At 53.5% G+C, this 57,431-nt stretch overlaps 2 protein-coding genes across 5 annotated transcripts; one reads left to right on the top strand and one right to left on the bottom strand.

Moving 5' to 3' along the window:
* Positions 1-16,634: 16,634 nt before the first annotated feature.
* Positions 16,635-25,784, top strand: NES (nestin). Its single transcript, XM_086393374.1, has 4 exons — positions 16,635-17,556; positions 18,616-18,740; positions 20,523-20,596; positions 20,832-25,784. The coding sequence occupies exons 1-4, from the start codon at positions 16,774-16,776 to the stop codon at positions 25,244-25,246; spliced, it is 5,397 nt and encodes a 1,798-aa protein (XP_086249500.1). The 5' UTR covers positions 16,635-16,773; the 3' UTR covers positions 25,247-25,784.
* Positions 25,785-33,755: 7,971 nt separating this feature from the next.
* BCAN (brevican) lies at positions 33,756-52,009 on the bottom strand. 4 transcript variants are annotated; one of them, XM_086393372.1, is made up of 14 exons: positions 51,621-52,009; positions 47,621-47,731; positions 46,557-46,931; positions 46,098-46,272; positions 45,684-45,811; positions 44,391-44,684; positions 42,114-42,347; positions 40,911-41,558; positions 37,391-37,498; positions 36,558-36,716; positions 35,874-35,956; positions 35,367-35,511; positions 34,591-34,781; positions 33,756-34,267 (listed from the first exon to the last, which is right to left on the bottom strand). In XM_086393372.1, the coding sequence occupies exons 2-14, from the start codon at positions 47,709-47,711 to the stop codon at positions 34,160-34,162; spliced, it is 2,739 nt and encodes a 912-aa protein (XP_086249498.1). In that variant the 5' UTR covers positions 47,712-47,731; positions 51,621-52,009; the 3' UTR covers positions 33,756-34,159. The 4 variants fall into 4 exon arrangements, with proteins under 4 accessions (XP_086249498.1, XP_086249496.1, XP_086249497.1 ...); XM_086393370.1 differs by having other exon boundaries at positions 51,617-51,791; XM_086393371.1 differs by lacking the exon at positions 51,621-52,009 and adding an exon at positions 47,923-48,032.
* Positions 52,010-57,431: the final 5,422 nt, after the last annotated feature.

Here is a 57,431-nt window from a genome sequence, read left to right as displayed (position 1 = left end):
AATAGCACATGGTTTACTGTGCAGGTTTTACTGCTGTTTGCTTTTTTCTCTTAACAAGATGTTCGCGAGGTTCATCCACGTTTATGCGTTTCCACAGTTGCATTGAATGAACACACCTCACAACTGTGGAACATTTAAAAACCCTGATAGTACCGAGACAACGCGGAGCAATGGGAATTCTGTGCACTGTTGATGGAGAGTAAGCTAGTATGCCCACTGTAAGAAATGGTGTGGCGGGAATTCCCTGGTGGTCCAGGGTTAACCCTCCATGCTTAGTCAGGATCAGATAAGCCTCACTACCAACACAAAACAAAATGAAAATCCACGGATGTGACTGTGTCCAGTGGAGGTGAAGACGTGCCTTCCCTCCCAGCAGCGATTTCCTTCCAGTTGGCTCCCAAGAGAACACTAGGAGGCCCAGCAAAGAGTGTTTGCAGCAGCATGGGGGTAACAACCCAAACACCCCTCGGCTTATTCACTCATTTATTCATTTCACAAACATACATTGAACGCCTGTTGAGGATCAGGCGCTTGGACAGACAGGTGACCTCTTTGTGCTCAGGTAGGGTGGGTTATTATTGCCCCCATTTTATAGATGAGGAAGCTGAGAACCAGAGGTTAAGTGTCTCTCCAGGACTCAGGTCTGCCACCAGAGCCTGCACTCTTTTTTACAATTAACTAATTAATTTGTCTGCATTGGGTCTTAGTTACAGAAAATGGAATCTTTCATTACAGTGCATGGATTCTCTAGTGGTGGTGCCTAACCCTAACCCTAGCCTTAACCCTAACCCTTGCGCTGTGTTTACTGAAGCCCACACACTCTCTGCTTCTGGCAAGCGGGTTTAGTTGCTCGGGGACATGTGGGGTCTCAGTTCCCTGACCAGGGATCCAACCGGCGTCCCCTGCACTGCAAGGCGGCTTCTTAACCACTGAACCACCAGGGAAGTCCACAGAGCCTGTGCTGTTAGCAGTCTTGCCACTCAATGGGTACCTTAGGAGTGTCTGTGCCCCCTTCAGAGGGGTGCCCAGAGCCAAACTCAGCTATGGAATGTGGCCAGACCAACGTGGGTTTAGACAATCAGTCCGCAAACACCGGAGGGGACCTCAGTGCAGGTAGGGCATCGGGTACCACCAAACACAGATGGCACCTTCCGTGTCTGTTCTGGGACTCCAGCTCAGTCCCAACCCTGGCCCCCAATTCCAGCTCCAGTCCAGCCCCAGATGGCTTTCTCTGTCCACTTCTCAAACCGGGTAGGTGGGTTGTGGTAGGGTGAAGACTGGATGACTTTAACCAGGGGAGAGAGGTTTGAGTCTAAAGTTAATCGTCTCCCAGCTCCATGTGGCCCAGGGTGGCTCCGAATGAGATGCCAGAAGAAGCATGAGGGATGGTAGAGATGAAAGACTTCCATTTAACACATAGCCAGGACATGGAGACAGCCTGAGTGTCCATCAACAGAGGAAAGGATAAAGAAGATGTGGTGTATGCACACACACACACCGGATATTAATCAGCCATAAAAAGGAACGAAATTTGGTCATTTGTAAAGACGTGGATGGACCTAGAGACTGTCACACAGAGTGAAGTAAGTCAGAAAGAGAAAAACAGGACTTCCCTGGGGGTACCGTGGATAAGAATCCATCTGCCAATGCAGGGGACACAGGTTCCATCTCTGGTCTGAAAAGATTCCACGTGCCTTGGAGCAACTAAGCCCGTGTGCCACAGCCACTGAGCCCATGTGCTGCAACTACTGAAGCCCATGTGCCGAGAGCCTGTGGCCTCCACTAGGCAAGGAGAAGCCCCCATAGTGAAAAGCCCGTGCACCGAAACAAAGAGAAGCTGTGGATTGCCGCAACTAGACAAAGCCCTCGTGCAGCAATGAAGACCCAGCGCAACCAATAAGTAAATAATTTTCTAAAAAGAGAAAAACAAGTACCATATATTAATGCATATATGTGGAATATGAAAATAAATTGGTATAGATGATCTTATTTAGAAAGCAGAAATAGAGACACAGACAGAGAGAGAACAAACAGATGCCAAGGGGGGATGGGATGAATTGGGAGATTCGGGTTGACATATATACACTGTCAACTACAAATCGGCACTTGCCATGTACCTCGACAAGGATTAATTCATGTGCTACTGCAGCTGCTGACCTTCACCTTCAACACCCCTGGAAAGAGTTCAGGGTAGAGAGCACTCCGGGGGGAGATCGGCATGACAGGTCTTCAGATAGTCAGGTATTTTCAGGAGGTATTTTATGAGTCCAATTGTTGTATCTCCCCATATCTAGAAAAGCACTAAAGTCCTTCATGTTCATGACTGTTCCTCGTGACTAGCAAAGCTTCACAAGATGACCAGAAACCTTCTGGAAAAATACATGCTTGATGGCATGTATTCCTTCTTCGCCAGAATCACATGTATACTGACATTTCCCTCTCTGCCTCACTGGAGCAGTTTCTCAGAGCTAATCTGAAGTGCTGTCTCCCAGGCTGCAGTCCTCATTCTGCCCCCAATAAAACTTAACTTGCAGCTCTCCTGTAGTGCATGTTTAAAAAGCTGACAACACTGTTGACAGTATGTATAAAATAGATAGCTAACGAGAAACTGGGGGCTTCTCTGGTGGCTCAGATGGTAGAGAATCCACCTGAATGCAGAAGACCTAGGTTCAATCCCTGAGTTGGGAAGATCCCTGGAGGAGGGAATGGCTACTCACTCTAGTATTCTTGCCTAGAAAACCCCAGGGACAGAGGAGCCTGGCGCGTCCATAGGATCACAGAGTCGGGCATGACTGAGTGACAACGCTTTCACTTTCAATGAGAACCTGCTGTGTAGCACAGGGAACTCTACTCGGTGCTCAGCGGTGCCCTATAATTAAAGGGAAGGAAGTGCAAAAAAGGGGACATATGTAAATGTTTAGCTGATTCACTTTGCTGTACAGCAGAAACGAACACAACATTGTAAAGCAACTACAATAAAAATTTGAAAAAATACTCATTCTAGCTGATGAGATTTTACCATGGAAGCAGTATGGTTGAAGTTTTGTTATCAAATTTATTTTATCGTGTATATTAAAAAAAATAAAGGAATCACAAATTTGTCTGTGAAAAAAAATAGTCTTCCCCACGTGGTCCTCTCTGATTCATCTTCTGCCCCACGTGCACCCCCCCCACCCCACTCCCCTGCTCGCATCATCACCTTTTTCCCCATAGGGAGGTACAGGCTGAGTCAGAACTCTGAGTTCAATTTCTATTCGTGTGGTCTTGGATAGGTTACTTATGTTCTCTGGGTTGTTTCCTTTGTTGGAAATCATGAATGACAATGATAATATTACCGGCCTCACTACCTAGATATTATAATTTTTAAAAGAAACCTTGCGCGCACTCGCAGGATTTCCCCAGGGAATGTGGCTTTTCTTGAGGCAATAGCGCCCCCTGGTGGCTGTACCCCACTGCAGCCCCTTTTCTTAATATTTTGCGGGGGTGGACATCTGAGCTGAGCCTGAGTCAGGTGACTGCTTCTTTGCAAGTTGCTCATCGAACCACAGACCCAGAGAGTCAGAAGGGAACAGCTCATTATTCTGTCCTCTATCTTCTCTCCCTGAATGACCTAGTCCATGCTCACAGTCCCCCTTATCCACTCCATTCAGGCATCCTGTTTCTAAATGTGATCCCCAGCCTTGCACATTAAGCATCTCTTCCTGGGCCACCATCCCTCCCTGCCCTAGGGCCACGCCACGTGTATGGGAATCTTCCCTGCCCCTCCTTCCTCTCACATCTAGCTCTCCCTGGAATGGATACACCCTAAGTATTCACATACTCTTCCCTCCTCTCCACTAGGTTCCAGTCTCATCACCTCTGAGGTGGCAATTGCCTCCCCATCGGCCATTAGGTCATGACTGACTGTCTCCTCTCCACCCCACCTGAATTCTATCTTTCTAAGATGCAGAGCTGGTCAGGTTACCATAGGTTAAGTTTAAAACCTTTTCAAGGCTCCTTGCTGCCTGGAGAACAAAGGCCCAAATTTAAACATGCTACAGTTTCCTTTGTCCCCTCCCCCCAGCTTATCACGTCAGACTCTTTGTGATCTCATGGACTGCAGCAAACCAGGCCTCCCTGTCCATCACCAACTCCTGGAGTTTACTCAAACTCATGTCCATTGAGTCAGCGATGCCATCCAGCCATCTCATCCTCTGTTGTCCCCTTCTCCTGCCGTCAATCTTTCCCAGCATCAGGGTCTTTTCCAATGAGTCAGTTCTTCTCACCAGGTGGCCAAAGTATTGGGCTTTCAGCTTCAGCATCTGTCCTTCCAATGAATATTCAAGACTGATTTCCTTTAGGATTGACTGGTTGTATCTTCTTGCTGTCCAAGGGACTCTCAAGAGTCTTCTCCAACATCTCAGTTCAAAAGCATTAATTCTTCAGTGCTCAGCTTTCTTTATAGTCCAAATTCAAATCCATAGACGACTACTGGAAAAACCATAGCTTTGACTAGACGGACCTTTGTTGGCAAAATAATGTCTCTGCTTTTTAATACGCCATCTAGGTTGGTCATAACTTTTCTTCCAAGGAGTAAGCGTCTTAATGTCATGGCTGCAGTCACCATCTGCAGTGATTTTGGAGCCCCCCAAAATAAAGTCTGACACTGTTTCCACTGTTTCCCCATCTATTTCCCATGAAGTGATGGGACCGGATGCCATGATCTTCGTTTTCTGAATGTTGAGTTTTAAGCCAACTTTTTCACTCTCCTCTTTCACCTTCATCAAGAGGCTTTTTAGTTCCTCTTCACCTTCTGCTATAAGGGTGGTGTCATCTGCACATCTTAGGTTATTGATATTTCTCCCGGCAATCTTGATTCCAGCTTGTGCTTCATCCAGCCCAGCGTTTCTCATGATGTACTCTGCATAGAAGTTAAATAAGCAGGGTGACAATATACAGCCTTGACGTACTCCTTTCCCAATTTGGAACCAGTTCCAAATCAAGTCTCTCTACCCAATTGCATTCTATGGTTTCCACCTCTGTCTTCCAACATGCCCATTGGCTCCCTGAGGATGGGGCTCCCCCATAGTCATTTTTTTATCCCTTCATAATATTTATTTAGTGCCTCTGGTGCACCTGGCACACAATATGTGTTTTATAAATATTATTTGAATAAATTAATATGGAAACCAAGACCCAAAGACGTGAACTGACTAGTCCAAGGTTGCCTAGAGAGACAAGACTCTTTTTTTTCCTGCTCCGTTTTATTTTTTAAATTTTTATTGGAGCATAGTTGCTTTACTATGTTGTGTTAGTTTCTGCTACAGAACAAAGTGAATCAGTTGTACATATACCTATATCCTCTCGTGTTTAGATTTCTTTCCCTTTTAGGTCACCACGTAACATTGAGTAGAGTTCCCTGTGCTGTACACTAGGCTCTCATCAGTTATCCATTTTATACGTGTGTGTGTGTGCTCAGTCGTGTTGGACTCATTGCGATCCCACGGACTGTAGCCCACCAGGCTCCTCTGTGTATGGGATTTTCCAGGAAAGAATCCTGGAGTGGGTTGCCATTTCCTACTCCAGGGGATCTTCCCCAACCGGGGATTGAACCCATGTCTCCTGCATTGGCAGGGGATTCTTTACCACTGTGCCACCTGGGAAGCCCATTTTATATATTATATATCTCCCCTAGAGAAGGAACTAGCAACCTATGCTAGTATTCTTGCCTGGGAATTCCTGTGGACAGAGGAGTCTGGCGTGTTACAGTCCTTGGAGTCATAAAAGAATCAGACACGACTTAGCAACTAAATAACAACAGAGTGTATGTATGTCAATCCCAATCTCTGAATTCATCCCACCTTCGCTTCCCACCTTGATATTCATGTTTGTTCTCAATATCTGTGTCTCTAATTTCTGCTTTTCAAATAAGTTCATCTGTACCATTTTTCTAGATTCCACGTATTATTAGATGATATATGCTTTTCTCGTTCCAACTTCACCTGTATGACAGTCTCTAGGCCCATCCGTGTCTCAGCAAATGGCACTATTTTGTCCCTTTTCACGACTAAGTGGCATTCCATTGTATATATGTACCACATCTTCTTTATCCATTCCTCTGTTAATGGACATTTAGGTTGCTTCCTTGTCTTGGCTCCTATAAATAGTGCTGCAATAAACATTGGGGTACATAAAAATATTTCTGTATTTGGCCTTACTTATAGCATGTGGGATCTTAGTTCCCCAACCAGGAATCAAACCCAGGCCCCCTGCACTGGGAGCAGGGGAAGTCTTAGCCATGGTACCACAAGGGAAGTCCCCTAGATGTGTTTTTGAATTATGGTTTTCTCCAGGTATATGCCCAGGAGTGGGATTGCTGGCTCATGTGGTAGTTCTGGTTTTAGTTTTTTGAGGAAACTCGGTTATGTTCTTCATAGTGGCTGTGTCAACTTACATTCCCACCAACGGTGTAAGAGGGTTCCCTCTTCTCCACACTCGCTGCAGCATTTATTGTCTGTAGATGTTTTGATGATGCCCATTCCATCCGGTGTGAGGTGCCACCTTACCCTTGTCATAGATTAGGCGAACATGGGTGTGTGGGTTTATCCCTGGGCTTCCCATCATGTTCCACTGATCTCTATTTCTATTTTTGTGCCAGGACCACAGGAGAGATAAGGCTCTGTGTGCAATGCTTTTCCCGTCCCGCTTGCAGCCCCTCGGTCCCTCCCCCAGCATGGAGGATGGGGAGGCCATCTGGACTGTTGTGGAGACTTAGCGAAAGGAGAAGGGTGCCAAGCCATGCCAGCCCCATCACCCCTCCAGCTGGGAAAGGAGCAAATGAAGAGAGAAGGAACATTTCTCTCTCCTGACTCCAGCTCCAGCTCTAAGCCTCCCTCATGTGATGGGGAAGAGCAGGATGGAAAGGCAGGGTCCAGCCAGGACCCAAGGCTCTCAGGCCAAAGCCAGACTTCCCCTGAGGGGCCCTGGGCTAGCTCTCTGCTCTGCTGATCACTTCCTCAGCACCAGCTGTCTTTCCCTCTTTAGTTCTCCAGGTCTCTTGGTACAGAGGTTCCCAAAGTTGTCGTCTCTCTTACCATCTGGTCTCCATTCCGCTCACTTCCTTCTTCCCATCTCCTGTTGCCAAAAGACTTATGACTCCTTGCTGATGTTACGCCTGCCACATATGTCCAGCAGGACCCATCTAGTCCTGCAAGTGGAGGGGAAGAGAGAAGGGGGATAGGGGGATAAGAAGGAGGGGCCAAGTTAGGAGTGAGGCAAGAGTGACTTCTTGGGACGTCTCTGGCAGTGCAGTGGCTGAGACCCCACGCGTACAATGCAGCGGGTACAGATTCCATCTCTGGGTGGGAACTAAGATCCCATGCTGCATGGCCAAAAAAAAGAAAAAAATGGGTGACTTCCCACCCCTGCCTTAGCCTCTGCATTAAAAGCAAAGAAGTGGGAGGCAGGGGAGGTAACAAAACGAACAGCTTTAGACCTTTCTGACCACTGCCTGAAATGACATTCTGTTGTGTCTCCCTCTCCTGTCCCTTAAGGACACTTTGGCAGGCCTCCTTCTGAGGCTTCCTTCTCTGAAGGAGGGAGGAAGAGGCAGGAGTGACTGACACTTATCCAGTGCTACAGCCAGACCCCCTCAGCTTCCCTTGGGAGTGGTGACTCCCGAAGCTTGCTGCCCATCGGCGAGCTTCTTACAGAGTCCTCTAGGCACACAGAACCTCACCTGTCCTTCTTGGTGGTCCCCTCTATTCCTACCCACCTCTCTTCAGTGTCTGTATATCTTTTACTCAGTAAGGCCCAGGGAGCAGATGAACCAGGCCCCTGCCCTAAAAGACAGCTACCCAGAAGTGGGACCCCAGTGTGCCTCCAGCGGGATGCCCAGTCCTGAGGAGTCATCCCCTTGAAAGGCCTCACTGACTTGCCTCGGTGGGTGTCACCTTCCCCTCTGAGCAGGAGAGGGGAACCCACAGCTGCCCTCCACGGCTGGCCACCCTGCACTCCAGTCCTGCTGCATACAGCCTCTTTACCCTCTGTCTCTCTCTCTCCTGGAGACTGGGACACGGGTAAGCCCTTCCATGTGGGTCTGCCAACTTTCATTAGGATACGTATGATGCTCAGAGCCTGTTATGCTTTAGTTTGAGAATGTACCTTTAATCCTGAGACATGAGTAGATTCAGAAAGTCTTCATCGGGGACTTCCCTGGTGGCCCAATGGCTAAGACTCTGAGCTCCCAATGAAGGGGGGCCCAGGTTCAATCCCTGGTCAGGGAACTGGATTCCACATCCTGAAACTAGAAGATTATACATGCTTCTACTAAGACCTAATAAAAAAAAAAGGAGAAAATCTTCATCAAACAGTATTCCAAGTTGGCTTAATAACTGCTCATCTTCCTCTGGGATCAATTCCAACCTGCCAAGTTCCCTCTTAAAATACTGTGTCCAGAACAATATTCCAGATGTGGAGGGCAAAAGGAATGTCACCACTCCTGATCTGGAGCTTCACATCTATTACTTACTTGTATCCTTTTTACTTTTTCAGGTAGCTTCATCATGGTCCTTGGTTGATAATGAGTTTGTGGTCTGCTAAAATCCCCAGGTTTTCTTTACTAGATAGACTTTACTCTTTCCTTATGCTGTTGATTTTTTTTTTGAAATCTAAATCAGATTTTACATTTATCCTAATTAAAATTCATCTGGTTCATTTTTTTCTCCTATTCTATCAAAGCCTAACTCCCATTTCCTGAATAATATGTAGATTTAATCAATACAGTTTCTGTGATTTCATCCATCTTTATTAAAAGTTTGTGATCTACAGGACCAAGGACAGAAACCTGAGGGCCCAGGGAGCCCCTCAGCTTTGTCATAGATGTCTCTGGGGATGGCTACTGAACTGTTTTTTGTTTGTTTGTTTAAATTTATTTATTTTAAATTATTATTTTTAAAAATATCTATTTATTTATTTGGCTGTGCCAGGTCTTAGTTGAGGCATGTGGGATCTAGTTCCCTGACCAGGGATCGAACCCGGGACCCATGCATTGGCATTTTGGAGTCTTAGCCACTGAACCACCACAGAAGTCCCTTAAATTACTTTTTATTGAAGTATAGTTGCTTTGCAATGTGTGTTAGTTTCTGCTGTACAGCAAAGTGAACCAGCTATACATACATCAGATATACATAACCCCTCTTTTTGGGACTTCCTTCTCATTTAGGTCACCACAGAGCACTGAATAGGGTTCCCTGTGCTGTATAGTAGGCTCTCGTTAGTCATCTGTTTTGACGACTACATAGTAGATAGTCTGAATTTGGCAATAAGGAGTTCATGATCTGAGCCACAGTCAGCTCCTGGTCTTGTTTTTGTTGACTGTATAGAGCTTCTCCATCTTTGGCTGAAAAGAATATAATCAATCTGATTTTGGTGTTGACCATCTGGTGATGTCCATGCATAGAGTTTTCTCTTGTGTTGTTGGAAGAGGGTGTTTCCTATGATCAATGCATTTTCTTGGCAAAACTCTATTAGTCTTTGCCCCACTTCATTCCGTATTCCAAGGCCAAATTTGCCTGTTACTCCAGGTGTTTCTTGACTTCCTACTTTTGCATTCCAGTCCCCTATAATGAAAAGGACATCTTTTTTGGGTGTTAGTTCTAAAAGGTCTTGTAGGTCTTCATAGAACCGTTCAACTTCAGCTTCTTCAGCGTTACTGGTTGGGGCATAGACTTGGATTACTGTGATACTGAATGGTTTGCCTTGGAAACGAACAGAGATCATTCTGTCGTTTTTGAGATTGCATCCAAGTACCGCATTTCGGACTCTTGTTGACCATGATGGCTACTGCATTTCTTCTAAGGGATTCCTGCCCGCAGTAGTAGATATAATGGTCATCTGAGTTAAATTCACCTATTCCAGTCCATTCTAGTTCGCTGATTCCTAGAATGTCGATGTTCACTCTTGCCATCTCCTGTTTGACCACTTCCAATTTGCCTTGATACATGGACCTGACATTCCAGATTCCTATGCAATATTGCTCTTTACAGCATCGGACCTTGCTTCTATCACCAGTCACATCCACAACTGGGTATTGTTTTTGCTTTGGCTCCATCCCTTCATTCTTTCTGGAGTTATTTCTCCACTGATCTCCAGTAGCATATTGGGCACCTACTGACCTAGGGAGTTCCTCTTTCAGTATCCTATCAGTTTGCCTTTTCATACTGTTCATGGGGTTCTCAAGGCAAGAATACTGAAGTGGTTCACCATTCCCTTCTCCAGTGGACCACATTCTGTCAGACCTCTCCACCATGACCCACCCATCTTGGGTTGCCCCATGGGCATGGCTTAGTTTCATTGAGTTAGACAAGGCTGTGGTCCTAGTGTGATTAGATTGACTAGTTTTCTGTGATTATGGTTTCAATGTGTCTGCCCTCTGATGCCCTCTTGCAACACCTACTGTCTTACTTGGGTTTCTCTTACCTTGGACGTGGGGTAAATTCAGACTTAAATTGAAGAAAGTAGGGAAACCCACTAGACCATTCAGGTATGACCTCAATCAAATTCCTTATGATTATACAGTGGAAGTGGGAAATAGATTTAAAGGACTAGATCTGATAGATAGAGTGCCTGATGAACTATGGACAGAAGTTCATGACTTTGTACAGGAGACAGGGATCAAGACCATCCCCAAGGAAAAGAAATGCAAAACAGAAAAATGGCTGCTGAGGAGGCCTTACAGATAGCTGTGAAAAGAAAAGAAGCAAAAAGCAAAGGAGAAAAGGAAAGATATATGCATCTGAATGCAGAGTTCCAAAGAATAGCAAGAAGAGATAAGAAAGCCTTCCTCAGTGATCAATGCAAAGAAATAGAGGAAAACAACAGAAAGGGAAAGACTAGAGATCTCTTCAAGAAAATTAGAGATATTAGGGGAACATTTCATGCAAAGATGGGCTCGATAAAGGACAGAAGTGGTATGGACCTAACAGAAGCAGAATATATTAAGAAGAGATGGCAAGAATACAGAGAAGAACTGTACAAAAAAGATCTTCATGACCCAGATAATCATGATGGTATAATCACTGACCTAGAGCCAGACATCCTGGAATGTGAAGTCAAGTGGGCCTTAGAAAGCATCACTACGAACAAAGCTAGTAGAGGTGATGGAATTCCAGTTGAGCTCTTTCAAATCCTAAAAGATGATGCTGTGAAAGTGCTGCACTCAATATGCCAGCAAATTTGGAAAACTCAGCAGTGGTCACAGGACTGGAAAAGGTCAGTTTTCATTCCAGTCCCAAAGAAAGGCAATGCCAAAGAATACTCAAACTACTGCACAATTGCACTCATCTCACACGCTAGTAAAGTAATGCTCAAAATTCTCCAAGCCAGGCTTCAGCAGTACGTGAACTGTGAACTTCCAGATGTTCCAGCTGGTTTTAGAAAAGGCAGAGGAACCAGAGATCAAATTGCCAACATCTGCTGGATCATGGAAAAAGCAAGAGAGTTCCAGAAAAACATCTATTTCTGCTTTATTGACTATGCCAAAGCCTTGGACTGTGTGGATCACAATCAACTGTGGAAATACTGAAAGAGATGGGAATACCAGACCACCTGACCTGCCTCTTGAGAAACCTCTATGCAAGTCAGGAAGCAACGGTTAGAACTGGACATGGAACAACAGACTGGTTCCAAATAGGAAAGGGAGTACGTCAAGGCTGTATATTGTCACCCTGCTTATTTAACTTCTATGCAGAGTACATCATGAGAAACGCTGGGCTGGAAGAAGCACAAGCTAGAATCAAGATTGCTGGAAGAAATATCAATAACCTCAGATATGCAGATGACACCACCCTTATAGCAGAAAGTGAAGAGGAACTAAAAAGCCTCTTGATGAAAGTGAAAGTGGAGAGTGAAAAAGTTGGCTTAAAGCTCAACATTCAGAAGACGAAGATCATGGCATCTAGTCCCATCACTTCATGGGAAATAGATGGGGAAACAATGGAAACAGTGTCAGACTTTATTTTTTTAGGCTCCAAAATCACTGCAGATGGTGATTGCAGCCATGAAATTAAAAGACACTTACTCCTTGGAAGGAACGTTATGAGCAACCTAGACAGCATATTCAAAAGCAGAGACATTACTTTGCCACCAAAGTCTGTCTAATCAGGGCTATGGTTTTTCCAGTAGTCATGTATGGATGTGAGAGTTGGACTGTGAAGAAAGCTGAGTGCCGAAGAATTGATGCTTTTGAACTGTGGTGTTGGAGAAGACTCTTGAGAGTCTCTTGGACTGCAAGGAGACCCAACCAGTCCATTCTGAAGGAGATCAGCCCTGGGTGTTCTTTGAAAGGAATGATGCTGAAGCTGAAACTCCAGTACTTTGGCCACCTCATGTGAAGAGCTGACTCATTGGAAAAGACTCTGATGCTGGGAGGGATTGGGGGCAGATCCCAATCTGGGGACGACAGAGGATGAGATGGCTGGATGGCATCACCAACTCGATGGACAGGAGTCTGGGTGAACTCCGGGAGTTGGTGATGGACAGGGAGGCCTGGCGTGCTGCGATTCATGGGGTCGCAAAGGGTCGGACACGACTGAGCGACTGAACTGAACTGAACTAGTAGATAGTACTGTACGTATGCCAACCCCAACCTCCCAATTCATCCCCCCTTTTCCCCCTTTGATATCCATAAATTTGCTCTCTGTAGCTGTGTCTCTATTTCTGCTTTGCAGATAAGTTCATCTGTATCATTTCTCTAGATTCCACGTATAAGTGATATTAAACAATATTTGTTTTTCTCTTTCTGACTTACTTCACTCAGTGTGAGTCTCTAGATCCTTCCATGTCTCTGCAAACGGTGTAACTTCATTCCTTTTTATGGCTGAGTAGTATTCTATTGTATATATGTACCACATCCAGGTGTCCTGCATTGCAGGCAGATTCTTTACCATCTGAACCACCGGGGAAGCCCTCAACATTCCATTGTATATATGTACCACATCCTCTTTATCCATTCCTCTGTTGATAGACATATTAGTGAAGTGAAGTGAAGTGAAGTCACTCAGTCGTGTCTGACTCTTTGCGACCCCAGGGACTGTAGCCTACTAGGCTCCTCCGTCTGTGGGATTTTCCAGGCAAGAATACTGGAGTGGGTTGCCATTGCCTTCTCCAGATAGACATATAGGTTGCTTCCAAGTCCTGGCTATTGTAAACAGTGCTGCAGTGAACACTGGGGTTCATGTATATTTTTACAATTTTTATTTATTTATTTACTTTTGGGTGGGCTGGGTCTTCACCGCTGCGTGTGGACTTTCTCCTGTTCCAGGGAGCAGGGCCTACTCTTTCTTATGGGCTTCTTACTGTGGTGGCTTCTCTTGTTGCGGAGTATGGGCTCCAGAGTGTGGTCTCAGTATTTGTGGCTTAATTGCTCTGCGGCATGTGGAATCTTCCCCAACCAGGGATGGAATCCATGTCCCCTACATTGGCAGGTGGACCACCAGGGGAGTCCCCTCCATGTGTCTTTTTGAATTATGGTTTTCTCCAGGTATAGCCCCAGGAGTGGAATTGCTGGCTGATGTGGGAGTTCTGTTTTTAGGTTTTTGAGGAACCTCCATACTGTTCTCCATAACGGTGGTACCAATTTACATTTCCACCAACAGTTTAAGAGGGTTCCCCTTTCTTCACACTCTCTCCGGCACTTATTTGTTCTGTAGATTTTTTGATGATGCCCATTCTGACCACTGTGAGGTGATACCTCATGGTAGTTTTGATTTGCGTTTCTCTAATAATTAGTGATGTTGAGCATCTTGTCACATGTGTTTTGGGCCATGTAGATGTCTTCTTTGGAGAAATATCTATTCACATCTTCCACCCATTTTTTCATCGGGTCATTTGCTTTTGATATTGAGCTGCATGAGCTGTTTGCATATTTTGGAGATTAATCTCTTGTCAGTTGCTTCACTTGCAAATATTTTCTCCCATTCTGAGGGTCTTTTCATCTTGTTTATGGTTTACTGTGCAAAAGCTTTTAAGTTTAATTAGGTCCCATTTGTTCGACTAATGAACTTTGTATCCACTCACTGTAGAATCAGGTAGCCTGTGTGTCCTGGGCCCAGGGACATAAAAAGTGCAGGCAAAGGCCTCACAAAAGTCACAGTAACAGTGCAACCCCGCCTCCCAGCCCCGGGGAAGGAGAAGACACCTGGCCCACCTTGCATCCATTGAGCGTCTCCTGGCCCATGCTGCTGCTGCTGCTGCTAAGTTGCTTCAGTTGTGTCCGACTCTGTGCGACCCCATAGACGGCAGCCCACCAGGCTCCCCCGTCCCTGGGGTTCTCCAGGTAAGAACACTGGAGTGGGTTGCCATTTCCTTCTCCAATGCATGAAAGTGAAAAGTGAAAGTGAAGTCGCTCAGTCGTGTCCGGCTCTATCGACCCCATGGACTGCAGCCTACCAGGCTCCTCCGTCCATGGGATTTTCCAGGCAAAAGTACTGGAGTGGAGTGCCATTGCCTTCTCTGCTCCTGGCCCATAGAGGGCCTCATTTTCCTCAGCTTCTCATCACATCAAGTAGTAGTTCTCTGTTTAGAACTGGCTGGGTCTTGGTGTCAGCTCCACCAGCTGTGGTTGTGGGACCCACCTTCTCCTGCCTCGGGAAAATCAACATCCCGCTCATCTCCAGCATTTCAGATCATCTCTGGTTCCCAAGACTCTCCAAACTCACAAGAGTGGCTCACGGGAAAGGTATGCTCTAGCTTGATGGCTTTCAAGGCTTTTTGTACAAAGACCTCCCTGTACCTGATCTTGTTTGATCCTCAGAACAAACACCTGGATATGGATAAATATTAACCTCCTTTATAACATAGGTGAACTGAGGCTCAGTTGGAGAACCTACGTGATTTGCCTAAGGTCAATCAGCTAGAAAGTGTAAAAGTCAGACCCAGGGCTCTCTGCATGAGACACAGTGCCAAACATCTCGCCTGTGGGTGACAGTGAGGGGCCCAGGAGAGAAAGTCTCCACAGCCCTGCCACTCCAATGTCTCCAGGGGACCCCTTCATGGATCCCAGGGATCTCAAGTATCATCTCTCCCTGAATAGCCAAGAAGTGAAAAGGGAAGGAGAGACTCCAAGTCAGCATTCCTGGGTACAACCCTCGGGAGGCCTCAGCCCAAACCGAACGGCAGGATTGGTGAGGTAATGTGGGGGTGGAGATGCCTCAGCCCCCCACACCATGTCCGCTGCCCTCTGCATTCCAGTGGACCAGTGAATTCAAACTCCACTTGGCCTAATGGGATAGCCTCCAGGTCATTGATCCTGCTGTGCTCCCTTCTCAGAAAACCTTCTCCACCCTCTGTGCTCCCCTGGGTCTCCGTGGACTCCTCGGATGCTAAGTATTATGACAACCTTATTGGTTACCCCCACCACCATTGTTGCCCTCCCGTTAGCAAATCATGAGCTCCTCCAGGGGTGGAACAGACTGCTGACACAGAGTAGGTTTCGAGCTAAATTGGATGCACATGAGCAGAAATTCCTTCCCCCTTCAAGGAATCTCATTATTCTCCGCTCTCCCCCTCTGACGCTGGTTCCCCTTTACAAGCCCCAAATCCCACCTCCTTCACTACCCAGTTCAAGGACCTCCCCTCCTCCAGAAGGCCTTCCCAGCTACTCCCGCCCTCAGTGAGCTCTTTGTCTCCTGAACTGTGGAGCTCTCAAAGGGATGTTTTGAGGATTCAGTCAGATAACGTAAATAAAATGTTAGAACATGATTTGGCACATTCCAAAGGCTGGATAAATTTGGACGCCTTGTGACTAAGAGATGCCTCTTTCTGCTTCTTCGTCTTGGCACAGTCTGAGAGCCACCAGGGGGCGCCCTCTGCACAAAAATTCCTGTCACCGAGGACGGGCTGGAGTGTCCTTCCCACTACCCCCCCCCCCACCGACCCCCGAGAACTGAGAGTGAGAGGTGGGGTTTCATTACCAAAAAGGTGGGTATATGAACTTCAGGTTATATGAAAGAGGAGTAGAAAGGATGAGGTGAATAATGGAAAGAACACCCTTTTGCCTGCTCCTTCGTTTCCTGATGGAGACTGAGGAAATGGGGTGTGCGTGCATCCGCGGTGCCTCCCAATAGCACATACTTGGTGCTTTCCAGGCAATGTGTTTTCTGACCTCTGTCTTCAATGCAGCCTTCTTCCAGTATTTCAGGAGGGTGAGTCTTTGCTATTTAGGAAAAACATGGCCACATCTATCCTTTCAGCCGTCCCATGAGAGTTCCATCAGCGCTCCCATTTTATGGATCAAGAAACTGAGTCCGAGAAGAATTCAGTGACACTTTTCTTGGATGCCCTGAGTAACAGACTCGCACCCCCTCGCAGGCCTAAATCCCTGGCATCCCTTCCACAGGCTCAGTTCTGTGTATTATCTCCTTTTATCTGGGTTGATGACCTTGTCTCACGCCCTCCTTCGCCTGAAAGCCACCGCCATCGGATCGGATTTTCCCGGCATGGATTTTCCCTTGGTTCCGCTCTACAGTACCCCGGGGCGGCAGGGACAGAGGCTGCCGCCGTCGCTCTGAACCCTAAGGGGTTAAGAGCTGTGTCCCGCCCCTTTTCCCGCCAGGCTGGCGGGAGTATGAATAGGCTCGCTCCCACTCCCGACTCCCAGTCGCTCCGGTTGCTCCTCGCCCCGCCCCGTCATTGTCCCCATCCGCGTCTTTTCCCTTCCGTCCCCAAAGCTTTGAGAGCTGCTGGCTTCTCCTGGTGCTCCGAGTCTCTCCACCTTCGGTGGGTCAGACGAGCAGGATGGAGGGCTGCCTGGGGGAGGAATCTTTTCAGATGTGGGAGCTCAACCGGCGCCTGGAGGCCTACCTGGCCCGGGTCAAGGCGCTAGAAGAGCAGAATGAGCTGCTCAGCGCGGAGCTCGGGGGTCTCCGGGCACAGGCCGGGGACACCTCCTGGAGGGCTCGTGCCGACGACGAGCTGGCGGCCCTACGGGCCCTCGTCGACCAGCGCTGGCGGGAGAAGCACGCGGCCGAGGTGGCGCGCGACAACCTGGCAGAAGAGGTGGAGGGCGTGGCGAGTCGGTGCCAGCAGCTGCGGCTGGCCCGGGAGCGGACCGCGGAGGAGGTGGCCCGCAGCCGGCGTGCGGTCGAGGCCGAGAAATGCGCCCAGGCCTGGCTGAGCACCCAGGCTGCGGAGCTGGAGCGCGAGCTGGAGGCTCTGCGCGTGGCGCACGAGGAGGAGCGCGCCGGCCTGAACGCGCAGGCTGCCTGCGCCCCCCGCGGCCCCGCTCCGCCCCGGGGTCCCCCCGCGCCAGCCCCCGAGGTGGAGGAGCTGGCTCAGCGGCTGGGCGAGGCGTGGCGTGGGGCAGTGCGCGGCTACCAGGAACGCGTGGCGCACATGGAGACGTCGCTGGGCCAGGCCCGCGAGCGGCTGGGCCACGCGATGCAGGGCGCCCGCGAGGGTCGCCTGGAGCTGCAGCAACTCCAGGCAGAGCGCAGCGGCCTTCAGGAGCGCAGGGCCGCGCTGGAGCAGAGGCTGGAGGGCCGCTGGCAGGAGCGGCTGCGGACCACTGAGCAGTTCCAGGTGAGGAAGCCGGGGGCGGGGACTGGGCAAGACAAGGCTTCAGGAAGTCCTTTTGGGGTTCAGAGACCTGGGAAGGGGAGTGGGCAGTGGGGGTGGCTGTAGATTTAGGGGCCACTTTTTAGAAAACCATGCCTGGTGCCGCCAGCCTGGACTCTCACAACTCTGGCTAGTGCAGGGTTGGAGGTTCAGATTCCTCTCAAAGCACACCTCGAAGGGCCGAAAGGCCCAAGACGTTGTAGCAGTCTCCTCCCTGTCTGAATGGCACCCTCCCACCCTGATGGCCCCTGGGCCCCTCCCTAGGCTCTGCTATCACTCAGAAGATGCTCAGGATTTGGCCTCTCAGTCTCCAAGTTCTCAACAGCCCTCCTCCCCCTGGCAGGAGAGGGTGAGGGGCCCTGGATGAGGGGCCACCAGCCCCTTCTCCCTTGTCAGGGCTCTTCAGCTCCTGAGTACATTCCAGAGGCCTGGGACAGCTGCTCCCCCTCACACTGCGCAGATGTGACCAGCAGCTGAGAAAACAGCCTCCTGCCTGGCCCAGACAGAGGTCTCACTATCCCCCACTCCCCCTTCAGAGGAGAAAGATTCCAGAACATGAGAACGTGTGGGAAGTGGAGGGGGCGGGGCCGAGGGTGGGGAGCGGGAGACAGTGGCTGGGACCCCGGCGGTTTGGCTTCCAGTCCTGCAGGCTCCAGGCCTGTTGATTAATCGTTTTTCCTTCTGCTTCCACTTTTCCCCCTTCTCCTACTCTCTGTAACCCATCTCCTCTCCTCCCTCACCTCCCCCTTCCTGTGGGAGTTGAATTCTGAGCCGCATGTGCTACCATTTAATCAGCATCCTCAGAGGAGGAGCCAGGCCGTGGGATAGGACTGAGAGGGGCCCTTTGCAGAGGCTCCAGAAGGGGGTTTTCTGGGCAGGGAGTGGGGTAGGGGAGGCAGGAATCTGCTCTGCGGAGAAGTTAATCAGGAAGCGAAGCTGCTGCTGCAGCAGCCAAGGGGGATGGAGGTGAGTGAGGGGGAAGGAGCCCTCCCCTTCACTGACTACCTCTGGGTTGCTCTGCAGCTGGCCGTGGAGGCCCTGGAGCAGGAGAAACAAGGCCTCCAGAGCCAAATCGCCCAGGTCCTGGAAGGTCGGCAGCAGCTGGCACACCTCAAGATGTCCCTCAGCCTGGAGGTGGCCACATACAGGTAGAGCCTGACCCTGACCCATGGGGATGCACAGATGCACAAGTCTATGTGGGGGCAGACTCCTCGCCTGAAGGGGCCCAGAGCCATGGGTGGGGTGGGGGCTCTGCCACCACTTGGTCCTGTGACCCTAGGCTGATCCCTTCCACCTAAGCCCACCTGCTCTCCTGTGGGTTTAAGACCAGAGAAGTATCCTGTGCCCAGGAGACCCTCCAAGGAGCGGTGATATAGCTGAGTGGGACAGCCTCGAAAGAGAAGGCTGGACACCTAGAGGTCATCTGCATCCAGAACATTACCCCCAAGGGGCTGAAAAGCCCAGTCCCTGTGTGTGCACACTCACACCAAGAGGGTGATGTCCTTGAGCAGCCTCAGGAAGGAGGAACCGCAGGTGTGGGCTGGTGGCACCGACTTGCCACCTGACCTGGGCCTCAGTCTCCCGGTCTGGAGGATGGGAGATGGGCTAGGTGACAACCAAAGTCCCTTCCATCCTGAATGTCCAGGGGCCTGACTCCTATCAAGCCTTGGTGCCCTTGGCCTTGGCCTTGCCCAGCCCATCTACTGACCATACCCTGTTGGCTCAGGAAAGGTTGAGACCAAGGAAGTGCTGCTTCTCTGGCTCTGTGGCCTTGGGCAAACCCACAGTCTCGCCTGGGAAACTGATCTGGTTAGCCAAGGCCCCACTGATGGAACCTGAGGAAGGAAGGGGCTTTGCCATGGTGAAGGATTGCGTACTGCAAGCCCGAAGGGTGGGGCCAGGGCTGGAGAGCCTATGAAGACAATGCCCCGAGAATCCACTGACGAACAAAAGCAGGGGCCCCGGAAAAAGCTCAGGAGGGGAGGGGAGGCAGGGTCCAGAGGAGGAAAGTCAGTGAGGCTCCAAGGATGAGAAGGAAGGGGCTCCACCTCCACAGAGATCAGAGAGCAGCTCGGTGCTACAGCAGGAAGAACCGAGAAAATGCTAACCAGACTCAGAGATGATGAAGAAGAGCACAGAGCCGATAGATGTTCGGATAACTTGTTGATTTGATCAGTCCTCCTTCCCTGCAACTGGTCCCCGCCTTCTTAGTCCCCATGGGACACTAAGGCAGGGGCGTGGACACAAAGACCTTCATTGCCCTGAAAGGCTTGGGATCCAGACTACTTAGAGATCCCCAGATAAGAGCCTTGACCCCTTGTCAAACCACTGAGGGGAAAGGTCTGGGCAGGCTTAACCTGGGTTTTGAGGCATGAAAAGGATTTGGAGAGAGGGAGCTGAATTCTTTTGTTTTTGTCTGTAACCAGCTCTGGGGGCCCTGGGGGAGGAGGAGGAGGAGGAGGGGGGAGCCTATCCCATGGGAACGGCCTGAGAATTCCCACTTCCCCAGGGAAGCCCCCTCCTCAGACCCTCCAGATGGCGGTGTGGACAAAGGCAGCAATTAGCATGAGAATCGGCCCCCCACCCAGAGGATGAGGTCATAGGCCTGGGATGGGGAGGGGACTAGTCTAAGCGCTGTGTGGGGGTGTGTGTACACTGTGTCGACTGTGTGGGAACCGCTTGTGTGTCTGTGAGTCCAGCTGTGTGTTCAAATAAGTGTGTGACTCTGTGTGAGCAAGTGTGTGCTATCTGTGGGTGTGACCATGTGATTTCATGGGCAGAGCCAAGCACAACCCCATTGTGGCTTTTGTGTGATAGTGGTGAAAGTGAGGAGGAGGCCTGCCAGGCGGGGCCTGTGACTTCCCCCTGGCTGGCTGGCCTGCTGGCCTGTGGGCAGAGGGCTGACCCGGCTTTTCTTCCTTCGTCCCCAGGACCCTCCTAGAGGCTGAGAACTCACGGCTGCAGACACCTGCAAGCGGTTCCAAGGCTTCCCTCAGCTTTCTGGGTAAGAGGAGGGGCCAGGTTTCCCCCAGAACTTTACCTTTGCTTCCTCTTCATACCCCAGAGCGATTTATTTTTTGAGATGAGAAGCAGGAAAGCCTAATTCTTGACCCCATGGCCCCTAACATCAATGAGCATGCTCTTAGCCCAGCCCAAAAAAGGCAGGAGCAGGGTCAGGGTACTCCTCCCCATCCCAGCTGATCTGTCCTGACACCATTTCCCCCTCTTTGCCTTTCCAGACCCTAAGCTGGAGCTACATTTCCCTGGGACCCCAGAGGGCCGGCGTCCGGGACCTCTGCTTTCTGTCCTGAGCCCTACTCCCCTCTCCTCACCTTTGCCTGGTACCCTTGAAACACCTGTGCCAACCTTTCTGAAGAGCCAGGAATTCCTTCAGGCTCGCACCCCGACCTCAGCCAGCACCCCCATCCCACCCACCCCTCAGGCTCCCTGCCCTGCTGTAGATGCCGAGATCAGAGCCCAGGATGCCCCTGTGTCTCTGCCCCAACCACGAGTTGGGAGGCAACAGGTGCCAGAAGTCATGTGGGCTGAAGCCAAGGTGGCCATCCCCGCCAGCGTCCTGCCAGGACCAGAGGAGCCTGGGGGCCAGCAACAAGAGCCCAGTCCAAGCCAGTCCCCTGAAGATCATGCCTCCCTGGCTCCAGCCCTCAGCCCTGACCACTCCAGTCTAGAGACCAAAGATGGAGAACCCAGTGCATCTAGAGAGTCCAGCAGATCCCAGGAGGAAGATGAAGGCCAACTCTGGGGGCTGACAGAGAAAGAAACAGTGGTAGAGGCCAAAGCAGTGAGCAGCTTGCAGCAGGAAACATGTCAAGAAGAGGCGGGTCTGGACGTGAAAGAAATCCAAGATGCCCAGGGCCCTTTGGAAAAAGAAGCTCTGAACTCTCTGGAAGAAGAGATTCAAAAGCCATCGATTCCACTGGAAAAACAGAGCCATGAGACTATAAGATCTCTAGAGAAGGAGAATCTGGAATCTCTGAGGTCTTTGGAAGAAGAGAACTTAGAAACACTAAAAATACTAGAAAAGGAGAATCAAGAATTATTGAAGTCTTTAGAAGGAAAGGAAACAGAGGTAATGAGATCTCTAGAAAAAGAAACTCTAGAACTACTTAAGCCTATAGGAAAAGAGGATCCACAGACATTGCCATCTCTAGGAAAGGAGAATCAAGAAATAATGAGGTCTCTTGAAGTTAATGTAGAGACATTCTTATATCCAGGAAAGGAAAATCAAGAATTAGTGAGGTCTTTAGAAGAGGAGAACGCTGAGTCATTGAGAACTCTAGAAAAGGAGAGTCAAGAGCCACTGAGATGTCAAGAAGTAGAGAACCAGGGAACACTGAGACTCCTAGCCAAAGAGAATCAGGAGCCACTGAGGTCTCTAGAAGAAGAAGACCAGGAGACGTCAAGACCGCTAGGGAAAGAGAATCATGAATCCCTGCGGGCTCCAGAAGATGAGAATCATGAGGCTTTGAGACCTCTAGAAAGAGACAAACCAGAGTCCCTGAGTTCTTTAGAAGAAGACCAGGAGGCAGTGAGACCTCCAGAAAGAGAAGACCAGGAGCTGCTGAGGTCTCTAGAAAAAGAAGACCAGGAGCCACTGAGGTCTCTAGAAGAAGACCAGGAGGCAGTGAGACCTCTAGAAGAAGAAAACCAGGAGCTGCTGAGGTCTCTAGAAAAAGAAAAAGAGGAGTCACAGAGGTCTCTAGAAGACCAGGAGGCAATGAGACCTCTAGAAGAAGAAAACCAGGAGCCGCTGAGGTCTCTAGAAGACCAGGAGGCAATGAGACCTCTAGAAGAAGAAAACCAGGAGCCGCTGAGGTCTCTAGAAAAAGAAAAACAGGAGGCGACGAGACCTCCAGAAGAAGAAAAACAGGAGCCGCTGATGTCTCTAGAAGAAGACCAGGAGGAAATGAGAGCTTTAGAAGACCAGGAGACAGTGAGACCTCTAGAAAAAGAAAAACAGGAGTCACTAAGGTCTCTAGAAGACCACGAGGCAATGAGACCTCTAGAAGAAGAAAACCAGGAGCCGCTGAGGTCTCTAGAAAAAGAAAAACAGGAGGTGATGAGACCTCCAGAAGAAGAAAAACAGGAATTACTGAGATCTCTAGAAGACCAGGAGGCAATGAGATCTCTAGAAGAAGAAGGCCAGATGACATTGAGCCCTCTAGAAAAAGTGAAACCAGAGACACTAAAGTCTCTTGGAAAAGATCAGGAGATAGTTAGACCTCTTGAAAAAGAGAATCAAGAGTTATTGAGGTCCCTAAATGAAAAGAGTACAGAGGCAGTGAGGTCTTTAGAAACAGAGACTCCAGAACCACTAAAGCCTACAGAAGAGGAAAACCTGGAAATACTGAAACCTCTAGAAAAGGAAAGTCAAGAGCCACTGGGGTCTGTGGAAGGGAACCATGAGACACTGAGACCCCCAGAGAAGGAGAATCAAGAGTCACTGGGCTCTCTGGCAGAGTGGAATGTGGAGAATTTGCAGTCTCTAGAGGAGGCCGACAAGGGAAGTCTAAGGCACTTGGAAGAGGAAGAGGACGTGGAGCAGGAAGAGAGTCAGGCGTCACTGAGGCCCCTGGAGGAGCAGGGGCAGGAGCTGCCACTCTCTGCACAGCAGCAGAAGTGGGGAGATGCAATGCAGGGGGACCAAGAACTGGATCAGGAGCAGCCCCCGGGGAGGGCTGGAGTGGACAGTGGGGATGGGGCAGAGCTGGAACTGAAAGAACTGGATAGCTCCCCTGGGGAGGGGGAGGTGGTGGAGCAGGGGCAGCTGCAGCTGACAGCCACAGGTGAGGCCTGGGGCCCAGGTGAGGGGCAGCCAGGCAGCCCTGAGCCCAAAGAGCAGAGGCTCCCAGCTGAGGGTGCCGGAGGGGCAGGAGGCGCTGTGGGCCTCCAGGACCCTGAGGAGCAGCCAGAGCAGGTGGGGGCCCTGGGCCTCCCGGCTGCCCAGGGAATGTCAGAGGTGATGGAGCCCGAGTTGGAAGATGAGGATGTGGCCCCAGGGGGTGGCCGAGCCTCCCCAGAGGTCACCTTGGAGTTAGAGAGGGCCATGGGCAGGTCTGAGGGAGTGGAACGGGGACCCGAGCAGGAGGCAGTAAAGCTGGAGGACCCAGGTGGCCTGGCCAGAGAGGAGGTGATGGAGCCACCCCTGGGGGAGGGAGGTGTGGCAGCAAAGAAGGTACAGGGCTTGGAAGGGCCCAGAAAGGAGCTGGAGGAGGCAGGCACTCTGGAGCCTGAGTCAGGGAAGAGCAGAGACCCGCTGGAGACTCCTAGGGACTGGGAGGAGTCAGAATCTGGGGCCCTTGGGAAAACAGAGGAGCCAGTCTCAGCTGAGACCTTGTGGTCTCACGAGGGAAGTGATACCCTCCAGCGCAGGCCCCTGGGGTCAGAGGGAGCTGAGGAGGATGCCAAACCACTGCTGGGGCCCCCCAGTCTGAGGCCCACTGAGTCCTGCTCGCCCAGCCTAATCCCTGAAGATGCCCCTGGGCCCCAGCCCCTGGCTGAGGGGAACCAAGAAGCCAGCTGGGGGCTGGAGGGCAGGGCTGAGGTCCTGGGAAAGGCAGGAGGTGAGCAGGAGGATCTGGGCTCTGGGGGGATCCCTGAGGGCCTCCAGGAGGAAGGGGAGGAGAGCAGAGAAGAGAGCGAGGCGGATGAGCTAGGGGAGACCCTTCCTGACTCCACTCCCCTAGGCCTCTACCTCAGGTCCCCCGCTTCCCCCAAGTGGGACCTGCCTGGAGAGCAGAGGCCCTCCCCTCAAGGGGAGCCCAGAAAAGAAGGCTGGGGTCCTGTGGTCCCAGCCTCCAAGAGCCTTGGGGCCCAGCCCTCAGAGGAGGAAGAAGAGGAGGGAGCTGAGGAGGAGGAACGTGGCCATGATTCTGAGCTGTCGGAAGAGTTTGAGGACCTGGGGACTGAGGCTTCTCTCCTTCCCGGGGTCCCGGGGGATGGGGAAGAACCTCTGAGCCAAGTGCCCCAGCTGCTCCTGGAGCCTGCAGCCTGGGATCGTGATGGTGAATCTGACGGATTTGCAGATGAGGAAGAGAGCGGGGAGGAGGGTGAGGAAGAAGATGAAGAAGAGGGGAGGGAGCCAGGGCCAGGGCATTGGGGGCCAGGGCCCTCTGTGGGCAGCCTCCCCGCCCTGAGCGGCCCTCAGGGAGGGCACCTCCTGGGGTCTGAGACCATGGGTGTCAGTGTCCCCTGGGACGATGGCCCAAGGGGTGCGGCAGCCGACGCCCCCGTGACTGCCCTGGAGACCGAGTCCCAGAACAGCACTGAGGCCTCAGGCTCAGAGGAAGAGTCTGATGCTGCTCCCCTGGAGACGGAGGACCAGGTCCCTGGCCCTCTGGGGACCCTCAGCGGGGTGGAGGACACCCTTGATGGTGGTGGCCCAGGCCCCAGCCTGAAGGAAGAGCTGGAGCGCGTGAATGGGGGCGTGGTGAACGGGCTGGAGCAGTCCGAGGGGGGAGGCCAGGGGAAACCGGGGGCTGCTGGGGGGGACCGAGGGAGCCCCTCAGAGGAGGAGGGGGCTTCCCTGAAGGCCCCATGGGCAGGGGCTCCTCTTCACCTGGGCCAAGGCCAGTTCCTGAAGTTCAGTCAGAGAGAAGGTGATGGAGACTCCTGGTCCTCAGGGGAGGACTAGAGAGAGCTCTCCTACACGGAGGCATTGGGTGGAGGGGCGTCCCCAACCCCCTCCCTGCTCGGGGCTGCACCCTTAACCTGCACTCTCTTGACCTGTGGTTTCTATCCCAGAGGCCCGGTTGGCCAGGGGGAAACGGGTGTGGCAAAGGGGCCCGGTCCAAGCGTGGAGACTCCGGGAATAGCTGCCAGCCCCCTGGCCTCTGCATAGCGGGGACAGCCTGCCTGCACTGTCCCGTGGGGCTGAAGCCAACTGAACCTGAAGGACTAGCCCCTCCTTTCCACCGCAGCTCCTTTCCTCCCATCCCATTAGCTGGAAAAGAACAGGGCTCAGCGGCCCTTCCAAAGGGAGGGGCTGTGGTGTTCCATGTGCCAGGGCTTACCAGCTCTGCCCTTCCTCCCTACACCCTCATGAGATGGTTGGCTGGTGGCTAATGAGGGTGAGGGGGTGCTCCTGTGTCCTGACCCCCCCATAGACCTGCCATGTTGTGGCCCCATCTGGCTCATCCCCGCCTGAATAAAGTAATGCCTCCGCCTACAAAGTCTGGACTCTTCCTTCCTCAATTCAGGGGGGCCTCAGGGTTGACGCAGAGGCAGAAGAGCCGGGGTAGAGGGGAGCAGGAGATGCTGGTCTTGGGGAGGGGCTGCCTGCTGGGGAGAGAAGATTCTGGAAGGCCTCATGGTGGAGACAAGCCAGGCAGGGGAAGGCTGGGGGTGCCAACCCAGGTGACCTTGGCGCCTGCAGAAACCAGGCTTGTCATCATCTCTGCCCACAGCGCTGATTACAGGGATTAGGGCTTGGGGCCACCCCCACCCTCGTATGTCCTCCCTGCCAGCCCCTCAGCGCCGCCAGCATAATAAGCCCCCTTGCCCCCAAACCCAAACAATTGTCTGGCCTTGGTGTCTGTTCAGACTGGCCGGGTCAGAGCCGGGTGAGGGAAGAAGGAGGTCTGTTCTGCCTCAGTCTGGCTGTGTGGCCTCAGGTCAGTGCTCAACTTCTCTGAACCTCAGATTCTGCCACACAATGACAGACATGGGCCTCCCAGGGCAGAGAGAGCAGGGAGCAGGCTAGGAGAAGCCAGCGGGTTACAGGTTAGATCTTCAGTAGGACCTCCTTGCAAGCGGAAGCAGGAGACAGGGAAGACAAGAAAGTGGAGGTGAGGGGGGATAAACTGAAGCTGTCTGGTGAAACGAAAGAGCAGTGATGGGATATGCTGATGCCTGGGGTTAGACTGGGGGTCCACCCAGCCACAGCAACTTCCCAAGAATACCCCCCTTCCCAGGAGTTCTCTGGGTCCCTGTATAGAGCCAGGAGGGACCAGGGGTGCCCGGATTAGGCTGCGCTTGAAGGCCTTGTAGTCAGGATACCCAAATAGAAGCCACTCCCCCATCTGAGCTCTGGAGGGAAGAAAAGCAGGCCAGCGACACCTAAATACTCTAGGTGGGGGTGGGGCAGGAGCTGCCAGACGAATGTTCTCGGTTGGAGAGACAATCCCAAGGCCAGAGGCAGGCCCTTTCTTTTCTTGGGCCTCAGGCTGAGGCCAGGGGAAGATAACAAGATGAAATCTCAACCCCTCTGACTTTAGCTCGTCCTCCCAACAAGGAGGGGGTGGATAGGAGGCCCCCGACAGGACCCCACTGTCTGCTTCTCTACCCACACCTTCTCTGCCTTCTGGGAGTTTCTGTGTTGGTTATCCAGGCCTCCCATTTCACACACACCCTGGCCCTTGGGGTCTAGGATGCTGGTGGCCCTCCTGGCCTCCACTGTCCTTCCTGTGCCCATTGCTAACAAGGCCATGTCTGATCTCACCAGGCTGCCAGGCTGGGGGCCAACACACTGGCATCCGGGCAAATAAGGCCCCCTCCCTGCTCCTCTGATGGGACAGACGAGCCCTGTACTTGGTCTCCCCAGGCCCTCGAGCACCCCCACTTAGGCGAAGGGCCAAGGACAGAGGCTGAGTCCTTCCCTGTGTCCGGGCCATCCTGCCACCGCCCAACACACACACACCAGGGCCCCTAGTCCCCTGCAGAACTATAGCCATTTCTGCTGACATCTCTAAGAGGGGGAGGAATGTCAGTTAGACAGAAGTGAGGACTCTCTAAAGGAGGTATGGCATGGGAGATGTGTCCTCTCTGGCAATGGAAGTCTGTGCAGCTGGAGAAATAACGGTTGGACGGAAACAGGGACTGTCAGCTGCTACTGGGGCATGTACTGTGCGCCACGGACCACGCTAGCGTTGGGAGTCCAGGGTTCCTGACCCGGAAAGCTCTGCCTTCTAACTGAACAAGGGCTTCTGAGTGGAAATCATATTCGGAAATGGAGACAGGCAGGAGACTGTGGGAGCAGACAGCAGGCTCCCACCTGATCTGAACTGGGGGAGGCTGGGAGGAGGTGGTCAGGGAGGGCTACTCTAGGAGCCTAAAAGAGGAGCTGGAGCTGGCAGGTGTAGGGAGGAGGAGACAAGAGGAGGGGGAGGACAAGCATTCTAGCCAGAGGGAACAGCATGTGGAAAATCCTGGGGCAGGAAGACAAGTTTGTGCATTTGACGGACAGAACGAAGGCTTGTGTGACCAGAAGGTGGAGAGTGAGGGGTAAAAAGGTTCACAGTAAGGCTAAAGAGGAGTTGGGGGCCAGGGGGCTAAGGCCTCCCTAGGCAACCAGGAAATACGGCTTTCATCCTAAGGGAAATGAGTCTCCGAACTTTCCGGCTGCTGTGTGAGAGTGGATTGGGGTAGGTAGAAGGGCTTCAGGGTCTTGCCGTGGTCCAGGCAGGGGATGAGGGTAGCAGGGGGACTGCAGAGCAAGCGCAGAAGGGAAGCAGAGTCTCAGGACTTGGTGATCCACTGTGGGAGACAGAAAGGTGGCGGCTCAGATGGTAAAGAATCCACCCGCAATGCAGGAGACCCAGGTTCAATCCCGGGGTCAGGAAGATCCCCTGGAGAAGGAAATGGCAACGCACTCCAGTATTCTTGCCTGGAGAATTCCATGGACAGAGGAGCCTGATGGGCTACAGTCCAAGAGGTCACAAAGAGTCGGACACGACTGAGTAACACTTCACTTTACTTCTGGCCTAGAGGTCACCCAGAACAGAGCCCCCAGGAACTCCAGCTGGGAGGACACTTGGGCAGGAGCCTGAGAAGGAGGACCAGGGGACTGTGGTCCCTCCGAGACGGTGTTGTCTCGAAAGCCCTGGGACAGCGTGGCCTTGGTCTGACACGGTGCCTGGGGGCCCAAGGGTGCTCAGTAACCACAGACTGAATAAATAAGTGAATGAATGAATGACTGTGATGAGGTCAGACAACAGGAAGCATTCGGGAGGGTGGAGTCCCAGGGGAGGGAACCAGGAGGCTGCTCCCGCCATCCCCCAACCCTCCCCAGCACAAGGACAAGTGGGAGGTTATTCTGGGGCCTCCTCTGGGTAAATATAGCCTCTGAACGGGGTGGGGGCAGGGTGGGGGGCCGGAGGTGGCTTCCTCGGTTTGTTTGGGGCACTTCCTTATAAGGCTGTGCAGGCCCAGGCGCCTGGGAGGGTGAGGTCAGGGGCTGAGTTCTCCATTCAGCCCAGCCTGATGCTGTCCCTGCCGCCCTGCCGCCGGCTGCTGCCAGAGTCCCAGAGGAAATCAAAGGCCTGGGCTTTGGGCTCTGGCCAAGGGAGCTCAGAGTGCGGCCTCTTAAAGAGCCCCTTCAGCCTCATGTCTACGCAGGAACCCAGTCTAGGGTGGGACAGGGGGGTCTGTCCAGGGTCCTCTCAGAAAGTGATGCCGGAGGCCTCGGTTTTCCCATCTGCACAATACCGCTCAGACTGGGTCATTCCCTGAGGCTCCATGCAGCTAAGAGACCCCGCAGCCTAACCTCTACCCTTCCCACTGCAGGGTCTACACTTTTTGCTCTGATCTCTCCCTGGTAGCTCAGCTGGTAAAGAATCCATCTGCAATGCAGGAGACCCTGCTTCAGTTCCTGGGTCAGGAAGATCCCCTTGGAGAAGGGAACAGCTACCAACTCCAGTATTCTTGCCTGGAGAATCCCATGGACAGAGGAGCCTTTTGGGCTAGAATCCATGGGGTTGCAAAGAATCAGACACAACTGAGCAACTTTGACTGGAGACCAAAGACTCAGAGTCCACTCATTGCTTCCCGAGGCCCTGGCCCCTCAGCTCCCCACTCTCAGCCCCTCCTTGGGGCACCAGCTGCTGCCACTTGACCCTGCGGTGTCACAGCTGCTGTCAGAAATGCCGTCCTGTCAGGCAGGCCTGGAGGAATGTGATTTAATTTCAGCTGGAATGTGCCCTCTGCGGCTGCCCCTAGAAAAGGGAGCGAATGGACACTAAGCCCACCTAAGCCCAGGAAACCCAAGAAGGCTCTGGGCTTGGGGACAGGCCCCTGGGTCCCTGTGAGGCCCCCACTCCCACCCCAGAGGGAATGGTAAGTTTCAGGACAGGCGCTGCAGCAGAAGACGTCATGTGAATGCCGCTCTACTGGATCAAGGGAGGACCCAGGTACCCGTTCCAAAGTCCTCAGGCCCACTTGGAAAAGACAAAGGGAAGTCTCAAGTGAGCCACCAGGGAAGAGAATTTTTGGCTCACGGGCAGGAAGAGGGACAGAATAGCCTCAAGTGAGGGCCCGAGGAGTCTGCGATCAGAAGCAAGGGAAACACCGTCCTCTGTTTCCTCTTTGATGATCCAAAGATTCCACATCCATCTCTCCATCCACCCTGGGGGCTCCTCTCCCTTCTCCCCTCCCTTTCTAACACAGCACCCCCACAGCCAGATCGTTTTTCTTTCCCAACATTTGAGAAGTAATAGACTCTGCCTCCTGCTCCCCGACCCTCGCCCCAACGCCACCAACCCAAGGTCTCCAAAGTGGACACCCCTCCTGTAACCTAACTCCTGTTTCTCATGCTGTCACGTCTGGCCCCCCACTTTCCCCAAAGGGACAGACCCCAGGCCCCAGAGTCCCAGGTCCGAGAGGCCCCTTTGGTCTTCTCCTCTTGCAGTCAAAAGCTCCCCTCCCCACAGCCCTTATTCACTCTCCCCACCCCCATGACTCAGCTGTGGCACCAGAAATAAACCGAGGCAGGTGCCAGGGGGCCACTGTCGAGGAACCACCTCCCAGCAGCTGCGGGCTCAACTGCTGACAAGCGGAGCCCAGGGGCCCAGGAGGGGTGGCTGGGAGACTTCAGTTTCAGGGGTGGGGAGATGTCTGGCCCCCTCCTCCGTCTTCCCTGCTAAGGAGAGACACCCCCTCGCTGTCAGCCTCACAGACCCCCTCTCCTTCCTGTCTCCCCCTTTCTGCCTCTCCTCATCTTTCACTCTTCCACTTCCTCCCCTCCCTCCTCCCTGGCTGCTTCCCAACTCTTGAATCCTTTGATGTCTCCTGGATTCCCTCTTTTTCTATTGGCCTCATTTCCCTGGAAGTTCTGTGTTGAAAGAGAACTTCGGTTTACCTTGATGGGGATAAAGGTGCAGAAAGACATTCTTGCCAAGGATACTAAGAATCCTAAGATGCCACTTGGGGTCCAAAGAACATGGGCCCAGGGGTGTGGGCTGCTCCTTGGCTCGAGTCCAAAGTGGTCAAGCAACAGGCTTCCCTCTGTTAACGGCTTCTAAAGACCTCGAGGAAGAATCATCAGGGAATAAACACAGAGGTCACAAGATCTACCCACTCAGAGTGTTGATAAGAGTCTAGAGTCTTTCAGCGGAGAATTTCCTCCCAGAGTTCTTCCTTCTCCCTCTTTGCTTTTCTCTCCTCTCCTTCCCAACCTTTTCTCCTGCTCTGCCTCAGGCTTCCAGTTCTCCCTTCTCAGGAGGAAGCAGGCAGTTTTACAGGAGGCAGACAGGAAGTGAGATCTCAGGAAGGACCTCTAGCCTGGGGAACAGAGGAAGCTTTCCACTGCTGGAAGCCGGGTACCTGGACCCTCACTCCCGGCAGGGTCTGACTGCCACTCCTGGGGAAAGCTCTCCCGCCCACGGGGGTCTGACAGGCTGAGCATTTTTGGAAGTCTTTGGGAGCTACTGTGTCTCAGAAGGCAGCCAGGACAATGGGGCCCTGTCTCTCTCTGCACAGGAGACAGGCTCACAGACAGAGCCTCAGGACTGGGACAAAGGCACCAGTGAGGTCAGGGCAGGGTGCGGGAGTCGAAGTGGGAGAGTGGGAGAGGAATGGGGAAGGGGGATGTGGGTCAGAGCAGCCTGAGCAAAGCCGGGGACTCTGGTGGATGGAGGACCTCTGGAAAACCCACCTCCCTGGGCTCTCAGGCCCATTCTCAATGCTCAAACCCCTAATCTAGGCTGGGCCTCCTCTCTCCACATAGACTCAGACATCCTCCGACCTCCCTCAACCCCAGGGGAAAGGAAACCCTGTGGGGGACCCCATTTTAGACATGTGGGAAGGTGGCTGGAGCTTAACCACATATCCAGGGGCTTGGTCAGCTGTCTGCTGTGTCCTGGAGGCCGAGGTAGATACAGGTGGGCCCCTATTCGAGCTGCCCAAAGAGATGGGGCTGACACTCCATGAGGGGCCAAGTCCCCCTGTTCAAGCCAAGAGAGGCCACACACACACACACTGGTCCAGGGGTTAGTTTCTGTACAAGGTGCTGAGTCATCCCTAGACCAGCTCTCTCTTCCCCAGGAAGCCCAACAAAGCCAGGAGCAGGCTTCCGTTTCCGGCAGCCCTGCCTAAGCAGCTCAGCAGGTGTCAGGGGAAGAAGGGGGAGGATTCTCACTCCAGCCCTATATCTACCTCTGGAACTCTCTTTATCCACTGATCAGTGATGGTGGATCCCTGCCTACTGCTGTCCTGGAGATTCAGAGAGAAAGCTGATGAAAGGCTGGGAAACCAAGCCCCCTTCCAGCTCACCACCAGAGGTCTCTCGGGGAAATTCAACCTGCTACCTAAACTCTATCTCTGTGAGGATATGTTTCTCAGACAACCTCCCTTAAGAACCCAAGGACAGACACTTCCCCTTCCTCAGCCTTCTTTTCAGACCCCATCTTCAAAGGCCCACTTTGGGCTTGATCCACTTACAACTCCAGCCTAATGCTCTCGACCTCCCTGACGGTGCAGCGCGTGGGCAACTGCAGGGTAATAGAGGGTAAAGCGGGGTTCTGCTCTGGCCCCAGGATCATCTTCCCGGCAGCTCCATAAGGAGCAGCCCTGCTCCCTAGCCACGCTAGGCTGGGTGGGGAGGGCAGAGGCTGGGGCAGGAGAGCCTGGGCGAAGAGAGGAATGTGGCTCTTGGTGGCAGGTAGGCCTGGGAGGCCAGTGCTGGCGTCTCAGAGATCAGCTGGCTTGGGGTTTACATACCTGGGGAAGGCCCAGCGAGGCAGGAATGGCCTGGGAGCCCCTAGCTGCCCCAAACAAGCACTTGTCTTTCTCTGTACTCTCTCCTGTCTGGGTCTCTTCATACCGCCCTCTCTAAACCTCTTGCTCCTCTGGGTCTGTTGTCCTGTCCTTCAGCTTTATCAGGTTTTACTGACTTCTACAAAAGGGGATAAGAAATGCCTGCTTGTGTGAATGTGATGCAACAGTGGGCACAAGCAGAAGTGTGTACACACGACAGTGTGCACACGTGTATTCATGAGTGTGGCCAAGTGTGGGGAACTGCAGCAATAAGATTCATCCCCATCAGGAAGACAGACGGCACCCTGACACACACTTTCACCAGGAGGCACAAGGCACAATTCAGTGCACTGCGATGAGGCACACACACAGCCGGTCATTCTCTTTTCAGTGTTCAGAGAATGACCTCATCATCTCATTCTCCGCTGACTCACAGACCCCAGGGCCAGCTCAGCCTGGCCGGAAGTCCTACCCTCCCCCTGTCCCTAGCTCCGCAGCCAGCCGCCCCGCTTCTCTTCCCAGGGCGCTCCTCAGAAAGACAGATCGCCGGCGCCCCCTGGCGGTACCCTGGGACTCCTACTGGTTGGCCCCACCCACGCACGCGCGCACAGGCACGCTCAGGCCGACTTGCCTGCAGCCGCAGCGCCATCTGCTGGCCACTGCCTACGGGCCTCGCAGGTCATTCCCCAGAGCCCAGCCCGCCGCAAGGCTGGGGAATCTCTTCTCTGTGCTTGTTTCTTTGTTCCTGCATCTCTCCTCCTGCTGGAATAGGCCTGCTTGAAGTGTAACCCCCTTCGTTCCCTTCACGCTCACTCTCCTTGCGAGAACTCCCCTCTAGAACCTCAGAACGGGGACACCAGGCACCCACCTCTCTTCCTCTCTGAACCCTCAGCCCCTTTCTCCCCAGACTGAACTCCAGTCTGCTTTACTGGACACTGGGCACTCCAGCTTCTTCCAAATATCCTTACGCTGTTTCCCAAACCCTGTGTTTCATTCATTCCATAAACACTGGACTATTCTGTGCCATGAACTCATATCCACTGACATCTTGACTTCACTGACCTTCAGAAACTAACAAATACAGGTCTATATCCTGTAAGGCCCGGCCCAACTCCACTTTTTTCTCTCTCTTTCACACACACTCACACACACACACACACAGGCATCAGACTTGCTTGGGCTCAAATGCAGCTTTATTTTCTGCTTGTTTTACAGGTACCCCATCCTGCAAACCCATTCTCTTGGGAAACAGAATGAGTGGGCACAGGGGCCTCCAGGGGAATGGAGGGGACAGGATGGCTGGCAAGGAGAGGGCAGTTGAGGCACTTAGAGACCTACTCAAGGCCCTGAGGCCCAGAATAGGAGGGAGAGGGCCTAAGGCAGGACTGGAGACACCCAGATATTGATGTTACAGAAAAAGCCAAACGAATTTTTGGCCAACCCAGTATTTCCCAGAAGCCCCTCTGGGCACTACCATGTGGACTTCAGCTGCACCCCTCTCATGCTGTCATTCCCCGTGGTGGAGAGCATGGGTCTAGGGAGGCTTGGTGGCAGAGGGCAGTGCCGGGGGCTTTGCCCCTTAGGGACCTGGAGCAGGATTGGGAGAGGGGTTCAGCCGTGCCTTCCAGTGCCCCACGAGCCTCCACTGACGTCCTTCTTGGGCCTCTACTGGGCGCAGAGCTCGAGCCTGGGAAAGACACACACTCACCCTCCACCCTTGGGCTCCTTGTCTTTTCTCTTCTCAGAGTCTGCCCTCTCCTGTCCTTGCTCCTTGACCTCTGATCTCATCAAAACACTCTCCCTGGCTCAGCCCTTAAGAGCCCAGACTGTGGCTGCATATTCTCAGACAGCAGCGCTGAAGGGGACCCCAAGAGCATTCAGCCCACCTCCTCTGTGCCCCAGAGAGCGGTAGTGATGACTCCAAGTTTACCTAGCCAGCGATGGGCAGAGCTAGGAGAGCCCAAGGCAATATGGGCTAGTGTCTCCCACCTTTCTCCTCCTGGCACTCACAGGCCTGCGGGGCACACAGGAGATCTGGGGAAGTCCCCAGCGACCATTCTCCTGGCAGCGGATCAATGGTAGGTTGCGCTGGGTCAGCCCCTCCCGGCACCGGTAACGAAGCACTGTGTCGACTTCATAGCGCAGCCGTGGGCGGCCAAACACTTGAGCCAGGGGCAGCTCTGGTGGGGGCCCACAGGACACTGCAGGGAGAACACAGTCAGGAACTGGGAGCCCGGCTCGAGCAGTCCCCAGAGCTGGGATGGAGGAGAGGAGTAGGCCACGAGCTGACATACAGAGAGGGGGCGGTGGAAGGGCTTCCCTGCGGGCTCAGCGGCAGCGAACCGCCTGCCCGGGCGGGAGACAGGGGCTTGATCCCTCATCCGGGAAGGTCCCAAATGCTGTGGAGCAACTAAGTTCACCACAACTACTGAGCCTGTGCTCCAGAACCCAGGAGCCACAAGTACGGAAGCCGGGCGCCAAGAGCCTGTGCTTCGCAACAAGGGAAGCCACCACAGAGCTCCTGCACTGCCAGTAGAGAGCGGCCCCCTCACCGCAACTGGAGCACAGCCCGCACAGCAAAGACCCAGCGCGGCCAAAACCAAATAAAATAATAGAACCGTTTAAAAGAGCAGGGGTTCCTAGTGAGCCTGTCTGTTATCCCGCCCTTGCTCACAGCCTGGGGCACACTTCCGATTCCTCAGTGTAGTTTTGCACTCTCCTCCTGCACACACATCAGTTCCAGGATTCCCTGGCCCCCACCTCTCCTCCCCCTTGCCTGCCCTCACCCAGCCCCATCTTGCAGGTGTAGGACAGGTGGTAGTTGCAGGGAACATCACTCCATTGTCCCTGATCGTGCCACACCATAACCACGCAGTTCTCTCCGGACAGGAAGTAGCTGTCTGGCTGCCCAGGGTTCCAGTTCTCATAGAGCTGGGAGGGCGGGGGGAGGATGCAGGAGGTAGTGAGGAGCTCCAGCACCAGGAGTACGGGGAGGAATGGACCTGGAGGGCTTGAGGAGAAGGAGGTCGAGGAGGGGCACCAAGAGAGGGAAGGCTAGAGGGGTGGGGAGTAGGGGACCCCAAAGGGAAAAAATGTCAGGGGATTTGGGGGTAGGGGTAATGGGAACCAGATGAGAAGAAAAGAGAAGGGGACACAAGGAAGAAGGGCCAGGAAGAGGGAAAGGCACAGGGCCAGGAAAAGGAGACGGAGAGATGGGGGTCACTGGGGGTGGAGGGTAGAAGTGCTTCGAAGAAACGACCTAGACCACGTGAGGGGCGGTCGGAACCTCTCACCAGGGGGACGCCATCTGACCACAGGAAATCCCCTTCGATGGTCCTGTCATTGAGCCCGATCCACTGGTACTCCCGGTATCGATCTGGGGGACAACCGCAGAGACGAAAGTGTGCAGTGAGCTTTGCTGCCAGCAGAGGGCGGCCATTCCCCGTCACTGAGCGGTCTGTGGGCGCTAGCGGGCCAAGTCGCCGCAGCCCCAAATCCACGCTTCCCGGTATCCTTATTTCTCCCTCCAACCTCTGCACACGGCAGGAAGGAAGACAGGGGCGTAGGGGTGAAGGAAGAGGAAAAATATCACTAGGGCTAGAAAAGGGAAAGTCTGGAAAAAGTAAAAACTTTCAACAGCGCCAGAGTCGGGAAGAGTAGATGGAGGCAGGAGAGCCAGGGAGGTGGGGAGCGATTATAAACGAGCCCCCAAGGAACCACCAGGCTTATGCAGGTGTGTTTTCTGCGTACTTCTCAGCCCTCCTCTGCCAGAAGCCCCACTGCCCACGTGTGGAGTGGGAAGGAGGGAGACAGGAAGGAAAAGTGAATGAATGGATGAGGTAAACCAAGTAGTGAGTACCTGAATGAACGTATAAGGGAGTTAATAACACTCTTTAACTGACTGACTGATGAATGAGTGAATGTGTGGATGAGAGAACAGGTGGCGAGGGTCGCCTCCCTCCCTGTCCCCAGCCCACTGTTGATGAAGTCCTGTTCCTCCGGCGTGCTGATGCTGGCCAGGTGCGCGCCGTACATCCGGCACTTGTTCTCCGCCTCCTCCCAGCTCCTTCGGGTAGAAAAGTGCTTGTAGCAGGCACCCTGGAAGGCGTCCCAACCGGGGCTGCAGAAGTGGAGGCCTGGGACACAGAAGGGCAGGCAGCTTATGGGGAGGACCCCCAGAACTCTGAGAGGCTGGGTCCCCAGACAGGGAGACTGGGCTCCTCCCACCGCCGCAGACCGAGGGGCGGGCCTGAGGGCAGGAGGGCGCGCCCAAGAGCGAGCGCGCGCTTAGGAGCTGGAGGGGCCTCGTGCAGGGCGGCCCTGATGCCTTCCTTCTCTGCAGCGAGAGACCAGGGTGAAGGCTGGAGTCCCGACCTGGGTCTCTGCCATCCGCCATCCGAAAGAAAAGCCGAACCTTCCTCTCCTCCCAGGAGAATGGAGACCGACAAGTACTGAGTGTGCCTGCCAAATTCCAGGCTCACAGACTCCCCGAGAGAGTCGTTTTTGGTTCCACTTAACAGATAAGGAAATTGAGGGTAGGCCTCAGAGAAGTTATGTGATTTGTCTAAAATGGTAATTCATTATCTGCGTTTCCACTGCAGGAGGCCTGAGTTCATCCCTGGTCGGGAACCGAGATCCCGCCAGGCGCGCGGTGTGTCCAAGAGCAAGGACAACAAATGGAGGTTCACTAATGACAGGTCCACCGGGGAAGTGTCCCCTTCCCCCTCCGCCCCCCTCCCCCAGAACCAGTGCACTGTGGCAGGGCCTAGGCTTCAGAGATCCCCCAACCACAGCCCCTCAACACACTCACCAACATCGCACAGGTCCCCCCCATAGCCAGGCAAACACAGGCAGCGGACCCCCTCCTCCTCCTCCAAGCATGTCCCGCCATTGTGGCAGGGGCTGGGGACACAGTCACCTGAGGGGAGAGAAGTGAGGTGGGGGGGCAGGGGAGCACAGCTCTGCAGCCAGCCCTCCAGCTCTGACTCCCTTGTCCTGGGGGCTGTCACAGCGTCCTCAGTGTTCTCCCTGAAGCCTGAGTTCTGGGTTTCTCCTCTCCTCACTGTTTCAGCACTGGCTCAGTCCTATGCTGGTCATCGTTATGCCTGCCAGTGTGGGTTCTAACGGGACCAAGGGGATGTGTCCAGGAAAGCTCTCAGGGTATAACTCCACCAAGGGGAAAGATATCAGGCTGTTAGTCATGCACCCTGGACTCTTACCTAGCTTCTGGCTCTGCTGGGTGACATTGAGATGGTCACTTTACTTCTCTAGGTCTAGAGTTTAGTCCCCCAGCCCCTGTCATTGCTCCAGGTCTTAGCATGATTCTGGGTAGTCTAGATAGGCTGGGTGGAACTGAAGGAGAGGACAGTCACCATAGGAACAGTGAGTTCTGACCTGCCCTTTACTGCTTCTGAGACCTGATACTGGGGTGGTCCGGGAGGGAGCTAACCTGGCTCCCCCTGCTGTCCACTGGGCAGGGTCAGGCCCAGAAGCTGCTGGGGGAAGATCCAATGTACTTCCCTCACTCTATGCCCTCTCCTTCCCCACTGCCCCCAACCCATCCCAGGAATGGAGCCCAGTAGCTCCCCCTGTCTTGCAGCACTGGCTCCACAGTCTCTCAACATCATCCAACCTCTGCCTCTCCTCTTTATCTCTTCAGACTCTCCCCCCTCACCAGACTCCCCTTTCCCCCTCCACTTGGGGGCCTTCTGAAGGTTCCCCCAGCCTAGAAACCCTTTCAACTCCTTCCTTCTGGTTCCCTCTCCTCCAGGCAGTCTTCTTGGACTAACACACTACCCTGAAGGCCTGCAATCTGTTATCTAGGTCCAGCTCCAGCTGGCTAGGCCATCTGCCTCCTTTTCTGCACTCTCTCTCAGGATGCTGGGTGGCTGCCCCTACACTGGGCCTGGGTGCTGAAGGGGCTGACAAATTCGACTGCTTTCTGTTCCAGAGGACCGGGAGAAGATGAGCTCACAGACTGACAGGACAGGTCAGGGTTCTCAGCCCAGCTTGGGGCGGGACCTTCAGACCATGCCATCCACTCTTGGAGGCCAAGGCCAGGGCCCACAATGCTTCACTCTGGCCTGAGATCCCACTGCCTGGTGGGGATCAGAGCAGAGGTGGGGGGAGGAGGAGCTGGAGTTGGTTCAAAGAATTCTTCTGGGATGACCTAGCTGTTCTGGGTAAAATGAATCAGCGGTTCCAGCACCACTCCCCCTGTCATCACCCCTTCTGCCAACAGTTTCTTCCAATCTGGTGTTGCTGCCTCCCAGGGTGAAGCAAGGAGGGGAGGTGTTTTACTTAACTCCTTAAGCACTAGGTCCTACACAAGGTAGGAGTCCTGAACTCCCTTTCCATTCCTCACACTTTTCTGCTTCCCCTGGGGTCCTCTCTGCCCAACCCTCCAATCCTGGTGGACAAAGACTCTCAAACTTGGTCTGTGGAGTCCCACCCAAGCCAAAGTTCCCTCTCCCTGGCTGTGAGTGGCAGAACCTGACCAGGAGGGGAGGCTGTGTTGGTGGTGAAGGAACTTCTCAAGACTTTCTGGTATTCCCATCCCCCCACCCCTTTTGGATCAACTATTATACACACTTAGAAAGTTATCCCTGCCTTCCTGCTGCAATAGCGGGCTGGAGGACCACTCACTCATCCCCCAGGTGGGGTAACTAAGACACCACAGATACTTCCAATGGTGCTCCTCTCCCACCAAAGCCCCTTCCCGCCCAGTGCAGCACTGTACTCCAAGGCCAGCTGGGCAGGGAGCCAGTAGTCAAAATGCATGAGCCTAGGTGTGATGCAGAGACCCTGAGCCCACCCTGGACCATCTAGAAGAGTGGTCCTGGGACTAGGAGGATCCCAGCCTTCTCCAGACATCTCCATGTGGAAATTCAGCCTTCACTGAATAGGTAGGGCTTCTTGGTCTCAGACCCCAAAACCTAACTCCCCATTCCCCCTCCCTCCACACTTTCCATCTTCCCTTGCTGATCTGTGTCTTCTCCAGCATTAGCAACTTTGAGATCCTTTGGGTTCAGGGAGGGTAAAATAGCGGGTGAGGGTAGTCATTAGCACAGGAGTTAGTGGAGGAGGGAGAGATCATGGGCATGAAAGTGAGATTCTAACCCCCGTGGATGTTTGCGGGAGGGGAACAGGCTCTTGGGGCACCTGGATGCCAGGGAACGGCCTCCACGCTAGGATGGGCTCTCTCTGTCAGGACCCTGTGTGTGCGGCTCTAGATGGGAGCCAAGAGGCTGGATCAGAAGTGAATACAAAGGGACATATACACACACATGTGCGCACACGCACACACACACGCATGCACACACTCTGGGCTGCAGAGGTTTCTCCCTGTCAGAAGTGAGGGAACACAACTCCCAGCACGCCCACAGACTGAGAGACAGACTTCTCTGGGGTAATGTGTAGATGTCAGGGGACAGGAAGGAAGGCAGAGACAAGCCTGAGGAGAGCATGAAGAAACAGCAAGGGGCTGTTAGACCAGTAGGACAGGAAAGGGTGCAGGCTGAAGATGGAAAAGGAAGAGGCACAAAGACACACAAAGACCCAGGGAGAGAGAGAGAGAGAGACAGAGACAGAGATGGAACCACAAGAAGCACCAAAGAGCTACCCAGCACACAAATCCATGGGATGAAAGGGGCAAACAGCTGGGGGTGGAGACAGAGGGTGCCAGAGTTCTGGTTATAAAGCAGTTTAATAGAGATTTATTTCCAAGGCTTGTTTCCATGAAACAGTTGAAAAAAGTACTTCATAGAAGTAGTTGCTTAAGGCTCTGTGGGGATAAGGGCTCTCCTGGACCCCAAAGGTTGAGGGGTGGGAACGGGACTCCAGGCTTCCCTGATACCAGTGGGAGGCAGCTGAAGGGAGGAGGCATACAGGATGGGGAGGAGGCAGCAGGGGATGGGCCTGGGCCTTGAAGAATGCAAAAGGCTGTGAGGGCACCCACTGAGCAAGGCCTGAGGGTGCTCTGTGGGGCCAGTGAGATGTGAGTCACAGGTAGAGAACTGAGGCTAGGAAAAAGTTCCAGGTGGTTGGTGGTGGGGCTGGGGGTCACAGTGAGGATTTCAGAAACAGGGAGAAGTCACAGGGTGGGAGTCACGGAGTTGGGGGTTATAGGGTGAGAAGTCAGAGAGCTGGGATGGTAGTCACAAAGTGGGGCATCCAGGACTGGAAGCCGGCAGGTGGAGGTGGGTAGGAGAATGAAGGCAAAGGGGCAATGGTGGGTTAAAGGACTATGGGTCAGGTGATCCAGAGCTGCAGGGGGAGGAAGAGGAGGAGGAGGAGGAGAAGGAGGGAGGCTGAGCCTTGGGCAAAGTTACCTGATGAGGGGGCCACGGCCACTCCACCACGGCTGGCACTGTCAGTGGGCAGCACTGGCTGGGCATGCACTGAAGTCCCTGCTGGGACAGTTCTTCTGGAATTCTCTTCAGAGGGGGTCTCCAGATCCCTGGTATCCCCAGGGGCCCGTGTGGCTGGAAGCAGGGAAGGGGCATCCTCGGAGCTTCCTGTCTCCTCACTCTCTCCTCGAGGGGCCCCAGAGAGCTCAGGACCCCCAGTCTCCTCCTCTATCTCTCTTGCCCCAACCAGAGTGGAAGGTGGGGGGGATGCCAGGTTCCCCTCCCTAGGAGTGGGCAGGGTCTTGGTGGGTGGTCCAAGGACCCTTGGAGGCCTGGGAGCCTCTGGCTCATCATAGGGTGGTGGTGATACACCAGGCTGGAGGGCAGCCCTCACTGGAGGCGATGCCTGGGTGAGTGACTCCTCTGGAACCGGCTCAGTGGGGAGAGGGGCCTCTGGGTCCAGGCTGCTGAGCTCACTGGGCCAGGCCCACAGGGCCTCATCCTCCACCTCCTCCTCTTCTTCTTCCTCTTCTTTCTCTTCTTCACCCCTGTATTTCTCTTCTTGCTCCAACACCTTGCCTTCCTCTTCTGAGGACCCCAATGGAGGCACAATGGATTGGGTTTCGAATTCTAGGCAAAGCACAGATGATTCAGCACCAGGGACAGCACCCGCCAGAGGACAGGAAGAAGGAAGGGGAAGCGGGAGACAAGTGGGGCTGGGGAGGGTGAGCCCTGGGGGAGAGGCAAGAGGCTGCCCTGGGGAGGAATTGTCTTTGCTCTGAACCAGAAGAATTTCAGCCGGAGTTGTACTATTAAGGCAACACTTGAGAAGGCTCTGTGAGGTGTCATTAGTCCAGGAAAACCTGGTGGTTGCATCTCCCTCTACCAGTCTTAAAATTCTGTTTATTTTGGATAGGTGATGGGGAGGAGGGACCAAAGAAAGGAGATCCTGCCTTCCCAAAGGGCAGCTTCTTAGTCCAGGCATCTCCAGATCTAGCCATTTGGGAGTGGGCTCTGCTGGAAAGGCAAAGGTTGGGAGAGGGACAAGGGCGGTGCCTTGCACTACTGTGCTGTTGAGAGGGCAGAGCCACAGTGGGGACAACCCCGGCCTCAGCCCAGGCCAGCCCCTTCTGCCTCTAACTTCTTCCGGGCAAAGACACCCCCAGGATGAGAGACTTGAGTTACCTAGGAGGGTTCTAGGGGCCTCTGCTGGGTCTTCTGGAGTGGAGCTCCCACCACCTCCATCCTCTATAATGGGAATGGAGTAGATGGCTCCTCGGGACTCGCTTTCCACAGCTTCCTGGGGCAGCTTCAGTTCCTCCAGGGTCTCAGTCACTGTGACAATGGCTTCCAGTGCATCAGAGGCCAGGTCAGAGGCTGGGTTGGCTGCCTCAGGGATGGCAGAAGGCTGGGCAGAGTCTGTGGCAGAAGGAAAGTGCCAGTGGGAGGTTAGAGAGGTGGCTCTCCCCCCAGCCCATGCCTGCATGTGAGGGCTCTGGGTTAGACTGAGAGATCATGGAATTCTCTTAATTCTCTCTCATCCTCTCTGTGAAGCACTCATGGGGCCCAGGGAGCACCCCAGGACTTCATCACTCATTCCTCAAGCATTAATCGTCCACTATGTACCATGCCAAGCAATCTCCTGGGCACTGAGGACAGAGTGCAGAGCCAAATAGTATGATTTCTGCCCCTATTATTATATTCTAGATACAGATAAGCAAATAAACATACATTATAACTTTACCATCTAAAGAACAATTCAGCAGAGTAAGGAGATGGGAAGTACTACTTTAGACAGACTGGTAAAGAAAGGCTCAGGAGAGAAGCCATCCCTTGGAGACAGAAGGATGAACAGAATGGCCTCAGCACTGTGGGACCCTGGGTTTGGGGCAAGATGTGAGGGATCCCAGTCATTCCAAGACTTTAGAAATGGATGGGGACAGGCTGCCATCACCACAGGAGAGCTGAAGGACAGAGAACAGGAAGGACATTCCACCATCACCACCAGACGATCTCAGTGTTGGGGCAAAAGGGCAAAGGATGAGCAGACCTATCATTTCAGGACCTGCTCTCTTCAAATAACCAGATTTTTAGAATGAATTGACTTGTCCCTGGGGAAGGGAACCAAGAGCAGAAAACCAGTGAAGGGAAGGTGGAATTGGGCTAAGAAAAGCCCTGGGGGCTGTCCTTGCTCAGCCAGACAGGACAGGACAGCATGTCCTGCCTGCCTTTGTCACCTGCTCATACCAGACGGAGAAGGCAATGGCAACCCACTCCAGTACTCTTGCCTGGAGAATCCCATGGACAGAGGAGCCTGTTGGGCTGCCGTCTGTGGGGTCGCACAGAGTCAGACATGACTGACTCGACTTAGCAGCAGCAGCAGCATACTGACAAGCTAACCTGTGCCCTAGGCTGCTTCTGTCCCCACCTGCTCCCCACTCTAGTCATCCTCCTCCCTAGCTCCATCTCCTGATTCAGTTCCTCTTTCCATTTCGTCCCAGAATAGTGCTTGGCATATAATTACAATCAGTGTTAGAAGTGTTAGCTACTGTTATTATAATTATCATCATCACCATTATCCATGTTCCAGTAAGCCTATTCAGATGGACCTGTCTTCCTGTGGACTTGACTTCCCTACTCCGCCCAGCCTCAGGCCAAAGCTGTCTGGAGATCAGTCCCAGTGGAAGTAAAGCTTTTCTCCCAGTCTTTCCTCATGCTGGGAGTGAGACATCTTGTCTTCAGTCAGACTTGGGGCTCCCATGGCAGCAGTTGCATCTTCCTCCTTCAGACTAGGGGCTCCCTGAGGGTAAAGACTGTTTCTTCTACCACCATTTCTGCCTCCAGCAGAAATACCAGTATTAGTACAACTAAAGTACCAGTACTACTGAAGGCTCCCAGCAGGGGCAAGGACTCAGATACTCTACGGCAATGCCTCCCTGACTGTCAGTCACCCTCGGCCTGGGCCCTGTGCCTCTCCTCTAGCTCTCAATTTAAGACGTGGGCAGGAAGCTGTCTCTACACCCAACTGTCCTTAAGGATCTGCTCCCTGTGAGGGGTAGGTGATTACGTCTGTCCATCAGTATTTGGTGTTAAAGAGTTGATACCTTCAAGCTTAAGCTGAAGGCTCTGGAAACCCTGCTGAGGGCTCTGGAGGCTATTTGGTTAAGTGAAGTGGATCATTCCTTGGATTCAGAGAATGTTGGTCATCTCTGCTCTGTTCATGAGCTGACCAGAGATGGAGACGTGATTGGCAGCCCAATAGGGGAGAGGGGGCAGTTTAGGCAATGCAGAGAGGTGAGCCCTCCTTGAAGCCACACAGACCAAATCAGAGGGCACCACCCGCAGCACCAGGAGGCAAATGGCAAAGACCCAGGAGAAACTGGTCAGGGCCAGGGTGGAACTGGAGGGCTCGACTCTGACTGCCTGAGATTGGTCTCAGCCTCTGCAAGGGAGTGGGCTCACCTCGGAAGCAGTAGACGTTGAAGCGGCTGTGCTTGTTGGGGAAGCCGGTCTGGTTGGGGAAGAGGAAGAGAGTCTTGACACCAGGGAGGCCCCCACCACAGCGCTGGCTGGGGGTGACAATGGGGTAGCGCACACTGCCATCAGCCAGCCAGCCAGGGCTGCAGCGGTCCAGGCCACCATCCCAGGCTGCATACAGCTGGCCGGTGGTTGCAATCTTAGCACCCCGCTCCTGGCAGTATGTCCGCGCCTCCTCCAAGGTCAGCTTGTCTGGAGGGGCACCCAGGAACAGCTCTCCTGGGGAGGAAAAAGAGGCTGGGTTACCAGGAAGGTAGCTCCTTCCACCCGGGGCTCCCACTGGGACTCTGGGCAAGCTCCTCTGGGCCTCAGTTTCCTCATCTGTGACATGGAGCCCATCGTCCTACTTCACAGGATCAAAGTCTTGACAGAACCTTACTGCTGCTAAGTCACTTCAGTGGTGTCCAACTCTGTGCGACCCCATCGACGGAAGCCCACCAGGCTCCGCCATCCTTGGGATTCTCCAGGCAAGAACACTGGAGTGGGTTGCCATTTCCTTCTCCAATGCATGAAAGTGAAAAGTCAAAGTGAAGTCGCTCAGTTGTGTCTGACTCTTTGCGACCCCATGGACTGCAGCCTACCAGGCTCCTCCGTCCATGGGATTTTCCAGGCAAGAGTACTGGAGTGGGATGCCGTTGACAGAACCTTAGGATGGATAATACTACTCAAAGGAACCTGGCCCAACTTCCTCATTCTGCAAGGAAGGAAACTGAGGCTCAAAGATGCTAAAACGTAAAGGGATGTATGGAACCTTCTGGTGGGTCTGATGGTAAAGAATCAGCCTGCAATGCGGGAGACTGGGGTTTGATCCCTGGATCAGGAAGATCCCCTGGAGAAGGGAATGGCTACCCACTCCAGTATTCTTGCTTGGAGAAACCCATGGACAGAGGAGCCCAGTAGTGCATGGGGTTGCAGAGTCAGACACGACTGAGCCACTAACACTGGATATCCACCAAAGAGATGTACAGCAGGTGGCAGCAGAGTCAAACTCAATCTCCTATCTCAGCCACCTGTCTGGAGGCTTTGGCTGTGAACCTGTCTCTATGACAGTGTTTGGACTTGTCTCTATGACAGCGTTTGGAGAGAGGGACACTGTTTCCCTTACTCCTGGCTACACACTTAAACACAGTATGGTAAGGTCCAGCAGAGGCCCAGGAGGACCTAAGGGCAGCCCTGGAGAGGGGTCTCTTCCCCTGGGAACCTCCCACCCCCAATCACCATTTAGTTCTTCAGCATAACAGTAAACATCATAGAGGTCATCGGGGTCGACCACTCCGTAGTTCCGGACCCCAGGGAAGCCATCCATGTCTCCATAACAGGCCTCTCGTGGCGTCTGGATGGGATACCTGGGGCGGAGGTACAAATGCCTTCACCAGGAGCCGTCCTGTGGTGACCCCCCCCCCCCCACCAATCACATTGCTTTCAGTGCAGCCAAGTGTCTTCTCAGCTCTGCAGAAATGCATCCCCGCCAGCACACGGTCTAACCCGCCCGCCGCAGACCAACTTCATCTCCCACAGGCAGGGAGCCCTATAGGGCCCGCCTGTGGCAGCAGCCGGCAGCCCCTGGTAGAATCAGAAGCTATAGCCCCCTCAGGAACAACTAGAAATTCGTGGTCAACAGCCCCAGCCCACCTCACGGTTTGGTCGGACAGCCAGCCAGCGTCACACTGTTCATAGCCCCCGAGGTAGGCGGCATAGAGCTGCTCCGGAGTGGCGATTCGGGCTCCGATGCGGGCACAGGCCTCCTGGGCCCCAGCGAAGGAGAAAGCGTAGCGGGCAGAGCCCTCCCGGTAGAGAAAGACGACCCCTGAGGGGCAGAGAGGACCCTGAGGCGGGATCACCCAGCACACTGACTTCCCCTTACTCTCCTTGTCACTCCCCTGTAGACAAAGGGTAAAGTCCAGATTGTGCTCACTCTACAGCATGAGGGACTTAATTTAGACTGTGGGTAGAATTTTCCTCCGCCTGAAGAAAGAAAGGAGGTAAACTCCTTTTGCAGTTCGGTCTGCGTCTTCTAGGCGTCTGCTTCCGCCCCACACAGTGGGCTCCCTTCCCCTTCTCCGGGAACCCTCTCCATCTCCGACCTCTCACCTTTGACCTTGACCTCCACCGCGTCGCTGCTGTCGTCGATGCCGTGCTGGACCTCGCAGCGGTAAATGCCTGAGTCGTTGGGCCGCAGCTCACTCAGCACCAGGGAGACGTCGGTGAGTGACGCCGGGTAGGCAGGCAGTGCCACGCGGAACCGGTAGGCCTCGCTCACCTTGACGCGTAGGCCCCGCGCCACTAGCACCTCGGCCTCCCGGCCGCCGGACAGGAAGGTCCACTTAACCCGCGGGGAGCCCTGCGCGGCCCGGCGGCTCGGCGACGGCCGCAGGTAGTGAACGTGGCATGGGATGGTGAGGGCGCCGCCCAGCACGCCCTGCAGCGGCGCGTCGCCCGCGATGCGCACGCGGAAGGCCCTGTCCTCTGTGGACGGGCGGAGCCGGCTGGAACTTCGCGTTGTAGATCTACCGCGCCCCACCCCGGGGTTTCTAAGCCCCGCCCCAGGATCCCAACGCCCCGCCCTCGGGTTTTCGTAACCCCGCCCTCCGGGCCCCAACCAGGAACTCAGGGCTCCGGCTGCTGAGTCCTGCAAACTCACCTGTAGGTCCCTCACGCCCACCCCTCAGGGTCGACAGACCCGTCCACAAAGTCTCTCAGCTAGTTTTGCCCCCAGAGCCTCCCAATACCACCCTAGGATTCCTGGGCCCCACTCTGGGTCCTCAAGCCTCACCCCTGGGTCCTGCAACCCTCTTCTCAAAATTTCCCTAGTCTGTTCCTTCAGAGCCCCTTTCTGGATTTCTTCCAGTTCCATCCCTGTTCAGCCTCGCAGCCCCATTCATAGTCCCGGAGGGTCCCCCATCCTCCACCCTAGAGACCGACAGCCTTGTACCTAGTGCCCCACCCCAGCCCTACTCCCCAAATTCCATCACCCTATCAAGGGCCCACAAATCATCCCTGATTTTCAAGTGTCCCTGCATAGGCCCTCCCCCACAGTGCTCCCAATTCCTGGGCCCTCCAGGCTGACAGAGGTTGCTTAGGGCTGGACAAGACGCTCCTTCCTACCACAGGGGAGATGTAGGAGACAAACTGTGACCCTGAGTGGGGTTACTTACCTGAGCTGTCTCCTTCCAGAGCATCAGCCAAGGCCACAGGGATCCAGGCCAGAACCAGGGTTGCCAGGAGGGGCAGGAACAGTGGGGCCATGCTGCAGGATGAGGGAGGGACTGGAGGAGGAAAGATGGGATTAGACCTCAGGATGGACTTCTGACTCCCCACCGGATCCACATGGATCATACATATCCTGACTCCAGGAGCCCACTGTCCCCACCTCATTATTTATTAACACTCCTTCTGATCCCTGTCTCCCCCCAGGGGATTCTTATTCAGAACCAAGACCTGGGTGCTGTCAGCTCACCATGTGACTTCAGGCAAGTTCTTTATTCTCTCATTAAGCCTTTATTTTCTTACTTGTAAAGGAGCACCATTACTACCACTTCACAGGTTGTGATGAGGCTATGTGCTTTGAGAGTGCATTCCATCAAAAAAGAAAAACAACAGAAACAAATAAACCCTGCATACAGTAAGAGCTCAACAAGTGCTTATGGCATATAGCATAATGGTAGATGCTATTATGCTTAGAGTCCCCTCTGTCCTCCCAGGGCCAGACTTGTTTGGACCCTCCTCCTCCCACAATACCTATCCAACTTTTCCTCCCTATACCTTCCTCCCTAGCTTCCTCCAGGAAGACTTCCTAGACTAAACCCAGGCAATGTACAGCTCTCTCCAGTCTAACCCCTCCTTGACCTCCCCCCTCTACACTGCACCATTACTTATAAGGAAACTCTTCTCTTTAGCCCCCAGCATCCTCCACCCCCTCCTCCTTGGCTGCCTTCTCCCTCCTTCCCAGCCTTTCCTTTCTGCCTGGCACGGGCTTTCCCACCGGATCTCCTGGCTCAGAAACCAGCTGGGACAAAGCCCCTGTCTCTGCTAGTCTGGACTCCATCCAGCCTCTTCCTCCCCCAACTCCAGCACCAGGCTAAGGGGGATGTGTGAGAATAAATGAGAGGGACCATTTCCCATCTGCCCTTGGCCATCAGAAGCTCTGAGAACTCAGACTATTCCTCTGAAGATCTCAAGGCACTTATTACACTCTCATAATGGATGGGTGGGGGTGGGACATTGAGAAAGGGCTCAGAGAGGGATAGGGTTGAAACTGAGTCCCCAGTGAAACCAAGTCAAGTACCAGGCCAGTGTGCCCCAAGGAGGGAAGGCTGCAGAGCCAACTTCATTTTTAATGGTTGGCCTAGCCTCAAAAGAGCATGGAGTCCCAAACTGCCATGGAATAGGCCAGGGGTGCAGCAGGAGAGATGAAGGTTAGACTATAAGCAAGACTTCCTTGACATCAGGCTTCTTCCCACTGGCTACTCCCCATCTTCCCTGACCAATCAGGCTCTGCCCTTGTATATATATATATATCCCATTTCCTGAGCCTGAGCTGATAGGAAATTACCCTCTTCTCCCAGATCTTCCCAAAGATCCCAGATCTTCCTAAGGACGCCTCCCCACCACTGTGATCTCCGTTTCCCCAGTGTGGCTGGGCATCATTTCCTCAGGGTCAGAGGTGGGGGTGGAATGGCAGGAGCCAGATACCCAGAGCCTCTCTTTGACCTTTGAGAGGGAGGAGGTTCTTGTTGGGACCCAATCAGAGGATGCTGGGAGCAGCTCTGGGCATGGGAGCACTTGAGAGGACTGCTTTCTGGGGTTGGAGAGGGGACCATTTGGCATGAACAGTCAGTGCCTGCCGGGTGCTTGGGAGACTGTTTTGCCATGCCTTTGAGCTGTGCCAGGTCCTGAGCTAGGCCCCTCTCTGGCGCCTTCCCTCCCCTCTCCCTGGGCTAGGGCTGGAGCTACTCACAGCTCTTTGACGGGCGGCCCAGAAACCCATATAGTTGGAACCACTCTGGGACCAACACCCTAGAACCTCCTTTCACCCCTGTTACGTAGGTGGGGGAATGAGGGGAGAAAGTCTGAAGCTGATGAGGACCTGGATGTGCTGAATCATGGAGGGTATCCCACCCCTACCTCCAGGATTGGGAGTCACTGATTAGCAAGGCCAGGAGGGTGGCCCTGATTGTGTGGTTCTTAGGAGCAGAGAGTTCTGCACACCTCCTACCCCCTCACCAGTCCCACCAAGCTTGGACCTCAGCCCCTTCCTGGTATAGCTAGAAGTCCTGAGAAAACTTAAGCACCCCCTCTTTTGGTCCCAGACTTAGACTCAGGGATCCAAGCCTTAGTCTCCATCCCACACATCCTCCCACCTCTGTTCCATCTTCTCATTCTCCAGAGCTGGACACACCACTCCATCTCTAACCTCAGGAGCTCAGCACTCTTCCTGTCCCTTCCCCTGATGCCACACCATTCCTCCACTCCAGTTTCTGGATTTCTGCCCTTGTGTTGAGTTTCCCCAGCTGTTTGGGAAACTTCCCTCATGTTACAACATTACCATTCCTGTCTGACGATGGATGTCTATCCCCTCACAGGCTTCATAAATCCAGTCCACAGAGAATCAAGACCAGGCTGTGTGTGCCCACCATCTCCATGCTGAATGTCCACCGGCTGGCAGTGCAAGGTCTGCCCCATAGGAACTGAGCTCCAGTGCTCAGCAGAGTCAGCAGGGATGCACAGGAGGCCAGAACTTTGGTCACCTCAGGGGGGAAGCTTTCAGCTATCCCCTTTGAGGCCCTGTGAGGGGCAACAGGAGCCTACACAATATCATTGAGGCCTTAACAGGGCCTACAGGAGTAATTGCAGTCATTGTAAAAAATAGGCCTATTTATTGGAAGCACAACTAATAATATGATTAGCAACATCGCCAGCTGAGCTATTGTGAAGTATAAAACCTGAAATGTGGGTGATGCTGTTATCAACGGCAAAGTTAGCCGTGACAATACAGGCACTGGTAATACTTGGGGTGGATCTGTGGGTAACAGTGTCCCTTGATCTCACAGTATTACCTGGAATAGGAATAACACAGATACTAATGATGCTAATAAAATTGATGGCAAATCTTAGTCCTGTTAGAACCCCGTGGGCTGAGCTATTCTGATAGGAAGGGAGTATGGAAGTACTTGACGGGGGAGGGGAGTGCTTCCCAGCCCAAATGCAGTGCTAGGAAGGAAAACAGGAGTGCTAACTGGAATTCCAGCTGACAGTTTCTGTCTACCTGAGCCAGGCCTCTTAACTAAATGCTTCCCATGAATGCCTGTGTGCGTGCTAAGTTGCATCCAGTCCTGTCTGACTCTTTGCGACCCCATGGACTGCAGCCTGCCAGGCTCCTCTGTCCAGGGGATTCTCCAGGCAAGAATTTTGGAGTGGGTTGCCATGCCCTCCTCCAGGGGATCTTCCCCACCCAGGGATCGAACCCTTCTCTCTTATGTCTCCTGCATTGGCAGGCGAGTTCTTTACCACTAGTGCCACCTGGGAAGTCTTTTCCATGTATAACCTCAACTTTAAGAAAAATACTCTTTAGGCATTACATCAATGAGGAATCCGAGGTTCAGGGAGGTCAACTAATTTGCCCAAGGTCACTTATCAAGTAAGTTGGGATTCCATTTCCAGTGGGCGCCAGGACCACCCAATACAGAGGCTCCTGTCGGCTGTCGCGCGAGCTACGAGGAGGTACCCCTAGGGTGGCCCGCCCCGGCTCCTCTCGCGCTGCTGCCTGCACCGTGGGTACCCAGGGGCGGAGGATGAAGGTCGGAAATCTCCGCCGTAGTGCTGGGACTGGAGCCCGCAGCAGGGAAGACGCGAGAACCCAGAGGGGCGTTCCCATGAGCTCGCGGACTCGAGGGGGCTGCGGGTTAGACTGCAAGCAGCAATGGGGGTGCCAGCGGCAGAGCTGGAGATGGCAGGATTGGTAGCAGGGGCCGTGGGCGCTCCGAGCTGGCCGACAGCCGGCCTCGCCGAGGTGTCAGGGGTCTGTGGGGTGAGTGCGCCGGGGCCGCGGGAGGCAAAGGCTGAGGGGTCGGGGCAGCAGACCACAGGGCAGCCGCCGGGAGCGCCCTTCTCTCTCCCTCCCAGCTGGGAGGCCGGGATGCCGTCACACTCACCTACCGGCAGGCAACTGAGGACCGGGGTGGGGGTGAGGCACCGCGAAGTTTGCCCCCTCCTCTGGGGGTCTCTTCTGGGTCCACGGCTCGGTCCTGCAGCTGCAACCGAGACTGCGGCGGGGACTGCGCGGGCGCGAGGAGAGGCTGGGCCCGCAAGACGCTCGGAAGAGGGCGCCGGGCCGCTGGGCGCCACACAAAACCCCCTTTCTTTCCCCCCGCCCCCGCCCCGCCCTTCCTCGAAGCCGCCCCTGCCCCCAGGCTGGGAACGCGGGGGGCTCGGGAAGATCACGCGACCCGCTGCCTTCTCTGCATCGGTTCCCGGCGGCGGCAGCCGCGAGAGCAAGGACGAGCGAAGTAGGACATCGTCCTGGGGATGAGAAGCCGAAGACTTGGAGTAGGGAGGGAGGGAGGGAAGGCAGAAGGGGCGGGCAGGGAGCGCTCGCGATCTACAGGATGATGTTGCAGCTGGAGGGATGGAAGTTAGACTGTCGGAGGGACTTCCCGTTTTTCAGGGGGAGAGGAGGAGGGACTCAGCCAGTAGAGAAAAGGATGAAGGGAGAATGGGAGGGAGGCTTTGCTCCTGGAGAGACATCACACGTATAAGTGGGGGAGGGAATCTCTTTTTTGGAGGCAGGATCAGGTGCAAGTGACCTTAGTCACCTCCCTGGAGGAAGCTCTGATTGGGTTTTGTCTTCCGTGATGCTCCCACTCCCTGCACAGAGGAGGAGCTGACTTTGCAGCTGGAAGGATGGAGGTTAGGCAGCAGATTCATGGGTTAAGGAAAGCAAGTCAGGACCTCTCTAGACATGGAGGAGGGGACGTAGCACTGTGAGCGGACATTACTGGTCATGCAAACCAATGTGCAAAATGCAGGCGTTGCTGGGAGCCCAGAGGGACCGTAGGCCAGAGCTGTCGCTAATGAATGCACAGCCTGGTGCCAGGGGGTGGGCCTTGAGAACTGCCCAGCGGCTGGGGACTCCTCAGCGCCCAGAATACCAATGACACCCCCTTCACAGCTCCAGAGCCTCTGCCTCCCTCTTCTTTCCCAGGCTCTCTCTCTCCTTCCCTCCTCCCTCCTGGGATTCCAGGCGAAGTCCATGGTACAGACTGCGGGCAGGACAGCCAGACGCCTGGATTCTCTCCCCTGGATACCAGGGAAGGCATTGAGGATAGATTGTCAGGGGCTTGGATCCCCACAAACTCCAGCAGCACCTCCAAAATATCCCAAGGGAAGTGGGCTGCCTGTAATGGAAATGCAACCTCAAGGCAGGTCCCTTGCCCATCCAAGTCACTTCTGTATGGGATTCTGGACTGCACTCTATTGGATGCCCCAACTGTCCCACTCATCACTGCCTGGGCTGCCATTCCCTGTGCTGTGGACTTGGCTCCAAAGGTCTTGAGAAACTCACAAAACAAAAAACCCTCAAACAGAAAACTCTCCTCTCCAAATCCTTGAGGACCTAAAAGGTATTATTCTAGCCCTTTCGCAGAGACCCATCTACTGTAAAGACAGGGCAAGAAAACCAGTAGTGGGTTGTAAGGTCCCTCAGTAAGAGACATGCCCCAGGCAGGGATGCAAAACTGATGGGGACAAAGCAAGGTGCCTGGGGAATCTGGGGAGAAAGAAGCCTCAGTTAATCCATTTCATTAAACAGATACTAACTGAATGTCCACTATGGACCAGGCACTGTTTTAGGTCTTGGGAATGCTGTCCCATGTTTTCTAGTGGAGAGGAGGGGATCTGAGAAGGCCTCTGGGGACAGATCTGGGCAGCACCTGGGTAGTCCTGGGACCTCCCTTTGTTCTCCTCAGACCTTGCATCCCCGAGCTGAGAGACAGTCTCAGCACTGGTGCCTGCATCCAGCCTAACCCCCACTCAGGCTCATCTCCACATGGGGCTTGATGGAGCTTGAGCACAGCCAGGCAGAGCCAGGCAACTGAGTGGCTGAAATTCAATCCCGGTGGTGGCTCTCATGTAACCACAATTCTTGCCTCGGGGAAACCTGGCTGTGACCAGACAAGACAGAGAAAGTGACCTTCCTCGCCACCTCCCCTTGTGACTAGAAATGTGGGCACAGGTTTTGGTGCCCTGGAGGAGTCCAACCTCCAGCAGCACCTGGGTCTGGACAAGGGCTGGAACCAGACAGTCTGTTCCAAGATGCAGACCCCTGGTGGGAAACCAGACCTGGTGAGAGAACAGTCGGCCACTGCTGTGAAGATGTTGAAGAGAGCAGCGCTCTGGAGTCATGGGCACTGAGGTCAAACTCCTGTACCACCATTTGCAGTGACGAAACCTTGGAAAGGTCATTGTTTCTTTGGAACATTTCTTCTTGTGTACAACAGGCTGAATAGTATCTACTGCACTGGGTAATATCTACTACACTGGGGATGGGTAAGGGAAGCACCATAGCTTAGGCTCAGCAAAATCTAATTTTTTTTTTTTTTTAATTGAAGTAGAGTCATTTACAATATTGTGTTAGTTTCAGGTGTACAGCAACAAAATCCAAAATCTAATTATTTTCCTTTACTAGTCATACACACAAACTGTAATCTGCACCAGATCTCCTGGCCAGGAGGTCAGAGGGCCACTTCCCTGTGAATGAGGTAGAGGGCTCATTATTTGAGAGAGGAGTCCTTTCCCAGGGGAGGAAATGTGCACCCTCCCAAGACTTTCCATTATTTCCAGATGTGAAAATTCATACCAAAGTCTAACCTTGCCTTTGATCTGGCAATTTTTGATCAGGGACTTTCTTTACTTGCATCTTGACCCATGGCCATGGGACAACCACCCCACCCCACCCCACCTACTGCCCATTTCTCTCCTCTTTCTGAGAAGAGATAAAACCAGGACTTTCCCTTCTAGGACTCAGAAAGGGATCCCCAGGGACTGGCTGGAAGCAAACAGGATAAATGGAAGCAGGAAGACTGAAAGTCAGTTTTCAGGTTGAACTTTCTGCCCCAGTAACAGGAGGAGCATGTCTCGGATAACCTTAGTATCTTCTGGACGAGGAAACTGAGACCAGAGTGGTGAAGTAACTGTCTAGGGTCACAGGGCATGTACTTGACATGACCAAAATCAAGTCTCCAGACTCCCAGGCGTGGGTTCTTGCCAGGGACGGCAGCTGTCTCTCTCAGAGTAGGGAAAATGGGGGAGGTAGAAAGAAGAGAGAAGTAAGTGGGGGGCAGCTCTGTGCCCTCTCCCACGTGCAATCCAGCTGGCTGTCTCCCAGCCTCCTGGATCCTGGAGAGTTTTCCAGTCTCTCTGGATGAGAACAATCAATCTCCAGACCACTCCCCCCACCCCCACCCCGCCAATATCCTCCTTCTAGGTCAAAGCTGAGGCCATGACCCAAGTTCAGGAAACAGAATCTCCCCTCTCCTCCCCGAGTTCTAGCATCTCAGCTCCCCGCCATCTCCTCTTAGCCCTGGGCCTTCCTCACTGGACTGCCAGTCAGTCACAGTGGCTACTGAGAGAGCTTGTCCTTCCAGCTTCTGGAACACCGGCCCCCACTTTCCCAGACTCGGGGTGGGGGCCCAGGCAGCTTGGTTCCTCTCTGAGGCCCTGCACATTGCACAGGCACCTGGATCCTGTGCCATGGGGACATGGGAGTGGGGCTGAGATGGGGGATGGGCATGGCGCTGAAGGCTGGCACAGCTGTGTTTGGAGAATACGGTCTTTGATAGCTTCTGAAAAGGGCCAGGAAGCATGGGACCCCAGCCCTAGGGAGGGAGGGCACAGGAATGGGCTCCTGAGGGCTCCTGCAGCTGCCTGTGGGTGGGAGGGGAAGTAGGGTGGCGGGGAGACAGCGCCGGAACCTGTAAGCTGCCCAGCACTGTGGGAGAGACCCTGCGACGTGAGCAGGAGCCAACTGTCCCCCTGAGCTGACAGACCCTCACTTTGAGGGCTGCAAACTCGTGTTCAGAGGAGACCACAGCTGAAGGAACTGGAAGCCTCAACCCTGAGTTCTTCCAAACCTAGTTCTTGAGAAAAAAGTCCATGCCATCTGCAGGTTCCCTGCTGCCCCTCTCCCACCCCCTGATGGGGATAGACAGCTCACTTTTTCTATTCTGGGGCAGGTAGGTACTCTCTGAGTCTCAGTTTCTTCACTTTTAGAATGGTAATAACACTATTTTATGGTTTTGATGTTGGAACCATATAAATGCTTTATATAGTTAGAACAAAAAAATTAAACTGGAAGGAATTAATTTTAAATTAACTTAAATGGAGGAAAAGTGATGTAATCCCTAAAATTTTAAAACAAAATGAAACAAATGCACTAATTATATATGAAGTTGGAGGTAAACCCACATAGAAGAATTTTCTTTCAAGTGATTATAACACTCAGCATTTTCTATAGATCCCCAGGAACAAAAAGAACCATGGAGATATCTTACTGTTGGCATTATTATTTTGAAAAGTGCTATTATGGTGATAAAGCAAACAAGTAATTATAGTAATGGTGTTCAGAAATAAGATTTTCAGTGTAAGAAAAGGAAAATTAAACAAAAACTGCTCATCTTAAAACTGAATTGGAAATAACGGCATGAGCTCATGATTTACATATCTATCTTCTGAGAGAAGTCTCTTGAAAAGGCTTAGAAGCAATGACAAATCAATAACAATGAATACCTCTTATATCCAGACTGTGGTCTCTAAATAGTACTTTTCACGAAAAGGAACTCTTTGGAGAAATTCCAGGTCTGGGGCAGGAGAGCCTGTTATACTTGAGAATAAGGAAGTTATAAGACTCAGGTCAAGTTCATGTGAAAAGGACCCAGCAGCCAACTTGAGAAGATTCCCACTGGCCAAAGATGAAACCACAAGGGCATTAAGCTGAAATGACTGGAAGAGACTGAGACACATGAAAAGAACACAGAGTCTCTGAGTCTATGATTCTACAAAACAGGGTCACTGGTTCCCCTCTGGATAGTGATCAGACATCAACTCAATTTTGAAAACAAACTGGGTACAGCAGATCCTGTTGGTGGGCCCCATCCGTCTGCCCTTAGCAATCACCTCGATAGGCCAAAGGCTGCTGACCGCCTAAGGGTTAGTTTCGGATGCGCAGGTACGCCTGGCTAAGTGCATCGCAAGTCAGAATGGCCCTGCAAACGGCCCTCCATCAGCGGCAGAGGGCAAGCTGACAGACTGAAACCCAGCCCCTTGCCTCTCAGGAAGGAGCCCTGGGAAGCAAGTTCCTCCCAGAGCTCCCGGCAGCTTTGAGCTTCAGCTGCCCTCGGTCATCACCTGCCCAATTTTATTTACTTAATTATTATTGGATTCCTCCCCTTCCTGTTAAGGTTTCCCTTTCCTATTAAGGTCTGGGAATTTTCAGACCCCTGAGTCCTGAGCACACATGTATGGGCACAGCTCCAACTCAGTGGTGCATTTGTGACTGGGTGTGAGTGCATGCAGAGACATGAGAAAGCTATGTGAGAAGAAGGCCCGGCCCCCGCATAACCTGTCTCTGCTGCACCCCTGCCTCTCTCAGCTCACCCTATAACCTTGTGCGGTTTGTCTGTGATTAGAATTCAGAGGAGGAGAAAGCCTATGCCTGGTCCATGGCTGGGTCACTGTGACATATTGATGGGAGCTAAACACAGGCTGTCACCACACTGCAGCCCCACCCATGGGTGGCCCTGAAAGACAGTGGTGAGGGAGTATCCTCCCAGGGGATTGTTTCAAGCAGTACACTGGTCATCTACTTGGCAGGGAGAGAGGTGACTTGAAGGAAGTATATACATGGACTCTTGAGCATGGCAAATGGCTTGTTGGTTGATCAGGCCAGGAGAGGGCAAGACTGGAAGGTTGGAG

This window comes from Bos grunniens, chromosome 3 (assembly GCF_055505025.1).
Source record: "Bos grunniens cultivar Pamir isolate PY7600 chromosome 3, Bosgru_T2T1.0, whole genome shotgun sequence".
Lineage (NCBI taxonomy): Eukaryota > Metazoa > Chordata > Mammalia > Artiodactyla > Bovidae > Bos > Bos grunniens.
This window is presented reverse-complemented; position numbering and strand designations above follow the sequence as displayed.

What these genes read in the sequence shown, in the direction of transcription:
- NES (XM_086393374.1), top strand. Translation starts at nt 16,774, where the DNA reads ATGGAGGGCTGCCTGGGGGAGGAATCTTTTCAGATGTGGGAGCTCAAC. An exon ending in GGACCACTGAGCAGTTCCAG is followed by an intron (nt 17,557 to 18,615) that starts GTGAGGAAGCCG and finishes GTTGCTCTGCAG; the next exon opens with CTGGCCGTGGAGGCCCTGGA. An exon ending in GGCTTCCCTCAGCTTTCTGG is followed by an intron (nt 20,597 to 20,831) that starts GTAAGAGGAGGG and finishes TTGCCTTTCCAG; the next exon opens with ACCCTAAGCTGGAGCTACAT.
- BCAN (XM_086393372.1), bottom strand. Translation starts at nt 47,711, where the DNA reads ATGGCCCCACTGTTCCTGCCCCTCCTGGCAACCCTGGTTCTGGCCTGG. An exon ending in GGCCGTGGCCCCCTCATCAG is followed by an intron (nt 37,499 to 40,910) that starts GTAACTTTGCCC and finishes CTCTCCCCTCAG; the next exon opens with GTGACTGTGTCCCCAGCCCC. An exon ending in CACCTGCAAGATGGGGCTGG is followed by an intron (nt 34,782 to 35,366) that starts GTGAGGGCAGGC and finishes TTCTCCCTGCAG; the next exon opens with TGTCCTGTGGGCCCCCACCA.